The following is a 72,089-nucleotide window of genomic DNA, read 5'->3' on the forward strand; positions in this document are numbered from 1 at the left end:
GGAGCAGCCATGATAGATCTGGGCAATTCCCATAGGAGGGGTGAACACAGCCATACTGGGGGAAATGGGTTAAGAAAGATCCCACACCAACTCCCCTTACTGGGCAATTATAGATTAGTGCAGACGACTAGAGACGGATAATAGGCAAGGGTCATTGCCAAACCCAAAAAGAATGATAATTTTTAGACAGCCAGACAGCCATTTTTGCATTCAACTATATACAGTAGGAGCAGAAACAAGCCGTTCAGCCCATGGAGTGTGCTCCATCTTTCAATCATGGCTGATTTATTTCCCCCTCAACCTCATTCACCTGCAGTCTCCCTATAACCTTTAATGTTCTTACAACTCAACAATCCATCAACCTCCATTTTAAATATGCCCGATGACTTGGGCCCCAAGACCGTCTGTGGCAAAGAATTCTACAGATTCACCACCCTCTGGCTGAATCATTCCTCCTCATCTCTGCCCTTTTGGGATGCCCTTCTATATTGAACCAGCTGGTCTTAGACACTGCCAATATTGGAAACATCCTTTTCCCATCCACTCTATCAAGGTCTTCCTTGCTATTCTCTGATATTTCTTCACCAAAGGAACCTTTATGGAATTCATGGTTCATGTTTTAAAACAAATGTAGTTTCCTCCACCCCACTTCCTTCCTTCACCAATTTCCATACCATAACAGTAGGTCATTTGGCCCCTCAAGCCAGCCCCAGCATTCAATATGATGGTAGCAGATAAACAGTGCACCAGGCCTCATTTCTGCCTCTTCTGTGCTAACCCACCTCTCTAGGGACTTCTTAGAAGTGCGGAGTGAACTGTACTTTATGGGACACAGTGCTGAAGTGCGGAGTGAACTGTACTTTATGGGACACAGTGCTGAAGTGCGGAGTGAACTGTACTTTACGAGACACAGTGCTGGTCAATAAAGCCTTGCTGTAAATGAGGTGCGTGGAGTTTCTTTTGTTAAGAGCCGTGTATGGAGAGTGAATGAGACTGTCACCCAGTGCGGATATGGCCCTAGTACGGAGTGAGAGACACTCAAGCAGGTCGAGAGTTCACAGACTTTAATGCGAACAGCGTTAAAAGGAAAAGGAAACAATAAAACCAGCGTTAACTAAAACTCTCAAATGGAAAACAAAGCCTACACTGCGACTGAAAAGAACTACTAAGAATAAAACGAATACCGCTAGCCTTCAGAGTCAGTGGACTCACAATCCGATTTCTCAAGCAAAGAGGACTGCCAACAGGCAACGAGGCATTGCTGTTTCCAAGTCCCGACAGATCCCACGGCGGAATGAATGAAGTTAAATAATAATAGCTGACACGCGTGTGCATATTCACGAGCGCAATTTGCCGAATCTGTGGTTGTGACAGAGACCTCCCAGCCCTCGTGACCGAAACTGGGACTTCTGGCTTTGAGAAAATGAATGGAAGGTGGAGAAGACCATTGAGCTCCCTCTTTAAACACACTCACTGACCTTCCTGCCTCTTACCTCATAGATAAAGAGCCAGAAAGGGCGAGAAAGCAGAAAAGCCGTAGTGTGCTAAACAGGGAAGGCTGAGCAACCCAGGGCTTCTCTCGCTGGGGTGAAGGACAAAGAGAGTTGATTTGACGAGGTGTGTAAGATGATAAGAGGCACTGGTAGAGTGAACAGCCAACGCCCTTTTCCCAGAGTGGCAATGGCCAATACAGGCAACATACTTACTTTTAAGGTGATTGGAGGAAACTATGGGGGGGGGGGGATGTCTGAGATAGATTGTCCCCCCCACCCCCACAGAGTGCTAAGTGCATGGAATACACTGCCCGGGGTCGTGATAGAGAGACACATGAGGGACATTTAAGAAAGCTGGAGTCCAAGAGTCACAGAACACTACAGCACAGAAACAGGCACTTTGGCCCAACTAGTCCATGCTGAAATATTATTCTGTCTAGTCCTATCAAACCGCAGCCAGACCATAGCCCTCCCATTCATATGCATATCAAAATTTCTCTTAAATGTTGAAATCAAAATCACACCCACCACTTACACTGGCAGCTTGTCCCACACTCTCACCTCCTCAAATATTTCATCTTTCACCCTTAACCCATGACCTCTAGTTCTAGTCTCTTCCAACCTCCAGTGGAACAAGCCTGCTTGCTTTTACCCCATCTATACCCCTCATAATTGCATACACCTCTATCAAATATCCCCCCCCCCCCCATTCTTTTGTGCTCCAGGGAATAAACAACCTTTTCTTGTAACTCAGGTCCTCAAGGGCCAACAACATCCTTATAGTTTTTTTCTGCACTCTTTCTATCTTATTGGTAGTTCTTCCTGTAGGAACTTAACACAATACTCTAAATTAGGCCTCACCAAAGTCTCACACAATGTCAACATTACATCGCAACTCCTGTACTCCAACACTTTTGACTTCCGAAGGCCAACGTTCCAGTCTTAGGCAGATGGATGAGAGGAACATGGAGAGCTATAAGGGAGTGATGGGTTAGCTTGATTTCGGAATAGGTTAAAAGTTGGCACAACATTGTGGACCAAAGGACCAGTACTGTTCTAATTCTTTAATCTCCCAATCTATCTCTCCACGGCCCAGTTGCACTGTGCATTCTCTGTGGCTGTCATACTGCATTGTTATTGTCCTTACTTTGTACTGCCCTAATATATTGTGTCTGTCTAGGTGGAATGCAAAGCAATGTTTACCGCTATAAATGGGTATCTGTGATAATAGTAAACCAATTCCATATTTATTTTATTTATTGAGATACAGCGTGGTCCAGCTTTAAGCCATGTGTTCCAGCTATCCCCTGATTTAATGCTAGCCTAATCATAGGACAATCTATAATGACCAATTATCCTACCAACCAATATGGGTTTGGGTGGAAGCTGCAGCACCTGAAGGAAACACATGCGCGGAGAGCATACAAACTCCTTACAGGCAGCGACAGGAACTGATCCCGGGTTGCCTGTACTGGAAAGCATTGTGCTAACCACTGCACTACCGTGCCTACCAGTTAGACGAAGTCCCCTCAGCCCATGAGTCATTCATCCCCATTTTACACTAAATCTCAAAACTAAAACAGGGAATACTTTAAGCACTCTGCAGGTCAGGCTGCATCTGTGGAAAGGGAGATTTACTTGCCCTGACCTTAACTTGTCTATTTTAGTTTTCCCCACACCCATCCTGCTTACTAGCAATACAGAGTCAGAGAGCATGTCCAGAAAAGAGCATTGCAACCTCAGCTCTGCATTTTCCTTTGCTCCTCATAACTTCTCAAGTTCAAGTTTAATTGTCATTTAACTATACATGAATGCCCATGAATACAAGAAATAAAAGTGTTCCCCCAGGATCAAGGTGCAAGATCGGTACCAACAGTCATACACTGCACAAGGACATACAAGATATCGATAAAATACATTCATAGAAAAAACCACCAGTTCTTGAGTCAATGAGTGTTGCAGTTGAATGCAATTCAGCATGTCTTCTGCCAAGCGAACACTAGAGGGCAGCACTGATGCCACCAGCATGGCTGCCACACCTCATTGCCTCCAGCACCGACTCCAAGACCTGTTTCCTGGGCAGCTGCAAACAAGCAACACCTTGGCTTGAGGCCTAGTCTACCTAGTCACAAGTTCTGGTTATGTGACCAAGGACGCTCAGCAGTCTCTGAAGAGTACTGATAGTGGATGGAGGTCACCCGTCTTGTAAAGACACTGCCCTGAAGAAGGCAATGGCAAACCATTCCTGTAAAAAAAAATTGCCCAAGAACAATCATGGTCATGGAAAGACCATGATTACCCACGTCACACGACACAGCACACAACGGGTGAATGAACGAACCATACGAAGAGCATTTGATGTCTCTGGGCCTATACTCAATGGAGTTCAGAAGGGTGGAGGGGAAGGGGAGGATCTCACTGAAACCTACCAAGTAAAAGCCTAGATAGAGTGGGCATGGTGAGGATGTTTCAGTCAAGAGGAGAGTCTAGCATCTGAGGGCACAGATTGGAATAAGGGGACATTAGAACAGAGAGGAAGTGGATTTTCTTTAGCCAGAGGGTGGTAAATCTGTTGAATTCTTTGCTACAGAGGTTTGTGGAGACCAAATCATTGGGTGAAACAGGGATCAATAGATTCTGGCTTGGAAAGGGGGTTACCAAGGTCTGAGGAAAGGAAAATTCAGCTATGATTGAATGGTGGAGAGAACTTGATGGCTTAATTCTGCCTCTAAACTTTATGGTTTGCCTGCCACTTTTAAATGTCAGCGAACTCATGTTAGCACTACACCTTTCTGGACAGATGCCCATCTCTGGACAAACTGTGGAGGCACCAACTGAATGGAAGCCAGAAGCGGACAAAATACATTCCAGTGATACCCATCAAAGGTGTACTTGATAACCAAGGCCCAAGGTCGGTACCTCACACCTGTGAGGTGAAGAAAGTTAACCAAACCGCAAAGACAACCACAAATAGAGGATGAGGTGGGGGGGGGGGGTGTTAGGAACTAAAGAAATATTAAATCAAAAACTGTTCCATTTAAACCATCTCGTAACAGCTGCTCAAAGTTCCATCTTGTCTCATTTGCCAGGCAACCACAAAGACTCTGACGAAACATAAATATTTATTTTTGAGAAAAGCAAATAAAAAGACAACTAGGTGACTGAATGTTGGAGAAGTTACATTTTTTTTCAACAAAAGGGGGAAATATTTCAATTATTTTCTTGGACGATGTGGATAATCTAATTGGCTGCACATAGCTGAGCTGAAGATACTCTGAAGACGAAGCCCTTTCACTTGAGAGGCTTGGCAACTGTCGCGTAGGCAAGCTCGATCTCTTCGTCTTTCGGGCAGGTGTTGGCGAATTCCTCGCAGCTGTTGGCACTATTAAGGTACCTCCAGATGCCCTTGAGCTGCTGAGGGAACTCAAAGCCCCGATATTTCCGGCACACCACCTGTTTGAGGGGCAAAACACAAAGAGGAGGCAATTAAGGGCTTCCTTCAGGACAACTAATGATGATTCCTACAGCAGAAGATGGTCGAGCTTCAACGCCTCAGTCATTCAGATCTATTTATTCATTCATCACACAGGGCAGCATGGTAGCGTAGTGGTTAGCACAACACTTTACAATACCAGCGACCCGGGTTCAATTCCCTCCGCTGCCTGTAAGGAGTTTGTATGCAAACAACAGGAATTCTGCAGATGCTGGAAATTCAAGCAACACACATCAAAGTTGCTGGTGAACGCAGCAGGCCAGGCAGCATCTCTAGGAAGAGGTGCTGTCGACGTTTCAGGCCGAGACCCTTCGTCAGGACTAACTGAAGGAAGAGTAAGTTTGTACGTTCTCCCCATGACCGTGTGGGTTTCCTCCCACAGTCCAAAGATGCAGCGGTTGGAGGGTTAATTGGTCATTGAAAATTGTCCTGTGATTGGGCTAAGATTAAATCAGGGTTGCTGTGTGGCTCAAAGGACTGAAAGGGCCCATTCATTGCTGATCTCAATAAAATCGTACAATCAACTGTGCCGTTTTCGTTGACAACCAACGCAACTTAAGGAAGTGCTGGGGGCAGCCCGCAAGAGTCACCACACATTCCACACCGACAACGAATGCCCACCATGTTTGGCAAAGCAACAGTGAAACAAGCCTTCTTCCTCCTTCCCATCCACCCATCATACACAGACTCCTCCAAGCCCAGGACCGGACATCTTCTGCAGCCAGAGGACTCTGAGTCAGGCTCTGGGCTTTTGACAGCTATTTCTGCGTAAAAAAAAAAAAATTATTAGGCAATGGGAGCACTGTGGAGTGGTCAGGGCCATTGTCTTATAGCGCCAGTGACCTGGGTTCAATCCTCACCTCCAGCTCTGCCTCTCTCACTTGCACGTTCTCTCCCTGACTGCGTGGGTTCCTGTTTGCTCCCACCACCCAAAGATGTGGAAATGTGCAGGATGTCTGTAGTGTGTCGATGAATGGCAGAGCGATCGGGATGCAAGGAGAATAAAAATGGGGTTCGTCCTCAATTAGTGCAACTCGGTGCTTCGTGGTCAACCTGGACTTGATGGGCTGAAGGACACCATTATCTTACCATGGGCCCAATTGACAAACCTGTATCCATCTTTACACAGGGACAATGGGATGTATTCAAGGGGAAAAATCGAGGAAGTGCCGGAAAGGTGAAATGTTTAAGGGAACCCAAGGGGCAGCTTCTTCGCTCAGAGGCTGGTGCAAGCCAACAACCTGAGTGTGGCTTCATCTTTACAGTAGAGGAGGCCGTGGATGGACATGTCAGAATGGGAATGGGATGTGGAATTAAAATGTGTGGCCACTGGGAGATCCTGCTTTCTCTGGCGGACAGAGCGTAGATGTTCCGTAACTTCCACCACCTCCAACGGGATCCCACCACTAAGCACATCTTTCCCTCCCCTCCTCTCTCTGCATTCCGCAGGGATCGCTCCCTACGCGACTCCCTTGTCCATTCGTCCCCCCAATCCCTCCCCACTGATCTCCCTCCTGGCACTTATCCGTGTAAGCAGAACAAGTGCTACACATGCCCTTACACTTCCTCCCTTACCACCATTCAGGGCCCCAAACAGTCCTTCCAGGTGAGGCAACAATTCACCTGTGAGTCGACTGGGGTGATATACTGCGTCCGGTGCTCCCGATGTGGCCTTTTATATATTGGCGAGACCCGACGCAGACTGGGAGACCGCTTTGCTGAACATCTATGCTCTGTCCGCCAGAGAAAGCAGGATCTCCCAGTGGCCACACATTTTAATTCCACATCCCATTCCCATTCTGACATGTCTATCCACGGCCTCCTCTACTGTAAAGATGAAGCCACACTCAGGTTGGAGGAACAACACCTTATATTCCATCTGGGTAGCCTCCAACCTGATGGCATGAACATCGACTTCTCTAACTTCCGCTAAGGCCCCACCTCCCCCTCGTATCCCATCTGTTACTCATTTTTATGCACACATTCTTTCTCTCACTCTCCTTTTTCTCCCTCTGTCCCTCTGAATGTACCTCTTGCCCATCCTCTGGGTCCCCCCCCCCTTGTCTTTCTTCCCGGACCTCCTGTCCCATGATCCTCTCGTATCCCCTTTTGCCAATCACCTGTCCAGCTCTTGGCTCCATCCCTCCCCCTCCTGTCTTCTCCTATCATTTTGGATCTCCCCCTCACCCTCCAACTTTCAAATCCCTTACTCACTCTTCCTTCAGTTAGTCCTGACAAAGGGTCTCGGCCTGAAATGTCGACTGTACCTCTTCCTAGAGATGCTGCCTGGCCTGCTGCGTTCACCAGCAACTTTGATGTGTGTTGCATAGACTCACCACCACCTTCCGGGTGAAAACATATCCCCAGCATCGCAGCCCCAAGTAACCTTTCCCATAATTTGTGTCGGCCCCGGAGAAGGTCACAAGCACGATCCCGGCACTGAAAGGCTTAACATGTGAGGAATGTTTTTGTGGCTCTGGGCCTGTACTCAATGGAGATTAGGAGGGGGACCTCATCGAAACCCAGTGACAGGCCTGGAAAAAGTTGACATGGAGAGGCTGTGTCCATTTGCATCTGAAGGCACAGCTTCACGATAAAAGGTGTCCTATTAAAACTGAGAGGAAGAGGAACTCTGTCAGACAGATGGTGGTGACTCTGTAGAATTTATTGCCACGGAAGTCTGTGGAAGCCAAGTCATTAAAGACAGAGATTAATAGGTTCTTGCTTGACGGGGGGGTGGGGGGTGGTGGTTAAAGGTTACAGATAGATAGATAAATAGATAGATAGATAGATATGCTTTATTGATCCCGAGGGAAATTGGGTTTCGTTACAGCCGCACCAACCAAGAATAGAGCGTAAATATAGCAATACAAAAACCACAAACAATCAAACAACAATATGCAAACTATGCCAGATGGAAATAAGTCCAGGACCAGCCTATTGGCTCAGGGTGGCTGACCCTCCATGGGAGGAGCTGCAAAATTCGATGGCCACAGGCAGGAACAACCTCCCGTGACGCCCAGTGTTGTATCTCGGTGGAATACGTCTGGTGTCCAACAGCAAAAAGTTCAATATCCGGTCTACAAACACGTTCCTCGATCGTAATATGACCAGGATTGCACCATCTGTACTCATCTGTTGTTAACCAGAACAGTAAGCACCCAACTCCTTTACGCTTACTGCTCTCAGTGCACTTATGGGGAGAAAGCAGGAAAATGGAGTCTAGAGAAAAACATTTCAGTCATGATTGAATGGCAGACTAGATGGGCCACATGGCTTAATTCTGCTTATAGTTTTGTATTTGGAGTCTGTGACAATGCCATTCCAGTAGCAGGCCCACTATAGAAGCAGTTTTCTTTACCTGCACAATGTGGAGTTTCGGTAGAAGATTACAGTCGGCAAGGGTCAGTTCATTGCCATCCAGAAATTTCCTGGTGGATGTGCCGATGTCCTCTGCGCTGTTCTCGTCAATCTCATCGGGCAGGGGGCTGTTGAGGTACTCGTCCAGCTGAGCCAAGGATTTTAACAGCCCCTTCTCCAGCGCTGGCGGGGAGACAAAGGAAGAACTCTCAGCAATGCTGGTTAGGTATGCTCACAGGCCGCATGTCGATGGTTGACCTGACAGTCGCAAGTTTGATTCCCTTCCCTGCACAATTCAGCTTGGCAGGAGGTAAAGAAGCTCAGCGTCCCACACCACCAGTTACTTCTCTTCAGTCATGCAGTTCTTGAACCAACCTGTACAAACACTACCTCAGTGTAGCAATACCATGTTGATTACTCACTACAAAATAAAGGGAAGCACTTTTAAAACAGGAGTTTTCTTTGCTCTAATTGTGCTCTTCCTTGTAAAGCTCTGTGTAATTTATGTTTCTTTTTGTGAATGCTGTTTCTCTGATATTACGTTCCTATGGTGCTGCTACAGGTAAGCTTTCCATTGCAACTGCGCACAGCTGCAATGTTAGCATTCATTTCGAGAGGACTAGAATATAAAAGCAAAGACGTAATGCTGAGACTTTAGAAGGCATTGGTCAGACCACACTTGGAGTACTGGCAGCAGTTTAGGGCCCCACATTGAAGAAAAAATGTGTTGGTATTGGAGAGGGTCCAGAGGAGGTTCACAAGAATGACCCCAGGATTGAAAGGGTTAATGTATGAGCAGCATTTGTTTCTGGCCCTGTATGCGCTGGAGATTAGAAAAATGAGGTGGGATCTCACAGAACCTACCATATATTGAACGGTGTAGATAGAGTCGATATGGAGAGGATGTTTCCTACTGTGCGAGAGTCTAGGACCAGAGGGCACAGCCTCATAATAGAAGGGTCTCCCTTCATAATAGAGATGAGGATTTCTTTAGCAAGAGTGTGGTGAATCTGTGGAATTCATTGCCACAGCTGGCAATAGTGGTCAAGTCACTGAGCATATTTAACGTAGAGGCTGATGGATCTATGACTAGTAAAGGTGTCAAAGGTTAAGAGAGAAGGCAGGAGAATGGGTTGAGAGGGATAAATCAGCCATGATAGAATGGACAGAGCAGACTTGATATGTCCAATGGCCTAATACTGCCCCTATGTCTTATCATGGTCTTATAAGACACTTGCGATACAGTATGTTAATAAACTCTACTTTGACCTACCCAATGCAACTTCCAACTGAATTATAGGTGCTGCCTTCCAGATATCACACCAAACACTTCCAAATAGATAAAGACCATAAGACCATAAGATATAGGAGCAGAATTAGGCCATTTGGCCCATTGATCCTGCTCTGCCATTCGATCATGGCTGACACAATTTTCCTCTCAGCCTCAATCTCCTACCTTCTCCTCGTATCCCTTCATGCCCAAACAAGAATCTATCAACCAGTGCTTTAAATATATATAAAGGCTTGGCAACCACAGCAGCCTGGGGCAAAGAATTCCACAGATTCACCACTCTCTGGCCAAAGAAATTCCTCATCCCCATTCCAAAAGGATGCCCCTCTATTCTGAGGCTGTCTGCATCCTCTGGATTTAGACTCTCCTGCTATAGGAAACATCTTTCCCACTTCCAGTCTATCAAGGCCTTTCATCATTCGACAGGTTTCAATGAGGTCACCCCTCATTGTTCTGAATTCTAGTGAATACAGGCAGAGTCCCTCATCAGTACCTTTCCAGAATTATTTTCCAGTGGTCTGATATCCACTCTCGCCTCTCTTTTATACCTTATATATGTGAAAAACTTTTGGTATCCTCTTTAATATTATTGGCTAGCTTACTTTCATATCACAAACAAGAGAAACTCTGCAGATGCTGGAAATCCAAGTAGCACACACAAAATACTGGAGGAACTCAGCAGGCCAGGCAGCATCTGTGGAAAAAAGTACAGTCGACGTTTTGGGCCAAGACCCTTCATCAGGACTGGAAGATTTAAACTTTGTCAGGGAGGCATCCCCAGAAGAGACTTCGTAGTGTAGCAATCCCGTCACTGTACTGGGTTGAAGGGTTCTACTGAAGGGTCTTGGCCCGAAATTATCGACTGTACTCTTTTTTCCACAGATGCTGCCTGGCCCGTTGAGTTCCTCCAGTACTTTGTGTGTGCTGCCTTCATAATCGACCTTTACCTTTTTAGTTGCCTTCAGTTGGTACTTGAAAGCTTCCCAATCCTCTAACTTCCACTAATTTTTGCTCTATGATATGCCCTCTCTTTGGTTTTTATGTTGGCCTTGATTTCCCTTCTTAGCCACGAATACTTCCTTGCGAATCTTTCCTTGCTAATACTTCCTCCTCTTTGGGATGTATATATCCTGTGCCTTCCAAAATGCTTCCAGAAATTCCAGCTATTGCCGCTCTGCTGTCATCCCTGCCAGTATTCTTTTCCAATCAATTCTGACCATTTCCTCTCTCACGCCTCTGTAATTCCCTTTACTCCACTCTAATACTGATACATCAAACTTTAGGTTCTCCTTCTCAGCTTTCAGGGTGAATTAAATCATATTATGATCACTTTTCCCCTAAGGGTTGTTTTAACCTTAAGGTAAGTAGGGGCATAATTGTTACATTGGACTAGGAGGCCTAGGCTGACAATCCAGTCACCTTGATTTCAAATCCCTCCCCCTCAGCTGTAGAATCCCCTCACCCACCACCTTATTCTGGCTTCTGCCTCCTTCCTTTCCAGTCCTGATGAAGGGTCCTGGCCCAAAACGTCAACTGTTTATTCATTTCAATACATGCTGCCTGAGTTGCTGAGTTCCCCCAGCGTTTTGTGCCTGTTGCACTAGAGTTCACAAGTTTAAAGGCGATTTGCAAGGCAAGTTATTTTTCCCTAGATACTCCCAGGAAGGCGCTGCTGGGGAGCTATGAATGTAGACACAAATGCTATGTGACTGTGATACTACTGCAACCAAGGCACCTGTGCATACACGTCCTTGTGAATGTGGCAATAAACCGGACTTTGACTTTGATATAGACAGGCACAGAACAGAGGAAATACACAACTCACAAGTGATGTGGTTAGTTCAAGTTGGCATCATGGCCAGCACTGATACGTTGGGCTGAAGGGCTGCTTTCTGCACTCTCTATTGTACATCCACTTACTGTCATTCATGCCGGGATTGGCGTTCTTAATGTAGGCAGAGAACTTTGAGAAGACATTGCTCCCAGCGGTGTTGGATTCTGGATTCTTCGCCGCGAGGCGTGGGTACCTGAAGCAAAAAGAAATGAGAGTCATGTTAAACCCTGGAAAGGATGAATGAGGCCAAGGTCACTTGACCCTCAATCCTACTCCACCAATAAGATCACAGCTGATCTGATCGTAATGGGAGTCACACAGAACGGAAGTGGCCCCTTTAGCTCAACTGTCTCATGATTCCCATTTCAGCTTGTCCCGTACTTCTCTAAATCATTCCTGTGCTTGTACCTTCCGAAGCGTCCAATACTTCCTCAGATAATCATTTAATATTCAATCCACTCTCTACAATTGTCTTGCCCCCTCCCAAGTTTTCCCTCTCATTCTAATCCAGAGGTTCTCAACCTGGGGGTCCACAGATCCCTAGCTTAATGGCAGGGGTCCAAGGCATAAAAAAGATTGGTAACCCCTGCCCCAAACCTATGTCCTCTAGATTGATTCCCCTTCCTGGGGCAAAAAAAAAATCGTGCAGTCACCCTATGTCCATCATGACATTATACACTAAGTGTCCATCATCAGCGACCCCCACCTCCCAGACCATGCTCTCTACTCGCTGCTGCCATCAGGAAGGAGTTACAGGAGCCTCAGGACCCACAGTAAAAACAGTTATTACCCCAGATGGGACAACTTCACTCAACCAAACACTGAACTGTTCCCCCAACCCATTGGCTCTTCATCTCACGTTCTCGATATTTCTTGATTTATTTATTATTATTATGTTGGGATTTTTTTTGTATTTGTACAGTTTTTGTCTTTTGCACATTGGTTGTTTGACGGTCATGTGTGTGGTTCTCTGTATTTACCTTGAATGCTCGCAATAAAGTGAATCTCAGGGTCATATGTGGTGACACATATATATTTTGATAATAGATTTATTTTGAACTTATACATTTCAATAATATAACCTCTTGTCTCCTACACTCCAAGCAATAAAATTCCAACCTGGTCAACCTCTCTCCAGTTCCAGCAACATCCTCTGTACTTTTTCCAGTTTAAAGGCACCTTTCCAACAGCAGGCTGATCAAAACTGAACACCATATTCCAAATATGGCCTCACCACCATCTTGTACAACTACAACATCCTGTGCTCAGTGCCCTGATTTATAAAGGCCAACTGGGATTGGTTTATTGTTGTCACATGGACTGCAGTCTAATGAACATCTCGTCTTGCATACAGATCAGATCATTACACAGTGCATTGAGATAGAACAAGGTAATACAACAACAAATGCAGAATAAAGTGTAGCAGCTACAGAGAGAGTAATAAGATGTAAGATTTTAACGAGACAAGATTGTGAGCTCATCAATCGATCTCATCTTTCTAGGGAACCATTCAACAGTCTTATAACAGTGGGGTAGAAGTGGTCCTTGAGTGCGGTTGTACGTGCTTTCAGGTTTTTGTAGAAAATATCTGGTGTTGGTGTGTTCTTTGACTATGGTGGCCGCTCTCCTGAGACAGTGGGAAGTATAGTCAGAGTCCATGGGGGGGAGGGGGAGGCTGATTTCTGTGATGTGCTGAGCTACGTCCATGACTCTCTCTAGTTTCTTGCAGTCATGGGCATTGCTGTGGCGATACCAAGTCATGACGCATCAGGTAGGATGTTTTCTACGGGGACACGCCAAATTTCGCAACCTTCCTGAGGAAGTACAGGTATCGGCAAGCTTTACTGACCATGACAACTACATGATTGGATCAGGACAGGCTACTTGTGGTGTTTACCCTTAAGGAACTTGAAGATGTCCACCCTCTAAAATGCTGCACCATTGATGTAGACAGCAGCACATTATTCTTCCAAAGAAGTAAAAAGCAAGGTGCAAAGGGCAGAGGGGAGAGATAGCAATCCCATCTATCTTATTTCTTCACATAACTTCCTTCAAAGTATCCATTCCCTTTCCTTTGGAACTTCTCCATATACATGGTTTTCCAAGATGCTGCCTTCGGCTATGATGTCCTGCCAAACTATTTTCAATGGTACCTAATTTATTTCACTTGCACAAGATCCTGATCTCTCCATTCTCTGTGAAGAGAGCCTCTTAAATACCTCTACCACATATGCCTCTATCCCCAGCCCAGGCAGCCACTACTCTGTCAGAAAACTTGCCTCGCACATCTCCCTTAAACATCCCCCCCTTCCCTCTTACACCTTACGTTGTCTCTAGTATCAGACATTTTGATCCTGGAAAATTTAAAAAAAAACGACACTGTAATCTAACTATGGCCCTCATAAATTATAAACTCCTATCTTTGGAGGGAGTCTCCCCTCAGCTCTGGAGAAAACAACACTAGTTTGCCAACCTGTCCTTACAGCTCATGCTCTCCAATCTCGGTGGAATGCTGGTAAACCTCTTCTGCAACTCCTTACAGCCTTCACATCCTTCCTAAGATGGGGCAACCAGACAAGAATGCAATACTCCAGATGCAGCCTAACAAGGGCTTTAAAAGGCTGTAACATCACTTCCTAACTCTTGAACTCAGTGCCTCAACTATTAAAGATGAGCATGCGATATTCAAAAGTTCAAGTTCACAAAGTACATGTATTATCCAAGTATGAATATGCTGCCATGCCTGATCTTGACATTCATTTCTTGCCGTCATTAAATGGAAACACTGCAGAAGTTATGAAAAGCTAAACATAAACAGACAAAGACTAACAAAGATCCAATGTGAAAGTAAATAATACTGTCAATGAGAGTTCAAACGGGTCCTTGAAATTGGGCTTGTAGGTTGTAGAACCAGTTTAGAGTTGTGATGAGTGAAGTTACCATGCCAATTCAGGAGCCTGATGGTTGCAGGGTAATAACTCTTCCCAAACCTGGTGGTGTGGAGTCTGGGGTTTCTGTATCTCCTGCCTGATGATAGTAGCAAGAAGCAGGCATGCCCTAGATGGCGTGGGTCTTTGACGGTGGATACTGCAGTCAAACTTTCAGACAAGCTGTGCAATGTTGACATAAGGTCACGTACTTGGGAGGGCAGAGGGTTTCCTCCAGAAATTCCTCGATTTTGTTGGTGTCCGTCTTCACCTCATTGTCGTACAGCAGGAAAGGTGGTTGAACTCCCGGAGCCAAATCCTTGAGGTACTGGTTTTCAAATTTCCTAAAGTGGGGAAGTTCAGAGGAAGAGAGAGAGTTTACAGGTTAGTAGAAGCAAATGAATAAACTCGCTAGGGCCACACTTCATCAGAGAGGGCCCTGATCACTGGTCACTGAAACTGGTGGCACTGGCTACACATGGAAAACTCCAGCAGAGAGCAGAAGGGTTGAACATCTTCCTGGACTGTTCCAAGACATTACTTTCAAGACTCCATTATGCTGGATAGAATGCAAAGATTTAGAAGTCAGATCACACGGCATGAATGTGAGCCCTTCAACCCAAATGGTCCATGCCGACCAAGATTCCCATTTACCTGCATTTGTCCCATATCCCTCCAAATCATTCCTCTGCACGTGCCTTTTAAATGTTAGTGATGTGCCTGCTTTCATAAGACCATAAAACATAGGAGCAGGATTAGGCCATTCACCCCATCAAGTCTGCTCTGCCACTTCATCATGGCTGATCATTTCCTTCCTAACCCCATGCCTCAAATCACTTTCTCTGGCAGCTCAGTGAAAAGGTTGCCACTTGGCTCCTATTACATCTCCCCACCCCCATCCTAAACCCATGCCCTTCAATTTCTGACTCTGCAATCCTAAGAAAAAGATTGTGTGCATTCATCCCGACTACGCCTCATTTTACAAGAACATCGTGGGGACTCCGGGACCTGAGCTACAATAAGAGGTTTGGCAGGATAGCACCTCGTTCCTTAGAATGTAGGAGAACCAGGGAGAGAGAACCAAAAACCAAAAGGGCATGGTGTTTAAGGTGAGAAGTGAATGATTTGGCAAGGATCCGAGGGACTTCCTCACTTATAGGTTGGTCTGTATATGGAACGAGCTGCCAGAGGAAGTGGCAGCAGCAGGTACAATAGCAACATTTATAAGAGATTTGGAGAAGTAGAGTGCATTCCAGTTAATTGGGACACACTGGGACCAGTACATTTTGGCATAATTAGGCAGCTGCCCCAGTTAGTCGAAGTGTCATGGAAATAATTGAGAAGGTATGAAAATGGCAAGCTGAATAACAAATTACGTATTTAACCGAAATACAGAACAAATTAGAACACTATCAATACGACTACAGTACTATAGATCTGTGTATTAGTTCATAATAGTTCTCGATGGAGGAATTCATCAGCCATGTTCTGTAAACGAATAAAGTCAGTGCAGGCATCTAGTGCAAAGAGTGAACTGCTTTCATAGAATACTTTTGATGATTGCATTTTCCAACTCTTCATTTTCATTGTAACAATCAAGATGATTGTCGATACCTTCAAATTCTATGTAATATCTAACTTCGTGAAGTAGTGGAATCGTTTCATTTTCACTCCCCTCCATTTCTGGCATCTGCAAGCCTGAATGTTTGAAACTGCAGTGAGCAAAACAGTTCTGGATTATCTTGCTGTTTATTTGCTCCCCAACTATCAGTGACAAAAATCACTGCTTTTTTAACACAACTGACACTATTTAAAACCTGTTTGCTCTAATCACGGTGTAGTGTCTAATGAGACTAATATGAGTAAGACACTGTACAGTAACAGCCTCTTGTCCCAATTAAGCGGCATAGTGTCCCAAATAAACAAAAGGACACGCAATAAGTAGCAAGCACGATCGCCCGGTGGCCAATCAGTTTAATTTCACTTCCCCTTTCCACACTGACCTGTCTGCACATGGCAGTATGAGGCCATGTTGAGGCCAGGCACAGATTAGAGGAACAATTCCTCACCTTACATTTTGGTGGTCTCCAACTTGATGGCAGCAGCATTGATTTCTCTAAATTCTGGTAACCACCCCACCCCCACTTCGTTTTCCTCTATCCCTCTAGTCCACAGATAGATTTGTTTTCCCTCTCTCACTTTATCTCCTTACCTGCCCATCACCTCCTTCTGTGCTCCTCCCCCATTCCTTTCTTCCAGGGTCTTCTACCCTCTCTCCTTTATCTAATCTCCTTTACTTCCTCAAAGGATTCCAATAGATTTGTCAGGCAACAGTTGGCGTGTGGCCAAGTGGTTAAGGCATTCATCTAGTGACCCGAAGGTCGCTAGTTCGACCCTTGGCTGAGGCAGCGTGTTCTGTCCTTGAGCAAGGCACTTGACCACACATTGCCCTGCGATGACACTGGTGCCAAGCTGTATGGGTCCTAATGCCCTTCTCTTGGACAACATCGGTGTCTCTCCACGACAGAGAGGCGACTTGCAGCATGGGCAACTGCTGGTCTTCCATACAACCTCGCCCAGGCCTGCGCCCTGGAAACTCTCCAAGGTGCAAATCCATGGTCTCATAAGACTAACGGATGCCTTTGTCACGCAAAATTTCCCCTCATGGAAACCATGCTGACTTTGGTCTATTTCATTACGTGCCTCCAAGTATATTGAAACCTTCATCTCCTGATTTTTAATGGTGGTTGGCAGTTCAACTTAATGGTTCATTACTACGACCGACTGGACTGGAGTGTGGTGTGGAGAATTGGAAATAAAACCCCTACTAGCTCTTTATCATGAAAACTAAATTACCCCCAAAAGCCCTATAGATTGTAAACAATGAAAGACAATATTGAGAATTAAATTACAATCACTTTCATAACTTTAAAGTTTTTAACTGAAAACTATCAACCTGCAAAGATACATTTGATGGCTATGTTTGACTTCTTTCAACCTTGTATGCTTCACATTGTACAAACATTGTAATAGAATGTATTCAACTGATTCATAATGGACAGCCCAGAGTGATGTTTTCCAACAAGGTATAAGGAATAATTAAGCATAGTATGTCCAATTCTACGTTGAGTCAATTATAATTCCTTCCCTTCTTGTTTTACCCCCTTCTCCCATCAATTCAACACCGAAACCTCATCCTTAATAATTGGCTCCGACATCTTTCCAACCACTGAATTCAGGCTAACTGGTCTATAATTTCCTTTCTTCTGCCTCCCTCCTTTCTTAAAGACTGCAGTGACATTTGCAAATTTCCAGTCCTCTGAAACCATTCCAGAATCCAGTGATTCTTGAAAGATCATTTCTAATACTTTCACAATCTCTTTAGCTACTCTTTTCAGAACCCTGGCATGCAATCCATCTGGTCCAGGTGACTTATCTACCTTCAGACCTTTCAGTTTCCTAAACACCTTCTCCTTAGTAATGGCAACTGCACTCACTTCTGCCCCGACACTTGCAAATTTCTGGCATACTGCTAGTGTCTTCCACAGTGAAGACTGACGCAAAATACTGAAGTTCTTCTGCCATTTCTTTTCCACCCATTACTATCTCTCCAGCATCATCTTCCTGGGATTAAGACCACAGATGTTACTTTTGTCATTGTTGTCACAGATGTCACTCATATCACTTTTCCACACCTCATGGTCTCAACTGCATTCTCCTGCCCAGTGCCAATCCCCTTCACTAGCGCACGTCACTAACCTCTTCATGTCCAGTGTGGTAACGTTGAAGGTGACCCCTTTGAGCCAGAGAACCATGAAGAGTCGCTGAGAGAATGGGCAGTTGCCGATGCTTTGTCCATCACTTCCAGCCTGCGAGAGAGAGAGGGGTTGGGGAACAGAAAGAAAGAACACACAGGTGTCAGATTTGATTTATTTTAAATTTAGAGATACAGCATGGAACAGACCCTACTGGCGCTTCGAGTTGTCATTAAAACATTTCTCCTCTCAGAGAGTAGTGGACGAGCTTATTGCCATGTAGACAGGTGCACGTATCCACAGAAGCAATGAGAAAGCCTATTTGCAACAACAGTACAGGCACACAGCATGTTACAAGCTGCAGTACACAAGAAAAATATCAACTAAATACAATTTTTCTTTGACAAGAAACAACACAATTAGAATTAAAATAAAACAAAGTCTGTTTTAGTATCAAGTGCTATAGTGAAGTCATGTTTGAGATTGTTCAAGAACTGAATGGTTGAGTGGAAGTAGCTGTTCTGAACCTGGTGGTATTGGACTTTAGCTTCTGCATTTCCTGCCTAATGGTTGCTATGAGATGGCTTGTCCTGGACGGCGAAGATCTTTGGTGATCAATGTTGCCCTCTTGAGGCAGTGCCTCCTGTAGATACCAGCGATGATATCCCTGATGTATTGTGCTGAAGCTACACACTTTTGAAAGATAAAGGGGTTGAAGATGAGGGGGCCCTGCAGAAGAGACGACGATGAATTGGGCAATCACCTTCTCACTGCTTCCATCAGGTAGAAGGTACAGGAGCCTCAGGACTCGCACCACCAGGTTCAAGAACAGTTAATACACCTCAACCATCAGACTCTTGAACAAGAGAAGACAAAACCATGAGACATAGGAGCAGAATTAGGCCATTGAGCCCATCAAGTCTGCTCTGCCATTCCATCATGGCTGATCCTGGATCCCACTCAACCACATACACCTGTCTTCTGGCCATATCCTCTGATGCCCCGACTGATCACATTAAATATACCCATGGACTTGGCCTCCACCGCAGTTTGTAGCAGAGCATTCCACAAGATTTACTTCTCTCTGGCTAAAAAAAAATTCCTCCTTACCTCTGTTCTGAAAGGTCACCCGTCAATTCTGAGGCTGTGTCCTCTAGTTCTGGATACCCTCACCATAGGAAACATACCCCCCAATCCCACTGTATCTAGTCCTTTCAACTACACTCATCTATTGAGATATTCCCAAAACCAATGATCTCACTTTAACAACTCTTTACCTTGTTAATTGTTACTATTTATTTATATTTGTATCTGTACAGTTTGTTGTCTTCTATGCTCTTGCTGTTCCATTGATCCTGTTTACAGTTACTATTCTATAGATTTGCTGAGTGTGCCTGCAGGAAAAAGAATCTAAGTAGTGACAAGTATGTACTCTGATAATAAATATTACTTTGAACCTACGAACATTTTGCATGGCAGAGCAGGTTTGAACAGTCAGATGAACTAGCTGCTCCTATGCTCTCCCACCTGAAACAATTAACTGTTTGACAAATAAACTCTTCTTGGGCTTCCAGCTAGGTACAGGTATCGATTATAACTGACATCTCGATGACAAACTCTGCCATCTACATCAGGGATGATGCCTAGGTATATCTAGTCTGGTGGTATTTATACCCCCGTAGTCCGTCCCTCATGATTGGTTAGTCCTCAGCCAATCAGGTTTCCGCTCTCCCACCTTGTTTACAATCCAGTTCCAGTTCTTACTTAGAGTGACATTTTTGTCTTTATTAAAATTCTTTTACCCTAGTTTTATTTCAATAGCTTCCTTAAGCAGGACTCTCAAAAGCCACTGGCGTGGCACAGTAGTTTTGTGACCAAGTCGGCCAATGCAGAGCTCTGATACCACTGATTTCTCTGGGTAACCCAAATGGGAAGCGTATATTCGTCATATAAGCTGGGAAAGTACTAGATCCTTTTTCAATTAACTGTTTCTCTCCTCACAGATGCTGCCTGACCTGCTGAGCGTTTCCAACATTTCCTGTATTTATTTCAGATTTCCAGCAGCTGCATTACATTTTGATGATCATTCAGTGGTGCAGAGTGTGTGTGTGTGTGTGTGTGTGTGTGTGTGTGTGTGTGTGTGTGTGTGTGTGTGTGTGTGGTGGGGAGGTGTCACTGGGTCCATCGAGGGTTCACAGGTTGGGATGGAGAGGGGCCGGATATGCTGAGTTTAAATTTGTAGCGTTACGCACAGAAAAAGGAATGGAAGAATCAGAAAATAGGGTGACATGGCAGTGTAGCGGTTATCGTGACACAATGACAGCTCAGGGCGTTATGAAGTTCAGAGTTCAATTCCGGTGCCTCTGTACATCCTCCCTGTGGAATGTGTGGGTTTTCTCCGGGTCCGCCGGTTTCCTCCCACAGTCCAAAGGGGTAGATTAATCAATCGTTAAAAACTGTCCTGTCATGAGGTAGGGGTTAATCAGGGTTGTGGGGTTGCTGGGACGGCCTGGCACGAAGGGTCTGAACGGCTGACTCCACGTTGTCACTAAACAAAATAAATGAAAAAAATTTGCAGAAAACCACACAAACTAAACTAAATCTTGCATTAACTTTTAATCATTAGAAATTATAATTCCCTCAGCTACAGAACAGATATAGCCTGTTGATGGTTTGGACTTATAGGCAAATAAAGGAAGATCAAATTCCCTGATCAATAGCCATATTGCTCCTTGCACAGATTGCATACACAAGTGAGACATTTGCAAATGGGAAAGAAGTTACTCAGGAAGATTAGGGTAATAAGACCATGTCAAAATCAGATGAAATGTCAGCTGTTTATTCCCCTCCATAGATGCTGCCTGACCTGCTGAGTTCCTCCAGCATTTTGTGAGCTTTGCACACAGGCAATTTGCATTTCCACAGCCACAGAACTGCTCAAGCATGTCACAACCAGTCACACCTTTGCTTCATAGTTCGCTCATAGTCACAAGATAGGAAAATGAGGCAGGACAGGATCTCACGCCCGTGTGAACTGGAGTTCTGCACTCCGCTCTCTAGAGAAGGACTTAACCCTGGGCAGTAAAAAGATCCCTGTGCTAAGCGACATGAGGCCATTTAACTGGGCGAAGCGATCCCAGCCCAGACCAGTCTCGACCCAAAATGATGACTGTCCATTTCCACCAAGTTCCCCAGGCTTTTTGTGTGTTGCTCCACATCCCAGCGTCACCAGTCTTGTGTCTTCAAGAACCACCCCACCCCCCATCATTCCCACTCACTGGCCCCTGCCATCATTCACTGTACCCCCGCAATTTATACCCTCTCACACACTCACACCCATCCATCAATTGGATGCTCTTCACTTCAGAAGGGAATTTGCACCACATCTTTGGAAGTTGGGAGGAAACCGGAACATTCAGGGAACCTCACATGGTTATAGGAAGAATATGCAGACTTCACCCAGACAGCACCACAGATCAGGATCTTTTTAGGAAACCCCGATGCACTGTCTGCAGAGAATGGTGGACTCAGCCAGTTGCATCAAGGGACAGATACACAGACGTCTGGATAGTTAAGGTGGCACTAAGCTGAGATGTCCGTCGAGGTCGTAGCCCAGACTTGGGTTGTACTTATTAACATTCGTAGGGGTGGCTTTGGGGTCAGTCGGGTGAAGTTAATGGTTGGGTTACAGTCTGGGGACAGCGATGAGAAGGGAGTTAAAGATTAGGCTGGAGTCCAGATTGGAGCATTCTGTAGTCAAAGGCTAGCAATCTCCATGGTCTGATATCAGGTTGGCAATGCCGTCCGTCATTCTACTGGGGAAGTCAGATGTCAACAAATCTTTCAGTCGACTGGAGGTCCTAGGGTTGGAGCCCTGTGTATAAGTATGTGAGTGAATGGGGGGGGGGGAGAAGGGGGGGTGAGAGGGGCGAGAGTGTGTGTGTGTGTGTGTGTGTTTTAGTTGGAAGGGAGGAAAGGGGTTTTACTGTTATTGTTCTGTAGATATTGTGGGCAGGTAGTGTTGGTACCGGAACGTGTGCTGACGTCTACAGGCCCCAACACCAGTACATCCTTAGTTTGCGTTGGTTGTTAATGGAAACGACCCATTCCACTGCACGCTTCGATGTACATGTGATAAATAAATGAATCTGAAATCTGAAGAGGGTGTGTTAGGAAGGCGACATCCATAATCATGGGCCCTCATGCCTTCTGCTTGAAGCTGTTACCAGTCCGGAGGTGCAGGAGCCTGAAGACCCACACCTCAAAGTTCAACAATAGCTTCTTCCCTCTACTGTCAGATTCTGGGAACCAACGTGAAAAACCCTAACATTACCTCAGACAAAATTTCCTTTCCTCTCTCTCTCTCTCTCTCACACACACACACAGTCATTATGTTGACTTTATTAAGCAAGTTAAATTTAAGTTAACTTGTGCTAACCCATGTTTGCCACGTCCTTTGCTGCTGCTGCAAGAAGCTAATGCTCACGGCTTTTATATCTCCTGGCAGTAACCTTGAACCAACACATTCAATACCTTGCTCAGTGAGATGGCGTGATTAAACAGTTCATTATTGGCTGAGGACTGGAGGGAAGGGCAGTTACACCAGGGCACAATGGGCCTCTCAGAGTAGCGGTTAGCATAAGGAGGAGAAGATGGCGGCGCGACGGCAGCGCACGCGGCCTCTCCGGTGAATATCTGTCATCTGTCAAGTAGGGGGCCGTGCACAATTCTGATATTCTGATTTGATGGAGACTGAGATGGACGTGAGAGTACGGAGGAACATCTGGAGAAACTTCTGAAATGCCCGCTTCGCTGCCGCTGCTACTGTGTGGTAACCAGAATCTCCAGAGCAGAAGGCCCTGAATCCTCGGCTTTGCTTGTTTCAGTGGCTGGGGTGAGGTCAAAGGCGCTTGGCAGAGGATGGCACTCGGGAGGCTGTATCGGAGGGGCTGGTCGGAGGCTCGAAGTTTTCGGAAGGATGGACTCAGTGTCGGCTGTGGTCGGCTGCTTCCAAGGTATTGGCAAGTTGACGGTGCCTGGAGGTTTATGGCAGGGAGTTTCTCCCTTTTGCCGCCTGCTATCGGGGACTCGGGGACTTTGAGACTTTATTTACCGTGCCCATGGTTTGTTCTTCATCAAATTATGGTACTGCGTTGCACTGCTGTAACTATATAATTATGTGGTTCTGTCAGTGTTAGTCTTTGGTTTGTCCTGTTTTCTGTGATATCACTCTGCAGAACCATTGTATTATTTCTTAATGCATGTATGCATTTCTAAATGACAATAAAAGAGGACTGAGTGTTCTCATAATCTAAATCTAAATGTTAATGCTTTAGAGTACCAAGGTCCTGGGTTCAGCTCCAGCTGCTGTCTGTAAGGAGTTTGTACGCTGGCCCTGTGACCGCGTGGGTTTCCTCCAGGTGATGTGATTTCCTCCTACAGTCCAAAGACGCAGTAGGCTAACTGGCCACCTGGGTGTCAGTGTAATTGTAACTGGATGTAATCTCGAAGGGCCTGTTACCGTGCTGTACCTCGAAGTAAATAAATAACAGAGGCTTTTCATCGGCAAAGTGGCTGGAGGAATGAAAGGGTTAATTCATACCAAGCAGGCGGTGTGGGAGCATAGCATTCAGCACAATCACTTTGCAGCACCACTGATCACCAATAGGGGCTCGATTCCCACCGCAGCCTGTTCTCTCCATAACTGGGTGGGTTTCCAGCCACGCTCTGAAGCAGTACAGGTTAGTAAAGGTCAGTAGATTGTGGGCATGCTACGGAGACACTTGTGAGCAGCTGCCAGCAGAAAACGGTGTATTTCACTGTACTTTGTGATGTACAGCTGCCCATCTTTGATCTTTAAAAATCTGTTATTTCACCCCGTGGCTAACCAGCAAGAGAAAGAAGGAAGCCCAGGGGTGGGTCAGATACCTTGTTACAGTAACCGGACTCTGAGCTCATACCTCATTCATGGGTGGGTTGCTAAGTACAGGTGGGCATTGGTAGCCAGGGCAGCACAGTGGCATAGTTTGCACAGCCACTGCCTCACAGCTCCAAGGACATGGGTTCAATCCTGACCACTGCCAGAGTCAGTATTGGAGCTTACACCTTCTTTCTGTGACTGACCAAGTTGCACCACCCCCCCCATCCCCTAGAGGCTTGGAGTTTCCTCCCACATCTCAAAGTCGCGTGAGTTGGTGGCTTCATTGACCGCTGTGTGCATGCGAGTCGGGAGCCATGGGAATGGAGAAAAATTTGTCACATGATCATAAGAGGTAGCAGCACAATTAGGCCATTCAGCCCATCGAGTCTGCTCTGACATTCAATCATGGCTGGTTTATTATCCCACTCTACCCCTTTTCCCCATAACCTTTGATGCCCTTCCTAATCAAGAACCCATCAGCCTCCATTTTAAATATATCAAATGACTTGGCTTCCACAGCTACCTGTGGCAATGAATTCCACAGATTCACCACCCTCTGGCTAAAGAAATTCCTCATTTTGTTCTAAAGGCTGTACCCTCTGGTCCTGGACTCCCCCACTATGGGGAACACCTTTCCACATCCACTCTTACCTTTCAATATTCAATAGGTTTCAAGGGGATACCCCTCTGACTCTTCTAAACTCCACTGAGTACAAACTCAAGCCTTCGAACACTCCCCATTCATTAACCCTTTCATTCCCGGGATCATTCTCGTGAACCTCCTCTGGACCCTCTCCAATGCCATCACATCAGAGTCCCAACAACTCAGGAGCCTCAATGAAAGAAAAATCATGCCTTATACCGGGAAGGGTGAAGAGGAGATTTGAGAGAATGTTGTCAGGATTCGAGGTTCTAAGTTACGGAGAGAAGTTCTGCAGGTCGGGACTCTTTCCATTGGAGTGTGAGATGTATAAAATCATGAAGGTCATTGATGGGATCAGTGCACATTCAATTTTTCCCAGGAATGGGAATCAAGAACCAGAGAGTGGAGCTTTAATGTGATGTGGGGGGGAGATTTAGTCAGAACCTGGGGAGTTTGGGGCGGAGAGTGTTAACTTTTTCCACTCAAGAGGGTGGCCTATATATAGAACAAGAGCAGGTGGTTAAGGCAGGTACATGAAGAACATTACAAGGGCACTTGAACAGGAATGCTTTGAAGTGAATGGGTCAAATGGGAAGATGGGAATCTAAGTCAGCATGGACTAGTTGGGCCGAAGGGCCTGTTTTCATGCTGTACAAATCTACAATCCTATCTCAACTGTCTTGGTTGGTTAATTCTTTCTTAAGGAAGGGTCCCTACCTAACATAAGAGGAAACTTGCTCTCCATATCCAGCCTGTCCAGTCAGCTCAGGGGCTTTGTTAAAGATCAACTTTGTTCGTCACACATACATCGAAACAAACAGTGAAGTGTGTTGTTTGCATTGGGATGTGCTGGGGGCAGCCTGCAGCTTCCTGCACCAACATAGCACGCCCACACTTACAACCCCAACATGCCCATCTTTGGAGGAAACTGGAGCAAATGAAGGAAACTCACATGGTCACCGTCAGAACCTACAGGCAGCAGCTGAATTATCATTATTTTATTACTTCGGAGATATGAGCTCGGTAACAGCAAGACTCTGCTACCCAGTTACACCATTTGACCAATTAACCTTCTAACCCGTACGTCTTAACGCAGGAGGAAACCAGAGCACCCACGCAATAACGGGAACAGACAAACCTCTTACAGACAGAAGCAGGGATTAAACCCCAGTCGGGGTTCGCTGGTGCTGTAACGTGATTCCGCTAACCGCTACACTACTGTGCTGCCATCTATCAAGCCAAGCTTGGACATACCAAGTCACCTTTCAGTCTTCAAACAAACCCACCCAGTCCAACACTTCCTCCGAACGCAACCCGCCCATTCCGGGTACGGTCCAGTAAACTTCCCTGAACTGCTTCATGCACATTAGCATCCCTCCTTAAAATAAGGAGGGCAATCCTGTGCACAATACTCCAGATCTGATCTCACTTTGGCCTGAAGCATGGATCCAGTGTCATTCGTTTTACTGGTCAAACCATCCTGCCCTGGAAAACATACTGAACTGAGCCAGACCCAAACAGATCTGCTGAGACAGCTGAGGTGCTAGATAGAGGAACTCAGCAGGTCAAGAAAGGTCGGAGGACCCAATCGGCTGAAATCTCAGACAGGCTGTGTCAGGAGAAAGATTTTTTTTAAAAAAAACATCCATTCTACAGCCTCCACACAGTATATGTTATGAGCTACACACATAAACGTTGCTGTTTTGAGCTGCCAGAGTAAGAGGCAGAGCTGGATGGAATTATGGCATTTAAAAGGACACAGATAGGAAAGGTTTGGAGGGATATGGGCCAAATGCCAGCAAACAGGATGAGCTTACATAGGCAACTTGATCAGCATGGATGATTTGATCCAAAAGCTCTGCTTCTGTGCTGCCGGACTCTGAAGTTGTTTCACTCCCCTCCATCGAACCTTCCCCATCCTCGTAGATATCTGAATTTTAGACCACAAGCCATTCGGCCCATTGATTCTGCACCACCATTCTATCATGCCTGATTTATTATCCCTCTCAACCTCATTCTCCTGCCTTCTCCCCTTAACCTACGACACCCTTACTAAACAAGAACCTACCAATCTCCACTTTCAATATATACGGCCTTTAATATGGCTTCAAATCTGTTCTAAAAGGATGTCCTTGTATTCTGAAACTGTGCCTTCTGGTCCTCGATTCCCCCACGACAGGGACATACTCTCCATGTCCACTCTATCTAGGCCTTTCAATATTCAATAGGTTTAAATGAGATCCCCATTCTTTTAAACTCCAGCGAGTACAGACCCAGAGCCATGAAATTAACTCTTTAATATATTAACCCTTTCATTCCCAGGATCACTTCTCTGGGCCCTCTCCCGGTCCTCCCTCTGTGGCCCCTTGAACATCCTTGAACCATTTTGCTTCACCCATGACAGCCCTGCCTTCAGCTTCCTGAGCCCCCAAACTCTGGAACCTCTCCTCTCAACCTCTGCACTCCTCTGTCCTCCTACAAGAGACTTCTCAAAACCCACTTTGGAACAGGCTTTCAGTCGACCGCTTTGGTATCAGATGATGGCGGGCTAGCATCAGGTTTTATAGTTCAGTAAAGTTTCCGTTAGGCACCTTGGAAGAACAAGCTACATTACAGGGGGCTACAAATATGGTTATGATTGAAGATTGTATAATGTCATTTCCAGAACACAAGAGTAAAAGAGAACAGTATAGTTGTTGATATGTATAAAGACACACAATATAAGAAAACACAATGAATATAAATACATAAGATAGCTTATATACATAGATATGTCCATAAGGTGATGCTAGACCCAGGACAGTCCGTACAGAAGGTGACTCTGACAGGACGTGATAAAGCAGCACGGGTGATGAGAGTGGAGAGGCGGATTAGTGGGTGGAGGTGTTCAATAGCCAGTTGGCTTCGGAGAAGAAACTGCTTTTGAGTCTGGTGGTCCGAACATGCATCCCTCCCGTTGGGAGCAGGACAAAAAGTCCTGATGAAAGGTCTCAGCCGAAACATTGACAGATTGTACTTTTCCATTGATGGTGACTGGCCTGCCGAGTTCCTCCGGCGTTTTGTGTGTGAGTCAATAAGCAGGGTGGGTGGGAGGGATCGCTCATGATATTACTGGCCTTTTTCCGGCACCTTGCTGTATACATGTCCTTGATGGCCTTGAAAGCAGCAGCCAGCACCAGCACCATCACAACAAAACACCAAAGGCTGGAGGAACTCACGGGATCCAGGAAGGAGGTGGGCATCTGGACTGAAAGATAGGGGAGACAGCCAGTATAAAGAGGTGAGGGGAAGGCGTGGTGCAAAAGCTGGCAAGTGGATCCAGGTGAGGACGGGTGATAGGCAGATAGTAGAGGGTAGAGACAGTATAGCACCAGAGCCCCAGAGGTGATAGTTGAAGGGCTACAGATGATGTTACAATTGACAAGAGGATGATTATGGTTTACATGAGGATAACATAATATTCATGTAACAACCCTTTCTGTCAATTGTGGCCTTACCACAATTCTCATAATCTGCAGCTGTTCTATGGTCCTAGAATCTCTTAAATGACACTGCCCTTATGTCTCTAGGGCTGGTATAGCAAACCTTTTAGAGAACGTGTGCCCAAATTGGTAATAATCTTCTAGTGCCCTCTTCTTATGAGAGATGATACAGGAGCCTGAAGACAAACACTCAATATTTTAGGAACAGCTTCTTCCTCTCCACCATCAGATTTCTGAATGGAAAATGAGCCCATGAAAGCTATCTCACTATCTTTGCACCACACAGTTAATATACCAGATCTACAGCGAGATCCAATGGCCAAGAAGGTGGTACTGTGACGCTCCGTGGAGGGCGAAGGGCATGACAAGGCACAGAAGACGTCATGGTCGTCCACTGCAACGAAGGAAGGCCCCAGCTTGTCACACTTGTTTGTGCTACTGGACCTGGATGCCCGAGGTCGAGAGAGTGGAACTGCAGGTTTCCTGGCATCGTCCGACATGATGGACAACTAGTGTGTGTGTGTGTGTGTGTGTGTGTGTGTGTATGTATGAGTATGAATGAATGAAGTTAAATAAATAATGCAAAACGAGATCAAAAATACATAAAGAATATATTCAATTCTTTATTTCTTATTGTAATTTATAGTTTGTAATGTATTGCACTGACCTGCTTCCACAAAGCAATAATCAGTGATATTAAACTTGATACAAATTCTGAATTTCTTTTTTGCACGCCATGGTCATTTTGAGCAGAGATTAGCACTGATTGATCAATAGATGACAATTGATTGATATTGTGTCTTGATCTGGATCTCCAGTATCTCCCAGCATTGTGCTGTGGATTAAAGAATTCGCAAAAAAGGACGCATCGTCCAATATCACGTGATCTCACAATTGTCTAGTTAGCACCAAGCCAGTGTGAGACATTTCCTATGAAAACATCTCGCTGCTCTTGGTTTGTATAAAATCATTCACTGCTTCATTGGGCCGTGAAAATAATCAGAGAGCACTATATAAGGTCATTCTTATTCTTGGCCATTAGGCTCTAAAGTGAGTCAATCTGCAGACAAGGAAGTGATGACACCCTTCTGTTAGACTGTTTGAGGTGACTTATTTTTTATTCTTTTTCACTTGTCTTCTAATATTAGTATTATAATATACCTGTGCACTTGTAGTGCTACTGTGACACTGTAATTTCCTTTGGGATCAATAAACTATATATTTTTTTTATTATAGGTGGGGTTTAAAGAATCGAGGGGAGTTTTTGTTCATGCCATGTTGACCATGCATGGCATAGGTTCTCCACCCCTGCTCTAAAGTACAGACTCGTAGTTGCAATCAAGTTGTAGCTCTGCAAGATGTTGTTGAGGCCGTACTTGGGAGTAATATGTAGAATCTTGGGCACCCTGTTACAGGAAAGGTGCTATTAAACTGGAAATAGAGCCGAAAAGATTTAGCCAGGTGTCATCTGGACTTGGAGCCTGAGTTATAGGAAGAGGTTGCCTAGACTAGGACCTTATTCCCTGCAACATAGGAGACAGAGTCAGGTACACAAGGTCAGGAGGCACATGCAGAGCAAAAGTAGCCTTTTCCCAGAAGGAGAGGATGCTAAAGGCAATCAGAGATGACATGTGTATTTGGGACGAGCTGTCAGACAGAGTGGATGAGGTGGGAACATTAGCAACATAAAAAGGATAACCAGATAAAAAACATAAATAGGTGAGGGTTAGAAAGCTATGGGCCAAAGGAATCGGAATCAGAATCAGGTTTAATATTGTATGCATGTGTTAGGGCCTATTCTGTAGTTAGCAAATATGAATTTCATCAGCAACCAATCTTCAAATTGGAATGTGAATTGCAGATTTGATTTGAAACACAGCACAGAACAACTAGACCTCAGATGCCTGCACGGGCAAGAACGCAGCCTCGAGTCGGTGGGGATTAACTTTCATTTTGGGTGTCTGGAGTGCGGGTGTGAAGGAGTTGTGTGACAACTATATGCAATTCAAAGGAAGCATTGTAGATACATTGTAACTATAGAATTGTCCTATTTTTGTTAAATAAAATATTTCTATGTCCACTAGCTTCGGTGTCTCTCTGGTGATTTTGTTCATGTCACAACAGCACACATCATGAAACTTGTTTTGTGGCAGTACTTTGCAATACATGGTTAAAAAACAAGATACTGACACCCAGGAATGCACACAGATAGGTCTAGATTGATGCCAACAGTCACAATGAACTAGGCCTGTTTTAATGCTGTAGAATTCTAAGTATTTGCAACCATCGAGGAGAAGAAATACCTGCTCATCTCCATCTTGTGTGCAACTCCCTTTTCTGAAACTCCACCCCTTGGAGTGGAAAGGATCCTTAACAATGAATGACCTACGCTGACGAGAGGATGTCACAGTGGCACAGTGCGTAGAGCCCCTGCCTCACGTTTCCAGGGTCCTGGGTTCGATCCTAACCTTGGGCGTCTCTGCAGGAAGATGTACATTCTCCCTGCACCAACATCCCAAAGACATGTAGGTTGCCAGGTAAATTGGGCCTCGTGTGTAGATGTCTTGGGGAGGGGGGTGATTTGAGGAAATACAGAAAGAATAACGTGGGATTAAAGGAAAATTGATACTCAGTGGCTAGCATGGACAGTGGGCCAAAGTGCCTGTTTCACTGCTGCATGCCTTCAGATCTTAAACCATCTGTTTTTATTATTTTCAAGTCTCTGAATCCTCACAGCTATTCAGAACTATCGGAGGGAGGAACTCCAGGACTGATGCAGGCTTTCAACCCATAATGTCAACAGTTCCTCCCTCCCACCCTCCCAACTGACGTACTGAACCTAATTTTGCTTCGGATTCTGGCACCTGAAGATCCTGTGTCTCCCTCGTTGGCACTCCTACACCTACAGGACAAGGCGAGGGTCTTGTCCTGAAACGTCAGCTGTTTATTCCCCTCCACAGATGCTGCCTGACCTGCTGAGTTCCACCCAGGACTTCAAGATGTCCAGCCTCTGCGGAATCTCGTCTCAAGGCCAGACTCTGCCTTGTTCACTGGTTTGGCCGCATTCCTTCTGCAACCCAACTAATTACAGCGCTGTTAAACTGCTTTACAACCAAAAGCAGGGCAAGGTGCTGGCAGTCGTTCGGGTGTCACGTGACAGTAGCCAGGCAGTGAGGTGAGTGGGGGGGCGCACAGCTGCTACCAGGCCACAGTGCCGGCTCCCTCTCTGCCCAGAAGAGAGCATCTCCTGCGCCCGTACAGGATGCCCGGTCTCAAGCCCGCCTGCCCTCCCAACCTGAACGGGAGCAGACAAGCCCCCAACCCCCTGTGATTTGCCAAAGGCGAGGGGGTTGGAGGAAAGCACAGCCCAGGGACCACAGAACATGGCGGCCCCTGCTGCAACTGCTTGCTGTGGTGAAACCCACCCCCCTGCACGGAAAGGGACCAATGCATGGTGAACTAGAGGGAGGCAGGGATAAATGCTGCACCCGGCCAATTTGTGCACTCCATCACTCCCCGCCAACAAGAACATCTTCAAGAGGCGGTGCCTTAAGAAGACAGCGTCCCTCATTGAGGACCGTCACCACCCAGGACTTCGGTAGGACTCTGAGGTGATTTGGTACGTCACCAAAGACCTTTGCAAGTTTCTACAGCTGTACGGTGAAGAGCACTCTGACCGGCTGCATCATCATCTGGTATGGATACTCCACCGCATACGTCCAAAACAAGGTGCAGAGAGTTGTGGACTTGGCCAGCTCCATCACTGGTACTGCCCTCCCCACCCCTGACAACATCCTCAAAAGTTGGTGCCTAAAGGTGGTATTGATCATTAAGGCCCTCTTCTGATAACTACCATCAGGGAGGAGGTACAGCAACCTGTGGACACACTCTCAGAGTTTAAAGAACAGCTTCTTCCCCTTCACCGTCAGACCTCCGAACGGTCCATGAACCCTACCTTGCTATTCCTCTCTTCCACTATTTATTCATTGTGGTTTTTTTCCCCCACTGGAACCTAGAGCAATTTTTAATGTCTTGTACTGTACTGCTGTCACAAAATAACAAATTTCTGACATATGTCAGTCATAATAAACCTCATAATGGTTCACTTCCTGAAAGAAGCCAACATAATACTCCAGACATTCCCCCTTCACCATCCACCCAAATTGGGCGGAAGGTTTAAAAGCTTGAGAGCAACGACCACCAGGCTCAAAGACAGCTTCTACCCCACTGTCAGCAAACTCTTGAATGGACCTTTTATATGTTAAGGATAACCTCATGATAATTAATCTAGCTCGTCGTGTCCCTTAGTTTACCTGGTAAATAATTTCCCTGAAACCGTAATGCAAGCTGGTTTGGAATGATCTATCTGGATGAATGCAACACAGTTTTTTCCACTGCATCTCATCCGAAACCAACTGGCTATAGGAAAAAGAATTCGTCTCATCTCCAAAGGAGAGGTTTTGTTTTGCTTATTAACAGAATCAAGGGCGATGTGGGGTCAGTGCAAGAGGTGGAGTGAAGGTCAGAAGCTTGAGTTGTTATTCAAACCAAATATCAGAATGGGGACGAAGTGTGATCTATGTAACTTCGACCACATTGGTGGCAGACCGGGTGGTTTGAGCATCTCAGAAACCACTGATCTCCTGGGATTTTCACGTACAACACTCTCTAGAGTTTACAGAGAAAGGTGCAAAATGGAACAAAAAACATCCAGCGAGCAGCAGTTCTGTGGGTGAAAATGCCTTGTTAATGAAAGAGTTCAGATACTCCACTTTTCACCCACATTGCACAGATACAGGTTAGAGTTAGTAAGTTGTAGGCGTACTACGTCGGTGCCGGAAGTGTGGTGACGCTTGTGGGCTGCCTCAGCACAATGCTCAGATTGTATTGGCGTTGATGCAGGTGAATCACTTCACCAGACGTTTCAATGTACATCAGAATCTGCATCATATTTAATATTACCAGTGTATGTCGTGAGATCTGTTGTCTTTATGGCAGCAGTACAAAAGAATAGAAAAAAATGTGAATTACAGTATACTTGTGTATATATGAGTTAAATTAAATAAGCAGTACAAAAATAGAAATTAAAGAGTGACGTAGTGTTCACGGGGTCAATATCCATTCAGAAATCGGATGGCAGAGGGGAAGAAGCTGTTCCTGAATCGTTGAGTGTGCGCCTTCAGGCTTCCATACCTCCCTCCTGATGGTAACAATGAGAACAAGGCATGACCTGGTGATGGGGGTCCTTCATAATGGATGCCATCTTTTTGAGGCAATCTTAATAATCGAGGGCAGCAAATGAGAGGTGGAGTGACTCAACAGGTTGGGCAGCATTTCGGTGGGGGGGGGGGTAATAGACATCCCAGGTTGGGCAGCAGTTCGGGGGAGGGGGTTGGGACCTTTCATCCTGACTAAAAGATAGAGGGGAGATAGCTAGTTTAAGAGGGAAGCAGAAGGGGGGCAGAAAGAGTTGACAGGTGATAGGTGGATCCAGTTGAGGAGAGGAGATAGGCAGATGGAGGAAGAGAGAGTGGAAATAGTGAGAGATGCTGGCGGGTGATAGGTGGAGGCAAAGAAAGGTTTGGAAAGAGTGCAAGAACAGAGATGAATCAAATATTTTTTCTCTCAGAACATTTTGTCCTTAGATCTTTCTTCTACAAAGCAGAGGCTCTGAATATTTTAAGGTAGAGGAAAGGGGTGAAAGGGCATTAGGGAGGTGGGGAAAAAGAACCAAGGTTACTGTCAGATCAGTCACAGGAGGTGGTGCAAGCTCCAGGTGCCAAATGACCTTCTCCTAACCTGCAGGCCCATTGTATGCACAGAGCAAACACTTCCCCAAGCAGCGGAGGCAAGAGCCGCAGAGCAGGAAGCAGTTGCCAACCTGCTCGCTCAGAGACAAAGGTCTGCACTGTTGCAGGGTGAGGACAGTCTTGCTCAGCAAGCTCTGCAGAAACAGAAAGAAGCCATTTGTCTTTATCGGCTCTGAGTCCTGAAGGTAACCACTTCCCCTTCGGGGCTGGGTGAAGGTGCTGAGTCAGTCCTGGTCTACAGTTGTCTGATCAGTCAGATCTCTCTCTTTCTCACACACACACACACACACACATTTCCTCTTAACGTGGAACCCTTTTATAGCATTATGCTCAAAGAAAATATCTATTCCACTGCTAGACTCTCAAAGACTAAAAGATCAACTCTAGATGCCCAATCAACCTCATTGGGGCTCTTGCACTATTTGTCTACCCGCACTGCACTTTCAATGTAACAGTAGTACTTAGTCCAACAATCATTTTCCCATTTTCATATCTTCACAGGTTTCAAAGGTACATTTAATGTCAGAGAAATGTATATAATATACATCATGAAATGCTTTTTCATCGCAACCATCCACAAAAAACAGAGGACAGCACTCAAAGACTAAATGACAGTTAAATGTTAGAACCCCAAAGTCCCCCCAGCTAGCCTCCTTCCCGCTCGTAAGCGGCAGCAAGCAACGATCCCCCCTCTCCCCACCGGCAAGAAAAAGCATCGGCTTTGATGTACTTTATGTATGGCATGATCTGTCCAGAAAGCATGCAAACAAAAGCTCTTCACTGCATCGGTACACATGAACCAATTCCAATGCCACATTATGTACTAGCTCCTGCTCCATCTATTTCTCCCAACTTTTTATATATCCCTTCCATATTTCAATCCAGCTGAAAGGTCCAACCAGAAACATTGACTGTCCATTTCCCTCCAGAGATGCTGTCTGACCCACTAAGTTCCTGTAGCATTTTGAGCATTGTTCTCAATTCTGGCACCTGCAGTTTCATGCATCTTCAACACTTATGACAGAAGTCCAATTCCATCTGCGCCTCCCCCCACCATTTCTATCACTGTGACCAACTGCTTCTCGCACTCTCACATCAGCTTCTCTTCAGATTCCTCCACCAGGAGCAATGAACCAACCAGCTCACTCATTGTTGGAACGTGGGAGGATACCAGCACACTCACATTGCCTTCCCCTCAGATTCCACCACACACCCACCAGGAGCAATGAACCAATCAGCTCACACACCTTTGGGATGTGGGAGGAAACCCACATCACAGATAGAATGTGCAAACTCCTGAGATAATGTTGCAGCTCTATAAAATCCTTGGTTAGACCACACTTGGGAGTGTTGTGGTCAGTTCAGATCACCCCATTATAGGACAGACGTGGAAGCTGTAGAGAGGATGCAGAGGAGATTCACCAGCATGCTGCCTGGATTAGAGAGCACGTTTTATGAGGATAGGTTGAGCGAGCTACAGTTTTCCTCTTTAGAGTGAAGGAGGATGAATGGCAAGTTGATTGAGGTGTATAAAATGATAAGAGGCACAGAAGGAGTGGACAACCAGGGTGACAATGACTCTAATGAGTGGGCATACCGTTCATGTGACTGAAGGAAATTAAAGAGGGAACATCAGAGACAGATTATTTATAAATATAAATAAACACAGAGTGCAATGCATGGAATGTTCTGCCAGGGGTGGTAGAAGCAGATTTGTGAGGGATATTTAAGGGATCCTTAGATAGGCACGTGGATGATAGAAAAATGGAGGGTTATGTGGGAGGAAAAGGTTATGTTGATCAAGGAGAAGGTTAAAAAGTTGGCACAATATCATGGACCGAAGGGTTTCGAAAGCATCCTAGCAACTTGCAAGGCAATTCTGAGGGATCTTTTGATGTGGACCTGAAGATCCCACTGTTCCTCCTCACTGCTAAGTCTCCTGCCATCAATCTCGTACCCTACGTCTCCAAGTTTGACCTCCCAAAAGTGTATCACTTCACATTTTCGTGCTTTTGTCTTGGATTTAAATACGAATTTTACATGACCGCTTTAGTCTGCCAGATTCAAATGCAGTGGAGATACAAGAGGCTACAGTGGCTGGTATCTGGAGCAAGACACAAGGATCGCAGCGGGTCAGGGTGTGTGTGCGTGCGCACACGTTAGGATGTGACGCGATAGGGCATCTTCACAGGGTATGGTATTCCTTCCAATGGAAATTTGGCAACACCAGTTTACAAAAACCGGTTTCATGCTTGCTATCGTGAAAAGATAAAAAGTTTAGCCTTATTTGTCACATGTACATTGAAACATACAGTGAAATGTATCGTTTCTGTCAAAAGGAAGGCGATGCCTTAGGAAGGCGGTGTCCATTATTAGGGATCCCCACCAGCCAGACATGTCCTCTTCACACTCTTATCATCAGGAAGGAGGCAGAGGATCCCGAACTCAGTGATTCAGGAACAGCTTCTTCCCCTCTGCCATCTGAATACTAAATGGACATTGATCCTGTGAACACTACCTCACCTACTTTTTTTATTTCTGTTATTTTGCACTACTTATTTTAACTATTTATTAGACATAATGTAACTCCGTTTTTTCTCTATATTTATCATGTATTTCATTGTACTGCTGCCATAAAATTAACAAATTTCACAACATATGCCAGTGATATTAAAACTGATTCTGAAATCAAATCAGTGAGTATTGTGCTGGGTAGCCCACAAGTGTTGCCATGCTTCTGGCGCCCGCCCCTCACTAACTCGAACCAAACACAGCCATACACGCTAGTACTTGGATCCCAAGAGGAAAGCAGAGCACCCAGCGGAAACCTACACGGTCACGGGGAGAATGTGCAAAATCGTCACAGGCAGCAGCTGGAACTGAACCCGGATTGGTGATCGCTGGTGCTGGAAAGCGACTGGGCTGCCCAGGGATCTGAAGGTGTAACCGATGGAGCTTTAGATTATGGGCCAGAAGCAGGCCTATTCAGGAGGAATATTACTGCACCCGGGGGAAACCCACGGGGTCACAAGGAGAACGTACAGATTCCTGAGAGACAGTAGTGGGAATTGAACCTCAATCGGTGAAAGATGGGACTAATTGCTGCATCATGGTGCCCTCTATCCTGTTGTTTTGGTCTGTAGGTACTAATGTCACATGTACAGAGATACAGTATGAAAACACACCTTTGCAAACCATCCATAGACATCCGCTCAAAAAACACAAGTACTCTGAGGCAATACAAGGGGAAAATAATAACAGAACGCAGGATAGAGTGCTACAGTCAGAGAAAGTGCAGTGCGGGTAGATGATAGGGTGCAGGGGCCACGATGAGGTAAATTGAGAGATCAACTGTTGCGACCTCTGATGTAGTGCTGATGTTTGGAAATGCAAAGCTGTATAAAAGAAATGAAAAACTCCTAATAAAAAGCTACCGGTAAGAGAGCAAAAAAAAAACAAACTCAAATGATTCAATCAGATTATGTGATGTGAGTAATAGCGCCAAGTAACCACGGCAACGGACACACTTGGCTCACAGCCCGGGGCTCAGTCAACAGTCAGGTTCTTGACAAGGCTGGAGACGACAGGAGCGAGGCAGACTTGTCCGGACAAACACCACTGCTCCCAGCGTTCTCAGCCCATGGAAGCTGCTGGGCAAGGTTACCACCAAGTGGCTCACGGGCGAAAGAGTGTTCGGGGGTGGCGGTAAGATCGGAGAAAGAAATCCACAGGAACGATGCTGGTTTGAAGGATATGGCAACCATCTATTCAAAGGAGAATCACAACAGGGTTGTCAGACATAAGAGGGGGGGCGCTGTGCTCACTCCGAAAGGTGAACATGGAAAAAGCCTCTGAGAGAGTAATTTAACAAAATGGAAATTGAAATAGAAAACTAGAACCTTTTGTGCCACACACACAAAAACTGCTGGTGAACGCAGACCAGGCAGCACCTATAGGAAGCGGTACAGTCGACGTTTCGGACTAAGATAAAAGTTCAATCATGTATTATTTCTCATTTTCACTTTTCCAAAAACATCCCTCAATTCCCTACAGAACTAAAAGGCACTGGAGGTCTTTCAGCCCACTGAGTCTATGCCTGCTCCAGGCAGAGCAACCCCATTAATCCTGTTCTCCTAGTCTTTCCACACAGATTATTTCAAGGTCAGGCTTATTGCTGTGGATCTACACCCTCAGGGTGTTCGGCAAATAGCATGAAAAGTTGAGGGAAATATAGTCCAAGGTTTAATCAGGGATTTTTCAGAATGCTGCAAAAACCTGATGGCAGTGTGGAAGTAAATCCTAAAGAGCCTTCCTGGTCTCCTCCCTGACCGAATCCGCCTCCCTTCCAGCATTGAGCTCCAGATTACACAGCCTTTCCTCATACCCTCCTGTTTTGTGCCCAGACAGCAGAAGGAGCCTCCTTCACCTCACACTGTCCCCTTCTCTTGCATCTCTATCAGACTGTCGTTCGGTTTTCCTCGGAGGAGATTTAGCATGTGGCAAAACACTCTGGCAAATTTCTGCAGATTTTGCCCGGTTGCATCATTCTGACTGGTTGCATCACCGCTTGCTAGGGAGGGGCCACTGCAAGGGCTGGAAAGAGACGACAAAGGTTGCAGATTCAGCCAGTTCCATCACGGGCACAACCCTCCCCACTATCGAATCCACCTCGAGAGGTGATGTCTCATGAAGGCAGCATTCACCACGAAGGACCCTCACCACCCAGGACATGCCCTCTTCTCATTACCAGCATCAGGGAGGAAGTACAGGAGACTGAACACATTTACTCAACAGCTTAGCTTCTGCTCTTCCACCATTAGAATCCCAAACAGTCCACAAACACTACCTCACTATTCCTCTTTTGAATCCTTTTTGTATCGTAGCTTAAAGCAACACATAACAAATACTGGAGGAACTCAGCAGGCCAGGCAGCATCTTGGAAAAGAGTACAGTCGACGTTTCGAGTCAAGACATTTTTTGAGTGTGTTGCTCAGATTTCCAGCGTCTGCAGATTTTATCTTGCTAGTAATTTGTATTGCATTGTACTGCTGCTGCAAACCCACAAATTTCATGATTGATCTCAGTGACAACAGGACAATGGCAGATGCCATCTCTCTGGCCCTACATTCCTCCTTAGAACACTTGGAGAATAAAGACGCATACGTAAGGCTCCTTTTCATTGACTACAGCTCTGCCTTTAACACCATCATTCCAAATAAACTGATTCCTAAGCTCTGGAACCTTGGCCTTAGCACTCAGATCTGCAGCTGGATCTTCAACTTCCTCACAGACATGACCCAGGCTGTAAAAATAGGGGACAAGCTCTCCTCTACAATCACTCTGAGCATCGGTGCCCCACAAGGCTGTGTACTCAGCCCCCTGCTATACTCACTGTACTCCCATGATTATGTAGCCAAGTTTCCATCAAACTCAATATATAAGTTTGCTGATGACACAACAATTGTAGGCCGTATCTTTGGTAATGATGAGTTTGAGTACAGAGAGGAAGTTAGGAACCTGGTGGCATGGTGCGAAGACAATAACCTATCCCTCAACGTCAGCGCGACAAAGGAATTGGTTATTGACTTCAGAAGGAGTAGCGGACCGCACGACCCAATTTGCATCGGTGGTGCGCAAGTGGAACGGGTCAAAAGCTTTAAGTTCCTCGGGGTCAATATCACAAATGACCTGACTTGCTTCAACCAAGCAGAGTTCACTGCCAAGGAGGCCCACCAGCGCCTTTACTTCCTGAGCAAGCTAAAGAAATTTGGCCTGTCCCCTAAAACCCTCACTAATTTTTATAGGTGCACCGTAGAAAGCATTCTTTTAGGGTGCATCACAACTTGTATGGAAGTTGTCCTGTCCAAGACTGAAAGAAGCTGCAGAACATCGTGAATATAGCCCAGCACATCACACAAACCAATCTTCCATCCTTGGACTCACTTTACACCGCACGCTGTCGGAGCAGTGCTGCCAGGATAATCAAGGACACAACCCACCCAGCCAACACACTTTTCGTCCCTCTTCCCTCTGGGAGAAGGCTCAGGAGTTTGAAGACTCGTACGGCCAGATTTGGGAAGAGTTTCTTTCCAACTGTGATAAGACTGCTGAACGGATCCTGACCCGGATCTGGGCCGTACCCTCCAAATATCCGGACCTGCCTCTCGGTTTTTTTTGCACTACCTTACTTTCCCTTTTCTATTTATGATTTATAATTTAAACTTTTAATATTTACTATCCATTTGTCATTAAGGGAGCGCAAAGCGCAGAATCAAATATCGCTGTGATGATTGTACACTCTAGTATCAATTGTTCGGCAACAATAAAGTAAAGTAAAGTAAATAAACCTGATTCAGGTTATTCCAAAAAGCAACCACAATTCCTGCAGCTCGACCCTTCACTGAAATCCTCCCTCCTTGGAACCACATTTCATTAATCTGTGTGCTTCAACATCCAGTAATCTCTCAGCTTTAATACTCATCACTGAAGCATCCACACCCCTCTGCAAGAGCTCATAACACACACACACACGCACGGAACTCAGCAGGTCCGCAGAGAAGTAAAGGTTCGACCTTTCAGGCTGAGACCCTCCATCAGGACCGGAAAGGAAGAGGGTGGGGAGTGGGGGGAAGAAGCCCCAAATGTGGAGTGAGGGGATGAGTCCAAGCTGACAGGGGGAGGGTGGGTGAACTAAGAAGCTGCTTGGTGATGGGTGGAAAAGGTAAAGGGCTGAACAAGGAGGAATCTGATAGGAGATAAGAGCGGATCATGGGAGAAAAGGAAGGAGGAGGGTGACATCACCTTCAATTACCAAGAGGAACACACCCTGGGGAGCAACAGCAACGTTTGTGCTCGTTTATAAATGTTCGCCTCATATTCCCAAGGCACTACGGGCTTGGCAGCTTGCAAAGGAAAAAATGTGGATCAACACCAAAGTAAATAGAAGGTGAAGGGCCCGTCACACCCCATCAGAGTCAGCGCTGCCTTGTCCTGTGAACACAACGGGCTGTGAGAAGGAGAAGGAAAAGTAAATCCTGTTTGAGTACAGCACATTTTCATCTCCCCTTCTCCACCCTCCCACAGAACTTTCAGGACCACATTTTAAAATCCTGGGTGAGGGGAGGCTGTGGAAGGCCCACCATGATTCAGGAATAGGTCCACGGCAGCAGAAAGGAGAAAGGAAGAGCATAGTATGTTCTGGTGGGCTTTTACAGAAGCAAGCACAGGCCATTCGGCCCATTATGTCTATGCTGACCATTGTGTCAGCCTAATCTCATTGGCCTATATATAATCTATTCCCTTCCCTTTAATTTGGTCTTCACTCACATTTTCGCAAAATGCCAAGCCTGGAACGGTTTGGTACTGAGGGTTGACCTTTCTAAGTGAGCACAAGCATATTCACATCTTTTAACACTGCAGGCATTTCTGCTTCCACTTCCCTGGCAGCACATGAGGTAACTAAGGGGAACCGGAGGGAGAATCTCTTCACTCAGAGGGGGCTGAGAGCACGGGACAAGCTGTCAACAGAAGAGGGGGCTGTGGGTTTGAATTCAAAATTTGAAAGAGAGCTTTGGATGAGCACGGGGATGGGAGGGGTTATGGAGAACAGCAGTCCAGGAGTAGGTCATTGGGACTAGGCAGAATAATAGTTTGGCATGGACTAGATGGGCTGAAGGGCCTTTTCCTGTGCTGTTAGTACTCTATGACTATGACTCATCAGCCGTTTGGAGGTGAAGATCTTTCCTAATTCTTCAGTTCCTGTGGTATCCTCCAGAAATGGATAGAACCACCTTTATCATAGAGAGATACTGCATTGAAACAGACCCTTCAGCTAATACGTTAACACTCCATTTCATGTGAATACTATTGCTAAAACTCTGTTCACAGTCCTATCAACTCCCCCGAGCTGCTACCACACAGACACACTGGAGGCCATTTACAGCAGCCTGTTAACCAACCGGACTGCCTTTGGGATGTGTCGGGGGGGTGGGGGGGGGGACTGGAGCACCCAGGGGAAAACCCGCGAGGCCAGAGAGAGAAATGTGGAAACTGCATACTGGCTATACCAGAGCACAGTGCTGAACCCGAATGAGTCTCTGGCTGTGGAAGGTATTAGCTCTGAAAGCCATGTCAGTGGTGGGAAAGATGCTGGAGTCAATTATAAAAGATGAAATTACGACACATTTGGATGGCAGTAACAGGATAGGTCCGAGTCAGCATGGATTTACGAAGGGGAAATCGTGCTTGACTAATCTTCTGGAATTTTTTGAGGATGTAACTAGCTGTCCAAGTTGCATGCCATCTTGGACAATGTCTCTCATCCACTACATAATGTACTGGGTGAGCACTGGAGTACATTCAGCCAGAGACTCATTTCACGGAGATGCAACAGAGAGCGTCATAGGAAGTCATTCCTACCTGTGGCCATCAAACTTTACAACTCAGAAACCCTGAGCCAATAGGCTGGTCCTGGACTTATTTCCTGGCGTAATTTACATATTACTATTTAACTGTTTATGGTTTTATTACTATTTATTATTTATGGTGCAACTGTAATGAAAACCAATTTCCCCCGGGATCAATGAAGTATGACTATGACTATGAAAATGGACAAGGGAGAGCCAGTGGATGTAGTGTACCTGGACTTTCAGAAAGCCTTTGATAAAGACCCCCATAGGAGATTAGTGGGCAAAATTAGGGCACATGGTATTAGGGACAGAGTACTGACATGGACTGAAAATTGGCTGGCTGACAGGAAAGAAAGAGTAGCAATTAACAGGTCCCTTTCAGAATGGCAGGCGGTGACCAGTGGGGTACCACAGGGTTCGGTGCTGGGACCGCAGCTGTTTACAATATACATTAATGATTAAATGAAGGGATTAAAAGTAACATTAGCAAATTTGCAGATGACACAAAGCTGGGTGGCAGTGTGAAATGTGAGGAGGATGTTATCAGAATACAGGGCGACTTGGACAAACTGGGTGAGTGGGCGGATGCATGGCAGATGCAGTTTGATGTGGATAAATGTGAGGTTATCCACTTTGGTGATAAGAACAGAAAGGCAGATTATTGTCTAAATAAAGTCAAGTTCGGAAAAGGGGAAGTACAACGAGATCTAGGTGTCCTTGTACATCAGTCACTGAAAGTAAGCATGCAAGTACAGCAAGCTGTGAAGAAAGCTAATGGCATGCTGGCCTTCATATCAAGGGGAGTTGAGTATAAGAGCAAAGAGGTACTTCTGCAGCTGTACAGGGCCCTGGTGAGACCACACCTAGAGTACTGTGTGCAGTTTTGGTCTCCAAATTTGAGGAAGGATATTCTTGCTCTTGAGGAAGTGCAGCGTAGGTTCACAAGGTTAATTCCCAGGATGGCGGGACTGTCATAGGTTGAAAGATTGGAGTGACTGGGCTTATATACACTGGAATTTAGAAGGCTGAGAGGGGATCTTATTGAAACATATAAGATTATTAAGGGACTGGACACACTGGAGGCAGGAAGCATGTTCCCGCTGATGGATCAGTCCAGTACCAGAGGCCACAGTTTAAGAATGAGGGGTAGGCCATTTAGAACGGAGTTGAGGAAAAAATTTTTCACCCAGAGAGTGGTGGATGTGAGGAACGCTCTGCCCCAGAAGGCTGTGGAGGCCAAGTCTCTGGATGTTTTCAAGAAAGAGATGGATAGAGCTCTTAAAGATAGCGGAATCAAAGGTTATGGGGATAAGGCAGGAACTGGATACTGATTGTGGATGATCAGCCATGATCACAGTGAATGGCGGTGCTGGCTCGAAGGGCCGAATGGCCTACTCCTGCACCTATTGTCTATTGAGACAAGGATCAACTGCCGAGGAAAGCTCTTAAAGACACGAGACCTGAGAGACACTGAAAATCCAGAGCAATACACACATAATTCTGGTTCAATCCCTGCCTCTGTCTCTAAGTAGTTTGCACATTCTCCCTGTGACCGTGTGCGTTTCCTCTGGGCACTCTGGTTTCCTCCCGCATTCCAAAGACCCGCAATTAGGTTTAGTGAGTTGTGGGCATGCTACATTGATGCTGGAAGTGTGGCCACACTCGCAGGCTGCCCCCAGCAAAATCCTTGACACACACATGAAAGAAACCCGACATGTCACTGTACGTTTCGATGCACACGTGACAAGTAAAGTTAATTTTTATAAGATGCAGGGAAAGGGGGACCAGGTGGAAGATGGCATCATTTCTACCCTTCACAGTTCTGATTAGAACTTGAAATCGGGAAGGCCGAGGATCCTTCCCAGTTTCTTAGACCCTTGTGCTGGACAGGATGATCCTTGTCCTTGAAGAGGATCAGCATGAAACAGGCCCTTCAGCCCATCTATTTTAACACTCATCTTAAATTAATCCCATTTTTATAAATTCTTCTTGCATTTCCATTAACTTTCCCCAAGGTGCTCACCTACACACCAAGGGCAATTTTATAGTGGCCAATTAACCAGTTTTATGTAGGGTCCCTGCAACTGGGAGTACCAGAAGGCCTGCAAAGGACACAGGATGAGTTTCTGCGTCATAATCTAGAGAGCCAGAGGGCTATGGGTAACCCTAGGTAATTTCTAAAGTAAGTACATGTTCGGCACAGCTTTGTGGGTCGAAGGGCCTGTGTTGTGCTGTAGGTTTTCTATGTTTCTATGTCCTTCAAACACACACAAAACGCTGCAGGTCAGCATCACCTACGGAGGGGAATAAGCAGCCCATATTTCAGCTGAGACCCTCCATCAGGACCTGACGAAGGGTATCAGCCTGAAGCATAGACTGTTTATTCTCCTCCGTAGATGCTACATGACCTGCTGAGTTCCTCCAGCATTTTGTGTGTATTGCTCTGGACTTGCAGCAGAATCTCTTGCGTTTCTGCTTAGAATGTCTGCTATTTCATTACACTTTTGAAATTGATAACAACCAACAAACTCAAAACGCTGGAGGAACTCAGCAGCTTAGGCAGCATCTATGGAAATGAATAGACAGTCGACGTTTCGGGCCGAGACCCTTCTTCAGGGCTGAGAAGGCACGGGGAAGAGATTAGTAACAAGTGTTCTTTTTTAAAATGTATGCTAAGTATGGAACGGTGTATTTGTTAGATTATCCCACTACCAGCCTGCATCAGTTATCAGTCAGCTTATGTCAGGACTAACTGAAAGAAGAGATAGTAAGAGATATGAAATTAGTCCAGCTAGCAGCGTGTCTTTGGGACGTGGGAACAAACCCACAGGGTCACAGGGGGTAACAGGCAGACTTCACACTACAACGCCCGAGGTCGGGGTACAACCTGAGGCTCCGCCACGCCCGTCGATCAGCATTAGGGGCACACAGCAGAGCCCCCGGGGCCACTTGTCACAGAACCGCTGCTGCTCAGCCTCTTAAATCCGCCCACTCTCTCGGGATTCCGCAACCCTTAATCTCACCCGCAGCGCAGGCAGCGTGGATGAGATTTGCGAAAGCAATTCGGAGGGGTGGGGGGGTGGAGGGGTTTAATGTGTCCGGGTGAGGAGCCGTTCTCCTGGGGGGGGGGGGGGGGGATCTGCAACACTCTCAAAACAATCCTGGTAAAGTAAATAAAGTCCCCAAGAGCAGCAGTAGCAACTTTGAAAGTTTGACCTTATTTACTCGACCTTCACAGAAAGTGGCAGTGGCGTGGATTGTAAAAGAATTTAAGAAATTGCTTCTCTTATCTTGTGATCAGCAGGGCTGTTGGAAACGGATGTTGAAAAAGGAAGTGGGGTAGGCATCAAAATGAAACCAAAATTCTAGGGCAGAGGGGAAAGAACTACACTCAGTGGCCACTTGATTATTTGCAGGAGGTACCTAATGAAGTGGCGACTGAGTGTTTAGTGGTGCTAAAGTTTGTGAATCCTGTAGAATTTTCTCTATTTCTGCATAATTATGACCTAAAATGTGATCAGATCTTCATCTATGTCCTAAAGCTAGATAGAGACCCAATTAAATATTAACACAAAAAAACCTCTAATGGGATCCCACCACCAAACATATCTTTCCTTCTCCACTTCCTGCTTTCCGCAGGGATTGCTCCCTACACGACTCCCTTGCCCATTCGTCCCTTCCTCCTGGCACCTATCCTTGCAAGTGGAACAAGTGCTAATCCTGCCCCTACACCTCCTCCCTCACTACCATTCAGGGCCACAAACAGTCCTTCACTGAGGCAACACTTCACCTGTGAGTCTGTTGAGGGTCATATACAGTGTCTGGTGCGCCCAGCGTGGCCTCCTCTATATCCATGAGACCAGATCTGCCAAAAGTGGCAACCCATTTTAAATCCACGTCCCATTCCGATATGTCTATCGATTGCCTCCTCTCCTGTCGCGATGAGGCCACACTCAGGTTGGAGGAACAACACCTTATATTCCGTCTGGGTAGCCTTCAACCTGATGGCAGAAACATTGATTTCTCGAACCCCCCACTCTCCATCACCATTCCCCATCCCCTTTTCCCTCTCTTACCATATCTCCTTGTCTGTCCATTGCCTCCCTCTCCTGCTGCTCCCCCCTTTGCTTTTTTCCATGGCCTTCTATCCTCTCCTATTAGATTCCCCCTTCTCCAGCAGCCCTGCATCCCTTTCACGAATCAACTTCCCAACTCTCTACCTCACCCCTCCCCCTCTCACCTATCACTTTGTGTTTCTCCCTCCCCTCCCTTCCCCCACCTTTTAACTCGACGTGTCTTTTTCTCTCCAGTCCTGCCGAAGGGTCTCGGCCTAAAACGTTGATTGTAGTTTTTTTCCCATAAATGCTGCCTGGTCTGTTGAGTTCATACAGCATTTTGTGTGTGTTGCTTGGATTTCCGGCATCTGCAGATTTTCTCTTGCTTGTGACAAAAAAATGATACTTGCTCATTTATTTATTGAGAATAATGATCCAATATTACACATATTTGTTGTAAAAAGTATGTGAACCTTTGCTTTCAGTAACTGGTGTGATCCCCTTGTACAATAACTTCAAACAAACATTTCCAGTAACTGATCAGTCCTGCACATCAGCTTGGAGGAACCTTAGGCCATTCCTCTCTACAAAACTGCTTCAACTCTGGGATGTCAGTGGGCTTCCTTGCATGAACTGTTTCCTTCAGGTTCTCCCACAACATTTCTATAGGATTAAGGTCAAGACTTTGACACGACCATTCCAAAACACAAACTTCCTTCTTTTTAAACCATTCTGTTGTTGATCTACTCTTCTTTTGGATCATGCCCAACTTCTGTTAAACTTCAGGCCACAGACTGAAGCAGCCCCAAACCATGATGCTCCTTCCACCATGCGTCACAGTTAGGATTAGGTTTTGGTGTTAGTGTGCAGTGCCCTTTTACCTCCAAACGTAGCAGTGTGCATTTCTGTCAAAAAGTGCAATTTTTTCTCAACTGTCCACAGAAGATTGTCCCAGAGCATTGTAGAACATCCTGGTGGTCTTCTGTAAACCTGAGTCATGCAGCAATGTTTTTTTTTGAGATCAGTGGTTTTTTCCATGGTGTCCTTCCATGAACACCATTGTTGTTCAGTGTTTTTTTTCTCATAGTGGACACATGAACAGAGTCTTTAGCAAGTTCTAGAGGTTTCTGCAGGTCTTTTGCTGTTACCCTTGGGTTCTTTTTCACCTTTTTCAACATTGCACATTGTGCTCTTGGTGTGATATTTGCAGGATGCCCACTCCTAGGGAGAGTAGCAACAGTACTGAGTTTCCTCCATTTGTAGACAATTTCTCTTATTGTGGACTGATGAACACTCAAGTGCTTTAGAAATGCTTTTGTGGCTTTTTTCCAGCTTCATGCATCTCTAAGATCTTTTGAAAGTTGTTTGGATCGAGACATGGTGCACGTAAACAGATTTTTCTTGAGAAGAGCAGGCTCTGACAGTAACCTGGACTTTGTGTGTCTTTTTTTTTTTAAAAAGGGCAGGGCACCTGTACAACCCACACCTCCAACCTCATCTCATTGATTGGAACACATGACTCAAAATAACTTTTGTAGGAGGCATCACCCCAGGAGGGTCACATACTTTTTCCAACAAATACATGTAATATTGGATCATTTTTCTCAATAAATAAATGAACAAGAATAATGTTTTTGTGTTATTTATTTAACTACGTTCTCTATCTAATTTTATGACTTACGTGAAGGTCTGATCACATTTTAGGTAATATTTATGCTAAAATAGAGAAAATTCCACAGGGTTCACTAACTTTCTAACACCACTGTATGTTTGTGATCTTCTCTTGCTGTAGCCCATCCATTTCAAGGTTTGACATGTTGTGCGTTCAGAGGTACTCTTCTGCACTCCACTGTTGTAACGTGTGGTTATTTGAGTTACTGTCACGAACAAGGTGTTTATGCCCACAGAACTGCCACTCGCTGGGTGCTTTTTTTTGTTTTTCACGCCATTGACTGTAAACTCTAGAGACTGTTGGGCATGAAAATCTCAGGAGGTCAGCAATTTCTGAGATACTAAAACCACCCCTTCTAGCACCAACAATCATTCCATGGTCAAAGTCACTTAGATCCCCAATCTGATGTTTGGTCTGTACAATAACTGAACTCCTTGAGCATGTCTACATGCTTGAATGCATGAAGTTGCTGCCAAGTGATTGGCTGATTAGATATTTGCATTAACGAGCAGGTGTTCGGGTGTAGCTAATAAAGTGGCTACTGATTGAAAGATACAGAGTACATTTATCATCAAAGAATGTATAAATTATACAACCTTGAGATTTGTTTGCTTACAGGAAGCCACAAAGCAAGAAATCCAGAAAAAAAACAATTTAAAGAAAAAAGAATAAAAATAAAAATAAAAGACCAACACTCGATCCGCAAAAGAAAGAAAATAAAGTACAAGTCATGCAAACAATTGAAACGAAAAACAGCATTCCAAACCAAATGGAGTCCTCAGATCTGAATTCCAGAGCAGCCTGGAGTAGGCCCAAAGCCTCACTTATCAGTTCATCATATCAGTGGGCACGGAGCGCAGCAGCCGGGACAGTTTCATAGCCTCAGCGCCGTGGAGATGACCATCGCGGACAGCGAGGGAAATCCCTCTTGCCTTGGATCCCAACACCTTGTCTTTTCAGTCTATCTGGGCCAGCATTTGAATTGACCAACAATGAAACAGCCCTAGAGAGAGGAGTGAACATCGCGGAGAGCTAGCAACGTCAGCTCTCACCTCTGATCTGTGGCAGCCTTTAAATTATATGTTAACTGGATAATCTAACAAAGCCACCATACACAGAGAGGGTCAGGGAGTCTCAGAACTCCTTCCCCAACAAAATGAAATCATCTATCTACATCGGCTCTCAAGGAGTGGTTCCAGATTTCTTCCACTCTTCCTGCACTGTCAAGTTTAAGGTTTCCCACGGATAATCTTGTTTCCTCACATACACCAATGACAGAACAATATAGCAGAGCACCGTAGGAGCTGTCAGCCCACAATAAATGTGCCAATAGGCTTAATGGCTGCAGTTCACTACTAAGACTACACTACAAGATTTGAATGCTCAGGTGAGAGAGAGGGAAGGATGCAGAGGGACAGGATAATAAGAGGACTGAGGGATGGCACTGCTGCTTGGAGATAGCATAGACCTGACAGGCTGATTGGCCTTACTGGCGTAAAGGCAGTGAACTCAAGGTCAGATCAATGGTTCAACTTAATGTCAGAGAATGTATACTGTATACGACCTGAAATTCTTAGTCTTTGCAGACACCCACAAAACCGTGAAAAAACCAAAGAATGAATGACAGGAAAATGTTAGAACCCCTGAGGCCCCCCACCTTTCCCCTCCCATGTAGAAAGAGCAGAAAAAGCATCAGCACTTCCCCCAGACCCCACATGCTCCAGTAGAAAGCATCAGCCTCCACCATCAAGTCCCCAGAGACCAAGATCTATAGTCCATCAAAAACCACTGTCCATCCCTGCACCTCAACATCCTACGGGCCCTCTCTCTCTCACTAACAAGGGAGGGAAAGAGAGAGAAAGGATATCGCTCCTGCAATAGCGAGAAGGGAGGCCAATGGTTCGCTCTTCCAATGTTACAGACTGCGCGTTGCAAAGCTCACAACCACGATCAAAGATCAACTTTATTTGCACACATGAGGAATTTGCTGTGGTGCGTGGGTCAAGGCGCAACATGCAACAAACAAAATCAGCATTCAACAATTATAAAGAATAAGGAACATGAAACATAAAGTTTGAGGTCAATTTCTGGATATGGAATCAAATGCATATAAATACCAACATGGATTGTTTGGGGTGAGGGAGGTTCGGGGGCCAATGTTGCACTTTTATTAGTTGTGTAGGTGAGGGAGATTTGGGAGCCGATGTTCTTGTTGCATTTTGTGGGGGAAGATAGATTTGGGAGAGGCCGATGATAGTGTTGCCCTTCTTTTTTGTTGCTGGGGGGGGGAGTGGGTGGGGTTGCTGTTTCTCTTTAAACTGACTTTGTTTCTGGAGAAGAATCTCAAAGTTGTATACTGCATACATACTTTGATTATCAAACAAATTTGTGAAGTATTTACAATGTCACTCCAGCTCGTTGATGAAGGTAGAGCAGTAGATGTAGTGTATATGGATTTCAGCAAGGCATTTGATAAGGTACCCCATGCAAAGTAAGGAGGTATGGGATCCAAGGGGACCTTGCTTTGTGGATCCGGAACTGGCTTGCCCACAGAAGGCTATGAGTGGTTATAGATGGGTCATATTCTACATGGAGGTCAGTGACCAGTGGTGTGCCTCAGTTATCTGTCTGGGACCCCTTCTCTTCATGATTTTTATAAATGACCTGCATGAGGAAATGGAGGGACAGGTTAGTAAGTTTGCTGATGACACAAAGGCTGGGGGTGTTGTGGATAGTGTGGAGGGCTGTCAGAGGTTACAGCGGGACTTTGATAGGATGCAAAACTGGGCTGAGAAGTGGCACATGGAGTTCAACCCAGATAAGTGTGAGGTGGTTCATTTTGGTAGGTCAAATATGATGGCAGGTAGTATTAATGGTAAAAACCTTGGTAGTGCGGTGGATCAGCGGGATATTGGGGTCCGAGTCCTGAGCAGGTTGACTCTGTGGAGCACTGGCCTTCATCAACTGTGGGATTGAGTTTAAAAGCCGAGAGGTAATGTTACAGCTGTATAGGACCCTGGTCAGACCCCACTTGGAGTACTGTGCTCAGTTCTGGTCATCTCAGTACAGGAAGGATGTGGAAACTATAGAAAGGGTGCAGAGGAGATTTGCCAGGATTGGGGAGCATGCCTTATGAGAACACGTTGAGTGAACTCGGCCTTTTCTCCTTGGAGTGGTAGAGGATGACAGGTGACCTGATAGAGGTGTATAAGATGATGAGAGGCATTGATCGTGTGGATAGTCAGAGGCTTTTTCCTTGAGCTGAAATGGCTAACACGAGAGGGCACACTTTAAAGGTGCTTAGAAGTAGGTACAGAGGAGATGCCAGGGGTAGGTTATTTTTAAACGCAGAGAGTGGTGAGTGCGTGGAATGGGCTGCCGGCAATGGTGGTGGAGGCGGATATGATAGGCTTATTTAAGAGACTCCTGGATAGGTACATGGAGCTTAGAAAAATAGAGGACTAGGTGTAACCCTAGGTAATTTCTAAAGTAAGTACATGTTCAGCACAGCATTGTGGGCCGAAGGGCCTGTATTGTGCTGTAGGTTTTCTGTTTCTAGCTCAATCTTCAGTATCAAATTCAGTACTTCTACTCCTCCTTCAGACTCTCTTTTAAATTAACAAGCATTTTAAAAAGAAATATATAGCTATTAAGTCTCCTAACTGTGAATTTAATAAGCTGAATGTTATTAAGTTTAGTGCAGACTCTAACTAATGACACATAAATCACCCTATTTTAGCAAGGTCTGTACCAACTTCAAATCTCGCCCACACTTTGGAGGCCACCGTAGATGAGCCTCCCGGAATTTCCTGCAGCACTCACCCACCCAACTCGCCACCCCTCCTATCACTCTGTACTTTTCAGATCACGCCAGTGAGAAGAGGGGAGTGGGGGAAACCCACTACCCCAAAAGAAATTAAACAAGCCACTTGGCCCCCTTGGGTCCTCTCCTCTCCTGACCAGGGTCCAGATACCCGAACGGCATTTCCCCCATTTTAAAACGGCAGTGGGCTAGCTGGTGTCGCAGCCTGCAACCACTGCCTGGCATCCTCAGCAAACTGGGTTGAATCCCAGCCTCTAGCGCTGTCTGTACATGGGGAATCTGCACCTGGGTTCCAACCCACCGCCCACTCCGGCTTCCTGCCAAATCCCAAAGAAATAAAACCGATTCAGATCAATGAACCAGAATCAGGTTTATTATCACTGCAGTAGGTCATGAAATTTATTGCTTTGTGGCAGCAGTGCAGTGCATTACATGAAAATTTGCTACAGGTTACTCTAAGAAATTTTTAAATAATTAATCATAAATAATGCAAATGAGAGCAAAATAGCCAGCTGGTGTTCATGGTTTCATGAACAGCTCAGAAATCTAATGGCGGAGGAATTCCTAAAACATTCCACTCGTTCGGCTCTCCTACCTGCTCCCTTGTGGTAACAACGAAAAGAGCTTATGTTCTGGATGGTGAGGGTCTTTCATGATGGATGCTGCCTTCTTGAGGCATTACATTACATGTGGATGGTGTCCTCAGTGTTGGGAGGCTCGTGTCCATTGTGGTGCTGGAGAAGTCTACCACCCTCTGCAGTTTTCTTTTGATCCTGTGCTTTGGAGCCATTTTCCAAATTGGGAGAGGGCAGAAATAAAACCCTCTCCCCTCCCGCCCCAATTTCTCCGCATCTTAAGATGATGTTAAAATGCACAAAAAAAAATTCAGAGCAAGGGAAATTAAGAGCAGATTTGCTTGATTAATCTGTTGGAATTCTTTGAGGAAATAACAAACGGGATAGGCAAAGTAGAGTCACTGGATGTTATTTACTTAAGTTTTCAGAAGGCTTTTAACTAGGGGCTGCATATGAGCCCATTACAGGAAAAATAGTAGAATGGATAGAAAATCGGCTGACTGGCTGGAGACAAAGAGTGCGGTTGAAGGCAGCCTTTTCTGGTTGCCCGCCAATGACTAGTGGTATTCCGCAGGAGCTGGTATTGGGACAGTTTTTTACATGATATGTTAATGACTTAGATGATGAAATTGATAGGTGGAGAGGCAGACAGGGTGGAGGAAGCTGGGAGTCTGCAGAAGCACTGTGACAGATTGGAAGAACGGGCAAAGAAGTGGCAGGTGGAATTATAGTCATGCAGCTTGGTAGAAAAATAAAAGTTAGACTATATTCTAAATGGGGAGAAAATTCAAAAATCAGAGGTGCAAAAGGACTTGGGAGTACTCACGCAGGATTCTCTAAAGGTTAACTTGCAGGAAGGCAAATGGCAACGCTAGCATTCACTTTATAAAGTAAGGATGTAATGCTGAGGCTCTAGAGGCATTGGTCAGTCCACACTTGGAGTATTATGAGCAGTTTTGGGCCCCTTTTCTCAAAGATGTGCTGGCATTGGAGAGGAAGTTCACGAGAATGATTTCAGGAATGAAAGGGTTAGGATGTATGAAGCACTTTTGATGGCTCTGAGCCTGTACTTGCTGGAGTTTAGAAGAATAAGGGGGAGCTCACTGAAACTTATCGAAATTTAAAAGGCCAAGACAGAGTACATGTGGAGGGGATGTTTCCTATGGTGGGGAAGTCTAGGACCAGAGGACACAACCTCAGAATATGCCCATTTAGAACATAGATAAGGAGGAATTCCTACAGCCATGCATGGCTGTAGAGGCCAAGTCATTGAGTATATTTAAAGTGAAGACTGATAGGTTCTTGATTAGGCAGAAAGCAGGAGAATGGGGTTGAAAAGGATAATAAATCAGTCATGATGAAATGGCAGAGCAGACTTGATGGTCTGAATGGTCTAATTCTGCTTCCAAGTCTTATGGTCTTATGAGTAGGCCTCTGGGCCTTTCAAACCAGATCCACCCCTCATTATGATTATGGTAAATCTGTCTAGGCCTCAACTCCTCTTCTGTGCCATTTCTCCACACCTCTCTATTCCTCAGTTACCAGATATTTTTGCACCCCCACTTTAAGTGCTTCCAATGATCTAGCTTCCAGCACCGACTGGGGCAGAAAATACTACAAGGCCCAAGAACATTTTTCTATTCCACTGTTCTCTAGATTCCCAAACAAACCTCTCTACAATAAGATGGATTCCTGACCTTAATCTACCTCATTCTGATCTTGCACCTCACCATTTCCCTGCACTGTACTTTCTCTGTAGCTGTTACATATTACTCTGCATTCTGTTATTAGTTTACCTTGATCTGCTATGTAATGATCCGGTTTGTCTGAACACAGTTCGCAAGACAAGCTTTTTACTGCATCTTGGTACCTGTGACAATAATAAGCCAAGTCCAATTCCAGAAATTCACCACCCTCCTTGAGAAATTGCTGCCACCTCCGTGTAACATGATCACCAAGAGTCTCCCCTTGTTGGAGAGCCTCCCACTAGTCCCACATCCTGATGTCTCTCCTATCAAACTCCCTTAGGATTTTATACGTTCGAATAAGGTCACTACAAGGATACAATATGCACCCCTTACTCTCTATTTCTGCAGCTTACGATAATTTTTGTCTTTCACTGGGCTGCTGCTGCAAAACAACAAATTTCATGACACGTCAGTAATGATAACCCTGTTTTAGGCTCTGGTCGCAGGCCTCGAATTCTCCTTGCTGTCCTATTTCCACGCAGGATGACTGACGGCTACATCGTGGATGGAGGGCCCGGCTCCCGTTAGATAACACTGAGGAAGGGGAAGGAGTGCCAACACGCGTTGGTCTGTGCATGTCAGCAGCACAGAGGATCAGCACTCAGCAGCCTTAAGTTTCTGGGGGTTGATGCACCAGACCTGTCCCAAGCCCTGCACATAGATGCAACCACGAGGAAGGCACGTCAGCACCTTCACTTTGTTAGGAGGCTTGGTTTGTCACCGAAACTTCTACAGATGTACTGTTGAAAGAGCCCTGATTATTTGCATCATGGTTTACTATGGCAATTTTGAAAGCATACGAACGCAAGAAGCTGCAAAGTGTCATAGACCCAGGCCAATGCCTCGCAGGCACATCCCCCTCCACCATCAATTATCCCTCTGCTTCAAGCTGGCAAAATCCATCATCACCTGGTCCTTGCCACCCTCTCGTAGGTATCACAGGGAGAGATGTACTGAAGACCCATGCCACCAGGTTCAGGAGCATCTACTTCTCTTCAACCATTTTGTGCAGTTTTGGGCTCCTTATTTTAGAATGGATATACCAACATTGGAGAGGATTCAGAGAAGATTCATGAGAATGATTCCAGGAATGAAAGGGTTACCGTATAGGGACGTCTGGCATCTCTTGGGCTGTATTCCCTGGAGTTCAGGAGAATGAGGGGGAGATCTCACAGAAACATTCCGAATGTTGAAAGGCCTGAACAGGTTAGAAATGGCAAAATTATTTCCCCATGTTAGGGGAGTCTAGGACAAGAGGGCATGGAGAAATTATTTTAGTCAGAGGGCATTAATCTGTGGAATTTGTTGCCACGAGCGGCTGTGGAGGCCAAGTCATTGGGTGCATTTAAGGCATAGATAGGTTCTTGATGTAGTTGAAACATCACTGAGAGGTAATGTTGCAGCTATATAGGAGCCTGGTCAGACCCCACTTGCTCAGTTCTTCTTGTCTCGCTATAGGAAAGATGTGGAAACCATAGAAAGGGTGCAGAGGAGATTTACAAGGATGTTGCCTGGATTGGGGAGCATGACTTATGAGAATAGGTTGAGTGATCCTTGGAGTGATGGAGGATGAGAGGTGACCTGATAGAGCTGTATAAGATGATGAGAGGCATTGATCATGTGGATAGTCAGAGGCTTTTTCCCAGGGCTGAAATGGCTAGCATGAGAGGGCACAGTTTTAAGGTGCTTGGAAGTAGGAGTAAGTTCTTTTACGCAGAGTGGTGAGTGCGTGGAACGGGCTGTCGGCGACAGTGGTGGAGGGGGATACGATAGGGTCTTTTAAGAGACTCCTGGACAGGTACATGGAGCTTAGAAAAATAGAGGGCTATGGGTAACTCCAGGTAATTTCTAAGGTAAGGGCATGTTTGGCCAGCTTTGTGGGCCAAAGGGCCTGTATTGTGCTGTAGGTTTTCTATGTTTCTATTAGCCAGGGCACCAAAGGGTATGTGGAGAAGGCAGGGGAGTGAGGTTGACTGGAAGAATTGGATGAGCACATGATTGAATGGCAGAGCAGGCTTGATGGGCCAAATGACCTACTTCTGTTCCTATATCTTATGGGCTTGTTTGTTTCTTGAACAAACTGACATAATCCTAATCATTGAATCCCAATCCTAATCAACACCTTCACCCACTAACCCACCCCTCTACACCCCCAACCATTGGTACTTTATCATTTCCTGTTTGTCACCTTATGCACAGTCACTCTTGTGCCTAGCATCATTTTATGGACATACAATCAATGCATATAAGCTAAATTATGTATTTATATTTACACCTTTTAATTATTGTTTTCTTTATCATATTGAGTTTTTGTGTTGCATCAGACCAGAGGAACAATTATTTTGTTCTCTTTTACACTTAGTACTGGAAATGACATTAAACAATCTTGAATCTTGGAGATAAAGCAACACTAGAGCCACTCTGCACAAAAATTTGATTTGTTGTTTTTGCTCTAACTGTGCACCTTTTGCAAAAAAAAAGTTTATATTTTACTGGTAATGCTGCTTATGCGATGAGATGTGCTTGCCATGCTGCTGCAAGTTCCTTATTGCACGTGTGCAAGTGACGGTAAACTCGACTTTTGACTTTGATTTTCCTCAGCAGGTATTCCCTCCTCCCAGCCCGGCCTGTGCCCCAGTATCCACAGCACCAACCAGCAGCCTGGCAATGTGGGGCAAAGAGATGTCGCATTTAGCCCCTGGGTGACCTGCAGAGGCGGGTGAAGGCAAGGGAATACTGGGCACGCCGAGAGACTGGGAGCAGAGGGCAAGGCTGTGATAAGAAGGTAGGGGACAGGCACAGGGAGGGGGTGAAGTGGGGCAAGGAAGTGTGGCAGAGAAGTCGCGTAAACAAAGACAGGAACAGAGAAAGGAAGGATAATGGTCTCAGGTGAGGGAGGGGTAGAGAGAAGAGCTTGGTATAGAGTAGCCACCTACTCTGAAAGTGCAATTCGTAGGCTAGTGCTGTAAAATAAGACACCAGGACAAACGCACGGGGCTCTCTCTCACCTCTCCTTCCCAACCCTTCAATGCAATCACAAAACTCCTCCACTCCCAAGACGAGAATTCAGGGTGTTTTATTTGTTCAAATAAAACAAATCGTGAATCACGCATGAGTAATATACAAAGAGGAACTTCGAGGGTGTTACGGAGTAGGGGGATGGCTTGGGTAAAGTACTGCAGCCTGTCCCCCCCCCCCAGAATGCCGGATAATGTGTGCACATACAGTTTCCGGGGGGGGGGTGAGAGAGCGGGAGGGAGCAAAAGGAGAAATGGGGGGGAAGGGGGAAATAGGACGGGGAAGAGAGAGTGGGAGCAAGCTGAGAGAGAAGGGGAGGGGGAAATCCGTACGCAGGTAGAGAGAACGCCGGCAGGCAGAGGAGGCTAGCTGAACTAGACAGTGGGGGGAAGATGAGAAGGTCAGGCATACTCGGAAACTTTCACACAAAGGGAAGCGGATGAGAACACACAGACTTTCCTCTTCGCGGCTCGTCAACTAGCCCAACCGGTTTGGTAAACGTTGAGTCCGATGATGTTACCGGAGCCGGGCCGAGTGGCCCAGCCAACGGCTGAAGTCGTACCGCCGTCCCGTCCCCGGAGCCCCTTCACCCCCACCTCCCCGGGCGGGAAGAGGGACTGGCCCGGCTCCACAGCTCCCTACCTTCACGAACAGTTCCACTTGCTTCTCGTCAGCCATTTCGCCGAGCAGGTTCGGCTGCGTGTGCTATGACCCCCCAGGTACTCGGCACAGAAGAAACTGCCGCCGCTCAGCCCGACTTGGTCGCTCGTCTCGGCTTTCGCAACAAGTGGCGATTCAGCTCTGCTCTCTGACCCCACCCAGGAAGCCGGCGAGAGGCGTTGAGACGCGGGAAACCTTGGCCGAGATATCAACTCCGGAAAGAGAAACAAGAGACAGAAAGATGCAGCAGACAGAGCGAGGGCGAGACCACGTTGGGATTTTTTTTCCAGAGTGGGCGAGACTTGAGCCCGTAGAGAGGTATAACATTATGAAAGGCGCAGATAGGAGGAAACTTCTTTGCACAACAGTGTGTGTGAAACTAGAGGGGGGTGATGTTTCCAGTAAGTACGTGGTGAAAGTGGTTTAAAAACATATAGGCCAAACGGGGACAAATAGGACTAGTTTAGGTGGCAACCTTGGTCGGCATGGACGCGTTGACCGAATGGCCTGTTCCCCGTTATTACATTATTCCGGTTCTACAATGGAGGACGCGAAACACTGAACATGCAGGAATCAGGAGCAAGATGTACACTAAGGGCTTGGCTGGCTATAGTATGGAAATGGCCCAACTTGTTTCTACTGACCAACATGCCCATCTAGACTAATCCCATTTGCCTGGTTTCTGCCTAAACCAGGGGTTCCCAGCCTTTTTTATGCCAAGGACCCCACCCATTCAGCAAGGGGTACATGGACCTCCGATTAGGAGCTCCTGCTCAAAACATTTGCAATCTATACACTTGCCCAAGCGTCCAAATTCAAGTTTATTGACGTGGGCATGCATAACTATCTTGAAAATTGGATTTTGTAGCATGACAAATACAAATTAAATAAACTCAAATTAACATAGATTGTACGTAATTCATACAACACATTAAACAAAACTAACACACTTTAAGTGAATAAAGTGTGATGTACTGTTTTGAGGTGGGTTCAAGAACCTGGTGTCAGTAGGGGAGAAGCTGTTTTTGAATCCTGAGATGTGAGTCTCAGATCTCAGGCTCCTGTACCGCCCCCCCCCCCCCCCCCGCCTGACAGCATTAAAAATAAGAAAATGGGCATAGTCCAGTCCGTGGCAGGCAATGTTCCCTCCAATTTGTAAAGCCCAGTGTGTGCAAATATCCGGTGCTGTGTAATTTTGCCCAGTGACAACAACACTACTACTGAACACAGTATACTGAATATAGCGCTGAATAATTTCTTCAATAACAATGGTATAACTAATCCAGTTCTAAACTCTGCAGACAGATCATCGCAAACTCCGCATTGTCAACACAGTCCACGTCGGAAATCGGAATGTGATTGTGTACAATCATGAAATATTCTTGACTTGCCAATGAGGTAGAGGGCAACCTTTTGTGCACGGTTTAAATTCCTTGGTGCGCTAGTAGCTAAAGATGAGCGTGCGCGCTCACCTTAGAGGGCACATTGGTGGTGGGGAGCTCCCTGATATAAATGTCCTCGATGATGGGCTGTCCCCACGATGGAATGAAGCTTTTGTATCTCCTGCCTGAAGGGAGAGGGGAGGAATTTAGCAGGTCAAACTAGAGGGAAACAAGCAGTCCGCGTTCCGGAAGGAGACCCTGCATCTGGGCCGTCCATTTCCCTTCGTAGATGTTGCCTGACCAGCTGAGTTTCTTGTTATTCCATATTCCAGCATCTTCAGTCTCTTGTATCTCCTTAATCAGGGGTGGCAAATCTTTATATGTGTGCCCAAATTTGCGATAGCCTTCAAAATTCTCTCAGGTGCCGTGTTAATTTTGAGCAGAGGTTATTAATGATTAATGAATTATTAACAATATTTATGGGCTTTTAAAGGAGAATACAGTGAGTCATGTTGCTTATGTACAAATATTCCTTATTTTATTGTTAATAAAAGTATAACAGATTGCAATAAATGAAGCTCTTTAGGAAACCTGTTCAAATTGCTACCACTTCCTACACTCCGTGTTTTAAAAAAAACACACCTACCTCTGACATCCCCCAGAAACTTTCCTCCGGTCACTTTAGAAGGATGTCCTCTGTTATTAACCATTGCTGCCCTGGGAAAAAGTCTCTGCCAGTCCACTCTATTTATGCCTTTGATCAACTTGTACACCTCTATCAAGTCACTGCTCATCCTCCTTCACTCCAAACAGAAAAACCATAGCTCGCTCAATCGTTCCTCATAAGACTGCTTTTCAATCCAGGCAGCATCCCGGTAAATCTCCTCTGCATGCTCTCGAAAGCGTTCACATCCTTCCTTTGATATGGCAGCCAGAACTGAACACAATACTCTTTAAGTTTTGGGTTGGAGACTGGGAGGGAGACAAAAGAAGTTTATTAAGTTGTCAGGGCAGGTGGGGGCCAGGCAAATCTCTGCTGGGGTGAAATTGTTATCTGGCCGATCTCAGTCTCTGACTGCTCCCATTCCCATTCACCCAGTGACTGAATAGCCTAGTTGGCAGCTTATTCCCATGGAGATGCTGGTTTAACCCCACCAAGGACATTCCTTCCCCTCCCCCACTCACTCTCCTCACTCTCCCTCCAGTTCTGAGAAAGGACTTTTGTCCTGTAATGTTAACCCTGTTTCCCTTCCCACAGATGACGCCGAACCTGCTGAGTGCTTCCAGCACTTTCAGGTCGAGTTCATTGTCATGGGTGCAAGCATAGTGAGGTAGTAGCACAATGAAAAACTTGCAGCAGCATTCACAGGCACATAGGAGGAGATTAGATTAGATTATGAGAACACTCAGTCCTCTTTTTATTGTCATTTAGAAATGCATACATGCATTAAGAAATGATACAATATTTCTCTGGAGTGATATCACAGAAAACAGGACAAACCAAAGACTTAACACTGACAGAACCACATAATTATATAGTTACAGCAGTGCAAAGCAATACCATAATTTGATGAAGAACAAACCATGGGCACAGTAAAAATAGTCTCAAAGTCCCGAGTCGATCGACTCCCGAGTCCCCGATAGCAGGCGGCAAAAGGGAGAAACTCCCTGCCATAAACCTCCAGGCACCGTCAACTTGCCGATGCCTTGGAAGCAGCCAACCACAGCCGACATTGAGTCCATCTGTCCAAAAACTCCAAGCTTCCGACCAACCTCTCTGATACAGCCTCCCGAGCGCCATCCTCTGCCGAGCACCTTCAACCTTGCCCTGGCCGCTGACACACGCAAAGTCGAGGATTTCGGGGCCTTCAGCTCCGGAGATTCCAGTTACCACACAGTAGCAGCGGCAGCGAAGCGGACATTTCAGAAGTTTTCCAGATGTTCCTCCGTGCTCTCACGTCCATCTCCATCAAATCAGAATTGTGCACGGTCCCCTACTTGACAGATAACAACCATCACCACCGAAGTGGCTGCGCACACTGCCGTTGCGCCGCCATCTTCTCCTTCTCCAATGTTAACACAAGGAACATAAATTACAGAGGACAGTGAAGAAAAGGCTGCAGAACAAGACATTCGTGCAAAAAACGCAATGGGAACAAGCTGATGATGATGTAAGAGGTGGTCAGCAATGTTCTGTAACTGGGGTAGTTTAGGGTACATTTTCGCAGGGATCAAACCCCAGTCTCTGACTGCTGGCACTGTAAGGTGATTACATTAACCACTATGCTACCATGCTACCCCACAGTTAGTCCTGACGAAGGGTCTCGGCCTGAAACGTCGACTGCACCTCTTCCTACAGATGCTGCCTGGCCTGCTGCATTCACCAGCAACTTTGATGTGTGTTGCTTGAATTTCCAGCATCTGCAGAACTCCTGTTGTCCTCCATGTGCTCCCTGTTTTCTCCCACATTCCAAAGACGTACAGTTAGCGAGCCGTGAGCATGCTGTGTTGGCGCCAGAAGTATGGAGACGATTGTGAGCTGTCCACAGCACATCACAAAAGGAGACACAAGTGTCGTATTTCAAAGTCAAAGTATGTATACTTTATCCATCTCCTTACAGGGAGCTACAAAACAAAGGAACACAATAGAACATAAGAAGATTTCACTAGATATGTTGATTTTTAATAACTTGGAACAAATAAAGCTTCACCTTCATCTGTGGGGAAAAAAAACACTATACAGCTCCTTTAAACTTACTCTCTCACCGTTAATGCATGCCTGAGAGTATTGGACATTTCAGCTCCGGGGGAGAAAAGAGTAACGCACACAAAATGCTGGAAGAACTCAGCAGGTCAGACAGCATCTATGGAGTGGACTAGAGTCGATGTTTTGGCTCATCAGTTCTTAATCTGAAATGTCAATTCTTTTCTCCTTTCAGCCATCGGGCTCTACTGGGGTAGGCGAAGTGCAGTTGCGGCAACGGAAGGTTAAAATGGACTGAGAGGGAGGTACAGAGACCCAGGTTCTGTAACTTATCAATCAGGATTGTGGGAATAATGGTATTAAATGCTGAGCTATAGTCGATGAACAGCATCCTGTCATAGGTGTTTGTATTGTCTAGGTGGTCTAAGACAGTGTGAAGAGCCATTGAGATTGAGTCTGCCATTGACCTATTGTGGTGATAGTCAAATTGCATTGAGTCCAGGTCTTTGCTGAGGCAGGAGCTCAGTCTAGTCACAACCAACCTCACAAAGCATTTCATCACTGTCAATGTGAGTGCTGCGGGCAATAGTCATTAAGGCAGCTCACATTATTCTTCTTAGGCACTGGTATAATTGTTGCCTTTTTGAAGCAAGTGGGAACTTCCTCCTGTAACAATGAGAGGTTGAAAATGTCCTTGAATCCTCCCGCTAGTTGGTTGGCACAGGTTTTCAGAGCCTTATCAGGTACTCCATGGGGACCTTCTGCCTTGCAAGGGTTCTCTCTGTTTGAGACAGAGATCACAGGGTCACCAGGTGCAGCAGGGATCTTCACAGCTGTAGTTATATTCTCCCTTTCAAAGTGGGCATAGAAGGCGTTGAGTTCGTCTGGTAGTGAAGCATCGCTGCCATTCAAGCTATTAGGTTTCACCTTGTAGGAAGTAATGTCTTGCAAACCCTGCCAGAGTTGTTGTACATCTGATGTCGCCTCCAACCTTGTTCGAAATTGTCTCTTTGTCCTTCAAATAGACCTCTGCAAATCATACCTGGTTTTCTGGTACAGACCTGGGTCACCAGACATGTATCCCACAGGTCTAGCCTTCAGCAGATGACATGCCTCCTAGTTCATCCACAGCTTTTGGGTTGGGAATGTACAGTAAGTCTTTGTGGGCACACACTCATCCACACAGGTTTTAATGAAGTCGGTTACAACTGCAGCATACTCATCTGGATTCAAAGAAGAATCCTTGAATGCAGTCCAGTCCACAGATTCAAAGCAGTCCTGTAGGCGCTCCTGTGCTTCCCTTGTCCAAACCTTCTTGGTCCTCACTGCTGGTGCTGCAGTCTGCAGCCTCTGCCTATACTCAGGGAGTAGAAGTACAGCTGGGTGATCAGACTTCCTGAAGTGAGGGCGTGGAATAGCACGGTAGGCATTCTTGATGGTGGTGTAACAATAGTCCAGTGTGGTGTTTCCTCTGGTATTGCAAGTGATCTGTTGATGGTAATTGATTAGTGATATTTTCAGACTGGCCTGGTTAAAATCCCCCAAACTGACAGTAAAGGCGTTAGGGTACACTGTTTCGTGCACGTTGATCCCATCGCTCAGATCATATAAAGCCTGATTGACATTGGCCTGAGGTGGATGTAAACCACTACCAAAATGATCCCGGAAATCTCCCGCGGTAGATAAAAAGGACAACATTCAACTGCTAGGTATTCCAGGTCTGGTGGGCAGAATTGGGACAGCACTCATATATATATTTGTGCACCAAGAAGAGTAGGAGATTGGAGCTGAGAGGAACAATGTATCAGCCATGATGGACTGGCAGATTCAATGGCTTTAATGTCCTAGTTCTGTTCATCTATCTTGTGGTCTTATGATCTTATGTCATATTTCTATGGTAGACTGACATGGAAATCCAAGCATTCAAATAAACCATACCATTTTTTTGTTATTATCTATCTCTTGCAGATAAAGTGGACAATGTAAATGAGTTTAAATTGTCCAGTTACAACTTGTATCCAGATCATCAAACCCGATTTTTCGTTGGTAATTATACAGTAATTCTGCTACACTATCCACCCTCTGGTTTTATTAGTCCAGGCACTGAGTTTGAGTCTGGAAGTTATGCTGCACCTTTATAAAACTCTGATTAGGCCGCATCTGGAGGGTTGCATTCAGTTAGGTTAACCCCATTACGGGACGGCTTTGGGGAAGGTACAGGAGAGGTTTACCAGGATGCTGCATGGATTAGAATGCACAAGGCATAAGGGGAGACAGGATTGTTTTCTCTGGAGCGGCTGAGGGGAGATCTGATAAAAGTTTATAAAATTATAAGAGGCATAGATAGAGTAGACAGCTGGTATTTCTTTTCTGAGGGTCAAAATATCTATTACTAGAGGGCATGCATTTGAGATGACGGGGGAAAAGTTGTAAGGGGATGTGCAGGAAAGAGTTTATTTTTTCCACACAGAGAGTGGTGGGAGCCTGGACTGTGTGACCAGGCAGGGTAGGAGAGGCAAAGTTCAAAGTAATGTTTATTTTCAAATTATATATGCAGGATACAACCTTGAGACTTGTCATCTTGTAGGCAGCCACAAAACAAAGAAACGCAACAGAACCCATAAAACCACAAAAGAACCCATAAAAAACACAAAACAATCTGCCAAACACTCAACATGTGGGGGGGGGGGGGGGAGAACTTATCGTGCAAATAATAAAATAAGTAAACAAATAACACACGAACCATTAACCGCAGTCTCCAAAAGAGTCCACAGCCACGGAGCCAGTTCAGCGCTGAGGTGAGTGAAGCCAGTCCAGGCCACAGCCACCGAGGCAGCTCAGCGCTGAGGTGAGTGAAGCCAGTCCAGGCCACAACCACCGAGGCAGCTCAGCACTGAGGTGAGTGAAGCCAGTCCAGGCCACAGCCACGGAGGCAGCTCAGCGCTGAGGTGAGTGAAGCCAGTCCAGGCCACAGCCACGGAGGCAGCTCAGTGCTGAGGTGAGTGAAGCCAGTCTAGGCCACAGCCACGGAGGCAGCTCAGCGCTGAGGTGAGTGAAGCCAGTCCAGGCCACAGCCACGGAGGCAGCTCAGCGCTGAGGTGAGTGAAGCCAGTCCAGGCCACAGCCACGGAGGCAGCTCAGCGCTGAGGTGAGTGAAGCCAGTCCAGGCCACAGCCACGGAGGCAGCTCAGCGCTGAGGTGAGTGAAGCCAGTCTAGGCCACAGCCACGGAGGCAGCTCAGCGCTGAGGTGAGTGAAGCCAGTCCAGGCCACAGCCACGGAGGCAGCTCAGCGCTGAGGTGAGTGAAGCCAGTCCAGGCCACAGCCACCGAGGCAGTTGAGCACAGAAGAGAGTGTCAGGGTTGCTGCCGAGTCCATTCAGTGCTGAAGCGAGTAAACCTCACAGATAGTGAGCTGAAAAAGGAATCAAGATGTGCAAGTAGTCGCAAAGAAAGGAAACAAAAACACGTGGAGCAGGAGTTGCAGAGTCCCTGAAAGTGAGTCCACAACTGTGGAGTCTATTCTGTGCTGAGGAGCGTGCAGCCTGTCCAGGAGCCCAATAGCCTCAGGGCAACAACTGCTCCCAAACCTGGTGGCATTGCACCTCAGACCCCTGCAACTCCCACCGGACATAGTAGTGAGAAGAGAGGGAGCCAGACGGCACAGAGCACCCGTTTGTTTTCCACTCGTCTTTGACAATTTTAATCTTGCTCAACACTTTAAACGGCGCAGAGTTATGGAGTTGTCTTCTGGGCATCAGGCCTCAACACAGCGTACGCCCCCAGCGATGGCCACCCTAGCCGTACCTGCAATCTCGAGGGTCTAGATTGCCAAATCCCCCAGACTACAAAAGTGCCGGATCGCTTAGTGAGTTCAAAAGTACATTTTTAAAAGGGAAATTACAGGCAGCGGACTGCAGCACTCACCATTCAGAAAAGGTATACAGTATCTACGAGAGGACAGGGACTATTTTATATCGATTGGTAGCTGCATATCTGACCAAACGAAAATAACATGTGGTGTGCCTCAAGGGTGCACGCTGGGGCCTCTTCTGTTTAATGAATACATGCTCCCTCTAGCTCACGTCATGGGAAGCAACAACATTTCTTACCTTAATTATGTGGATGACACTCAGATTTATAGAACAGTGTCATCAATTGATTATGGTCCCATACAATCAATACAAAACTGTATTGAACAAATCAATGATTGTATAAACCAAATATTATTGTATAACCTGCAATTAAACAAAGTGAAAATTGACATAATTGGTTTTTTGGTGCCAAAAAAGAACGACTAAAAGTCGGTGCTCACTTAGAATCTCTGTCGTTACAGACCACAAACCAAGCCGGAAATCTTGGTGTTGTGATGGACTTGACTTAAATTTTGACTCTCCCATTAAGGCAATTAAAAAGTCAGCCTATTATCATCTTAAAATATAGTGAGAGTTAAAGGGCTTATATCTCAGTAAGATCTAAAAAAAACTCGTCCATGCATTTATTTTTAGTAGGCTTGATTACTGTAATGGCATTTTCACAGGTCTCTGTAAAAAATCCCTCAGACAGCTGCAGCTCATTCGAACGACCAAGAAAGTAGAACACATCACTCCAGTTCTCGGATCGCTACACTAGCTTCCTGTCCATCAGAAGATTGACTTTACAATGTTACTACTGGTTCCGAATGGTCTAGGGCCAAAATACATCTCCGATCTCTTGCTGCATTATGAACCTTCCTAGCTGTCAGGTCGTCTGAGCTGGGTCTGCTTACTCTCCCCAGGGTCAAAACTAAACATGGTGAAAGCAGCTTTTAGTTACTATGCTCCACATATCTGAAATAACCCTCCAGAGGATCTGAAGTCAGTCCCAACTTTAAGCTCTTTTAAACTGAGGCTTAAAACTTTTCTGTTTGTGGTAGCTTTGAATTAGAATCTCTAGCATTGCAACTTATTTTTCTTTAAAGTGTGATTTTATTCTCTTCATATTGTTCGACATTTGATGTTTGATTTTTATATCGTGTTCTATATAAAGCACTTTGAACTGCCTTGTGCTTGAAAAGTGCTATACAAATAAACTTGCTTGCTAGAGTATTTGACGAAGGGTCTCGGCCTGAAACGTCGACTGCACCTCTTCCTAGAGATGCTGCCTGGCCTGCTGCGTTCACCAGCAACTTTGATGTGTGTTGCTTGAATTTCCAGCATCTGCAGAATTCCTGTTGTTTGCTAGAGTATCTAGTAGTTTTCTGAGCTGTCTGCAAAATGTCACCGTTGCTCAGTGGTGCCATCTTGTAGGGCAGATAGAGGCATTTAAGAGGGTCTTAGATAGACAGATGATTGTGCAGAGGATGGAGTGATATGGACCGCATGCAGACAGAAAGGATTAGTTTAACTTGATGTCTTCAGTTTTATTAGTTCGACACAACATCACAGGCTAAAGGCCTATTCCTGTGCTATACTGTTCAAACTTCTCTTAGAAGAAATGACAGCCAATGGTAAAGAATACAATCCTTTCTTCCCTTTGATTTTAAGAGCAGAAGCTGTTAACATGGGTTTAATCTCAAGTCCTGTCAGTGGGCTAGTGCAGACATTTCTATATTTCCATATGACTGAGGAGGTGATTCAGCCCACTGAGTCTATGAAAGCTCCCATTCCCCCTCATGCACACACCGTACATTTTTTTCATCTGTACTAAAATTCAGCTGATTGTTGGGAATTACTGAAGCTTCAACACCTGGCTCACTGGGATATTCTTTCCTAAGCTCCCTCTGAGCTCAACGCAACCTGATTTCCACTTATATTTCAAAAATCAAACATTATTGATGATAAGAAAGTCTAACAAGAACTAACACTGCAAAACTCTTCACGTTCTTGAGGTCATTTGTTCAATACATTCAGTAGCATTAAAAATATCTATTTAACACATTCCACCATTGTCACTGTGGTGATTCACCGCTTCAGTATTTAAGACTATAAGACTGCAGGAGAATTACCTCATTCGACCGATCAAGTCTGCTCTGCAATTTGAACATAGCTGACGCATTTCCCTCTCAACCCCATTCTCCTGCCTTCTTCTCATAACCTTTCATGCCCCGACTTAGCAAGAATCTATCAACTTCTTCCTTGAGTACACTCAATGACCCCTGGCCTCCACAACTGCCTGTGGCAACGAGTTCCTCAGATCCCTCTGGCTAAAGAAATTTGTCCTGATCTCCATTCTAAATGGATGTCCCTCTATTCTAAGATTGTGCCCTTTGGTCCTAGACTATCCCTCCATAGGAAACATCCTCTCCACCTATACTCTATTGAGGCCTTTCAACATATGATGGGTTTCAATTAGATCCCTTCTCATTCTTCCAAGTTCTGCTGAGAATCATTGAACATTCCTCATATGATAGTCTTTTCAATCCTAGAATCATTTTCCTGAACCTCCTTTGCAGCCTCTCCAATGTCAGCACATCCCTCCGTATATAAGGGCAAAACTGCTCACAGTACTCCACGTGAGGCCTCTCCAAAGCCAAAACATCACGTCCTTTTTATATTCTAAATGAAATGAACGCAAGCATTGCATTTGCCTTCCTCACCACCGACTCAACCTGGAAGTTAACCGATAGGGAATCCTGCACAAGGACTCCCAAGTCCCTTTGCACCTCAGATTTTAAAATATTTTCCCTATTTAGAAAATAATATACCCTTTTATTCTTTTACCAAAGTGCATAACCATACACTTCCCTATAATATATTCTATCTGCCACTTCTTTGCCCATTCTTCCAATCTGTATTAAGTCCTTCTGCAGACTCCTTACTTCCTCGACACTATCTGCTCCTCCATCTCTCCCTTTAAACCCACAGGGACCCCGTTTCCCACTCTCCCTTTAAACCCACAGGGACCCCGTTTCCCACTCTCCCTTTAAACCCACTGTGACCCCGTTTCCCACTCTCCCTTTAAACTCACTGTGACCCCGTTTCCCACTCTCCCTTTAAACCCACAGGGACCCCGTTTCCCACTCTCCCTTTAAACTCACCGGGACCCCGTTTCCCACTCTCCCTTTAAACCCACCAGGACCCTGTTTCCCACTCTCCCTTTAAACCCACAGGGACCCCGTTTCCCACTCTCCCTTTAAACCCACTGTGACCCCGTTTCCCACTCTCCCTTTAAACTCACTGTGACCCCGTTTCCCACTCTCCCTTTAAACTCACCGGGACCCTGTTTCCCACTCTCCCTTTAAACCCACCAGGACCCTGTTTCCCACTCTCCCTTAAAACTCACTGAATCCCATTTCGAACTCTCTCTTTAAACTCACTGAACCCTGTTTCCCACTCTCCCTTTAAACTCACCAGGACCCTGTTTCCCACTCTCCCTTTAAACTCACTGTGACCCCGTTTCCCACTCTCCCTTTAAACCCACTGTGACCCCGTTTCCCACTCTCCCTTTAAACTCACTGTGACCCCGTTTCCCACTCTCCCTTTAAACTCACTGTGACCCCGTTTCTCACTCTCCCTTTAAACTCACTGTGACCCCGTTTCCCACTCTCCCTTTAACCTCACTGTGACCCCGTTTCCCACTCTCCCTTTAAACCCACTGTGACCCCGTTTCTCACTGTCCCTTTAAACCCACTGTGACCCCGTTTCCCACTCTCCCTTTAAACTCACCGGGACCCCGTTTCCCACTCTCCCTTTAAACTCACTGTGAACCTGTTTCTCACTCTCCCTTTAAACCCACTGTGACCCCGTTTCCCACTCTCCCTTTAAACCCACTGTGACCCTGTTTCCCACTCTCCCTTTAAACTCACTGTGACCCCATTTCTCACTCTCCCTTTAAACCCACTGTGACCCCGTTTCCCACTCTCCCTTTAAACTCACCGGGACCCCGTTTCCCACTCTCTCTTTAAACCCACAGGGACCCCGTTTCCCACTCTCCCTTTAAACTCACTGTGACCCTGTTTCCCACTCTCCCTTTAAACCTACAGGGACCCCATTTCCCACTCTCCCTTTAAACTCACTGAATCCCATTTCGAACTCTCTCTTTAAACTCACTGAACCCTGTTTCCCACTCTCCCTTTAAACTCACCGGGACCCATTTCCCACTCTCCCTTTAAACTCACCAGGACCCTGTTTCCCACTCTCCCTTTAAACTTACTGTGACCCCGTTTCCCACTCTCCCTTTAAACTCACTGTGACACCGTTTCCCACTCTCCCTTTAAACTCACTGTGACCCCGTTTCTCACTCTCCCTTTAAACTCACTGTGACCCCGTTTCCCACTCTCCCTTTAACCTCACTGTGACCCCGTTTCCCACTCTCCCTTTAAACCCACTGTGACCCCGTTTCTCACTGTCCCTTTAAACCCACTGTGACCCCGTTTCCCACTCTCCCTTTAAACTCACCGGGACCCCGTTTCCCACTCTCCCTTTAAACTCACTGTGAACCTGTTTCTCACTCTCCCTTTAAACCCACTGTGACCCCGTTTCCCACTCTCCCTTTAAACCCACTGTGACCCTGTTTCCCACTCTCCCTTTAAACTCACTGTGACCCCGTTTCCCACTCTCCCTTTAAACTCACCGGGACCCCATTTCCCACTCTCCCTTTAAACTCACCAGGACCCTGTTTCCCACTCTCCCTTTAAACTCACTGTGACCCCGTTTCCCACTCTCCATTTAAACTCACTGAACCCCGTTTCCCACTCTCCCTTTAAACTCACTGTGACCCTGTTTCCCACTCTCCCTTTAAACCCACAGGGACCCCGTTTCCCACTCTCCCTTTAAACTCACTGAATCCCATTTCGAACTCTCTCTTTAAACTCACTGAACCCTGTTTCCCACTCTCCCTTTAAACTCACCGGGACCCCATTTCCCACTCTCCCTTTAAACTCACCAGGACCCTGTTTCCCACTCTTCCTTTAAACTCACTGTGACCCCGTTTCCCACTCTCCCTTTAAACCCACTGTGACCCCATTTCCCACTCTCCCTTTAAACTCACTGTGACCCCGTTTCCCACTCTCCCTTTAAACTCACTGTGACCCCGTTTCCCACTCTCCCTTTAAACTCACCGGGACCCCGTTTCCCACTCTCCCTTTAAACTCACAGGGACCCCGTTTCCCACTCTCCCTTTAAACACCGGACCCCATTTCCCACTCTCACTTTAAACCCACAGGGACCCCGTTTCCCACTCTCCCTTTAAACTCACTGTGACCCCGTTTTCCACTCTCCCTTTAAACCCACAGGGACCCCGTTTCCCACTCTCCCTTTAACCTCACTGTGACCCTGTTTCCCATTCTCCCTTTAAACTCACCGGGACCCTGTTTCCCACTCTCCCTTTAAACTCACTGTGACCCCGTTTCCCACTCTCCCTTTAAACCCACTGTGACCCCGTTTCTCACTCTCCCTTTAAACCCACTGTGACCCTGTTTCCCACTCTCCCTTTAAACTCACTGTGACCCCGTTTCCCACTCTCCCTTTAAACTCACCGGGACCCCATTTCCCACTCTCCCTTTAAACTCACCAGGACCCTGTTTCCCACTCTCCCTTTAAACTCACTGTGACCCCGTTTCCCACTCTCCATTTAAACTCACTGAACCCCGTTTCCCACTCTCCCTTTAAACTCACTGTGACCCTGTTTCCCACTCTCCCTTTAAACCCACAGGGACCCCGTTTCCCACTCTCCCTTTAAACTCACTGAATCCCATTTCGAACTCTCTCTTTAAACTCACTGAACCCTGTTTCCCACTCTCCCTTTAAACTCACCGGGACCCCATTTCCCACTCTCCCTTTAAACTCACCAGGACCCTGTTTCCCACTCTTCCTTTAAACTCACTGTGACCCCGTTTCCCACTCTCCCTTTAAACCCACTGTGACCCCATTTCCCACTCTCCCTTTAAACTCACTGTGACCCCGTTTCCCACTCTCCCTTTAAACTCACTGTGACCCCGTTTCCCACTCTCCCTTTAAACTCACCGGGACCCCGTTTCCCACTCTCCCTTTAAACTCACAGGGACCCCGTTTCCCACTCTCCCTTTAAACACCGGACCCCATTTCCCACTCTCACTTT

General features: G+C 45.9%; 1 protein-coding gene across 1 annotated transcript; it reads right to left on the bottom strand.

The window, feature by feature from the left end:
• Window positions 1–4,596: 4,596 nt before the first annotated feature.
• On the bottom strand, window positions 4,597–58,173 carry LOC140198203 (chloride intracellular channel protein 1-like). The gene is made up of 6 exons (XM_072259236.1): window positions 57,950–58,173; window positions 18,158–18,267; window positions 14,611–14,742; window positions 11,558–11,664; window positions 8,348–8,529; window positions 4,597–4,946 (listed from the first exon to the last, which is right to left on the bottom strand). Exons 1-6 carry the CDS (start codon window positions 57,983–57,985, stop codon window positions 4,785–4,787), a joined length of 729 nt encoding a protein of 242 aa, XP_072115337.1. The 5' UTR covers window positions 57,986–58,173; the 3' UTR covers window positions 4,597–4,784.
• Between the last annotated feature and the right edge of the window lie 13,916 nt (window positions 58,174–72,089).

This window comes from Mobula birostris, chromosome 5 (genome assembly GCF_030028105.1).
Source record: "Mobula birostris isolate sMobBir1 chromosome 5, sMobBir1.hap1, whole genome shotgun sequence".
Taxonomy (NCBI): domain Eukaryota; kingdom Metazoa; phylum Chordata; class Chondrichthyes; order Myliobatiformes; family Myliobatidae; genus Mobula; species Mobula birostris.

Coding starts and splice junctions, on each gene's coding strand:
- LOC140198203 (XM_072259236.1), bottom strand. CDS start 57,985: ATGGCTGACGAGAAGCAAGTGGAACTGTTCGTGAAG. Junction 14,743..18,157: donor ACCACACTGGACATGAAGAG/GTTAGTGACGTG, acceptor TCCCCACTTTAG/GAAATTTGAAAACCAGTACC. Junction 4,947..8,347: donor CGAAACTCCACATTGTGCAG/GTAAAGAAAACT, acceptor CCCCTCAAACAG/GTGGTGTGCCGGAAATATCG.